The sequence below is a fragment of the Molothrus aeneus genome, chromosome 3 (assembly GCF_037042795.1).
Source record: "Molothrus aeneus isolate 106 chromosome 3, BPBGC_Maene_1.0, whole genome shotgun sequence".
NCBI classification, from domain to species: Eukaryota; Metazoa; Chordata; class Aves; order Passeriformes; family Icteridae; genus Molothrus; species Molothrus aeneus.
Genome location: NC_089648.1, coordinates 41,306,164 through 41,360,783, shown reverse-complemented (window position 1 = coordinate 41,360,783; position 54,620 = coordinate 41,306,164). Strand labels below are relative to the sequence as shown.

The window sequence follows — 54,620 nt, the reverse complement described above, 5'->3', positions numbered from 1 at the left end:
ATGAATTTTTTTCCATTGACAAAAAATTTTTAAAAGTGCAAAAATAAGCAAGCTTAGAAAGTGAGCAGAAATTAGAAGCTTTTGCCAAAAATTGGAAGTTTTCTCTGTTTTGCACATGGATTTAATGCAAAGTCCATTTGGAATAAAGATACTTGCCAAATTATTATCAGGAAAGTGAGAGTTAGCAAAGGTATCAGCCAGGATTAAGAAGGAGCCTAAGTTAGTGGAAAACTATCACATTTGGAGACCATTTACTAGAATAGTAACACTTATGGTCTTGTATTTAAAACAACAGCTTGGTCTCAGCTGTCTAAAAGAGCCCATTGCATTACTGCCAAGTCATTAGCTTACAAAGCTCCAGGCCCTGTCTACACACAAGCCTGCCATCAGTTTAACTAAAATCACTATTTAATCCATTTAGAGCAATCAGCACAACCCTTTTTTTTTGGGTAACCAAATTAACCTAAATCAATATAAGACTGTTGCAAACAGAGACAAACAATTTAAGGACATCGACATCAAAACCTGCATTAGCTCAGGCAGTGTAAGTTTTTTGGTGAGGCAGGAACTCAGGTCAAGCCAGGGAGATGCTGCCATGGTTCTTTTTGCACCATAGAGCTGTGCCAGAAGCACATCCAGCAGCAGCTTTGAATTGAGGTGCCCAAATTTGAGGTGCCCAAATGGTCCCTCCTGTTTTACACGCACAGTCAGGATCCCCACTGCTTCTCTGGACCATGGGAGCTGTGGCCACCCTCACCCTGTCCTCTTCCCAGCCCTGAACCCTGCATTGCCATCACAACCAGTCCCCTGGAGGAGCTTTAGGGGAAAGGTTTAAGGCATGGCTTGCTCCTGTAGAAATCATTCAGCTTCCATGGCCCAGGAAACCTTGTTTAAACTCTATTCTCCAGTGCTAAAAAACATGAGAGTGTAAGCACAGACAGCTCTTTTTGACAACATCCTCCTTCCCAGTGTTTGCAGCTGCCTGGGCAGGAGACCAGATCTCCTCTCCAGAGACCTCTTGCACCCTTCTGCTGGGAGACAAGGAGGAAAACAGCAGCAGCAGCAGCTGGCCAGGGTACAGGCTGTTCCCCTGGGGTCTGCAGGTTTTGCTTGCAGTGCTCAGCGCCTGCAGGGGCTGTCCTGTGATGGTGTTCACAGGGGTTCTTGGATGAGGTAAGAGACAAAGATTTGACTCAGAAGGCTTGATTTATTATTTTATTATATATATTACATTAAAACTATACTAAAAGAATGGAAGAAAAGGATTTCATCAGAAGGCTAGCTAAAAATAGAAAAGAATGATGGCAAAGGTTTGTGGCTCAGGCTCTGTGTCCAAGCTAGCTGGGCTGTGATTGGCAATTAATTACAAACAACCACATGAGACCAATCACAGATGCACCTGTTGCATTCTACAGCAGCAGATAACCATTGTTTACATTTTGTTCTTGAGGCCTCTCAGCTTCTCAGGAGGAAAAATCTTAAGGAAAGGATTTTCCATAAAGGATGTCTGCAACAGCTGTCCAGCGCTCCCTCACGCTAAGGGAGGGGGGCAAAGCTCTCAGCAGGGCCACCCTACAGCCAAACACAGCACTCACCTTCAAGGAGCCTGGGCCCAAAGGGTCTCAGGGTGTTCCTCAGCTCAGTTTGGTTTGTTGAGTCAGCAGCCTGCAGTGGCTCTCACTCTCTAAGGGCTTGCCCAGCCCCACTTTTTGACCGCTCCAGCTTTTGGCCCATACAGCATCCACGAGTGAGGGGTTCCCCAGGTCTCCATCCACTGTGCAAGGCACAGCTCCTGGTGCTTGCTCTGAGTCAGGCTATGGCCAGCTCCAGTTGATGGTGTCTCACCCTTCTTTTGACAGAGACAGTGAGTGGCTGCTCCATATCCATCTTTATGGCACACGTAACTCTGTGGGTCTCTGTTAAACCCTCCCTATCCAGCCCACTGGACATTCAGCTTCCTTTCATAGAGAAACTATTCCCTACCTTCAGTCATCCATTCTGCCTTTCTCTGGACCTCTTCCAGTTCTGCTATATCCTTTCTGACATAAAGGATCAGAGTCACACTCAGAAGCAGGTGACCCAGGGATTCATACAGTTACATTTATACAGCATATCCTTGCTTTTATTCCTAGTCCTCAGAATTCCTAACATAAGACTGGCTTTGTTGTTTTTTTTTTTTTGCTTATTGACAATCATTGAATTGATATTTTCTTGGAAAAATATCCCAGTATTTTGAAGGGGGTACATGGGGATTATTTTTCCCTGTGTATTGCTTCACATCTACCTACACTCAGTCTGTTTCTCCATCCTGTCACTCTGCAGGTTCATATTGCTCTTCTGCACATTTTCTAGTCACCTGTGGTCATTACTGCAGTGGATATCTCAACGTGAGCAAATTTTTCACCTCACAGCTCACCTGCTTTTCCACGTCTCTATGTGTATGTGCTGTATGTGTGCACAGGGCAGTGGGAGGGAAGTGCACAGGAAATAAAAATCCAAGTACACACTCATCTATCAGTTATCCCATTTTCAGGTGCTACATCAGCAAATGTCCATGGTAACACCCTACAGTAAAATGTGACTTCCAAGAGCAAAAGAGACCAGAACCAGAAAAGCAGGGCCACAGGCAGGCCAGGGAAGGGCTGCTGAGTTTCAGAGACACCTTCACAGCTGCCTGTCTCTGAGTTTTCCTGCTGCCCAGAGGGAGCACCAAGCTCAGCTCCAAGAGCTCCTGATGACTCAGAGAGAGCTTTGAGCTTTGACCTGAGGGAAAGCTGCAGGATGTAGCTGCTGAGTTTCATCAGCTTAGGGATGCCACTACCTTCCCTGCTGAAGCTGGGGATTTCAAACTCTTTACTGAAGACACCAGCTGGAATCTCATTGGAGTTTATCATAAAGACTGAGAGGACTCAAACTGCCTCTGACCTTTATACATGTGCACATTGGGTCCCAAGCATTCAGAGGTTCACAAACAAAATCTGTCTTTGTTAAGCTGTGGCAGAAAAAGACGGAAATCCCTCTGAAACCTGTGATCTTCCAGAGGCAAAGGAACTGCTCTAAAACAAACCAGCATCTCCTTCCTCCCATGGCTGTAATCCAGAAAGCAGTTTACATTAATGAGGTATCTGGCCCCCAGCTATGCTACAAAAAGCCAAAGATGCTCAGATATGACTGTGACAATATAACATAAAACAGGGCTAATTTGGTACTGCAGAATGCCTGGGTAGCAACAGATGTCTACAGCCATGTGTCCAGACACACCAGCCTCACTTGATCTTTTCCAGTTGTGCCAGCCCTCCACCCTGGAGCTGGGTACAGGGCAGGCAGGAACTGTGGGTGTAAGAACAGATCTATGCTGTTCTCTGGCTTTCAGTCCCAGAGTAGGTATCATGTGGAGATTATACCCTGCAGGAGAAGGACCTAAAATTGCCCTTCGATGACCTTTAGAAGAAGAATCTCCAGGGTGACAGTGCCACCATTTCTAAGTCTATTGATGTAATTTTGTATGTAATTGTTATTAATGCCTTTCCACTGGGGCAATCCAAGTGCTGACTATGGCTGTATTATCCCCTTTAAAAGCCTGATGCTTCATCATTCCTCTGCTGTGGTGCATGCTATGTCTTTCCTGGCCTGGAATACCCCTGAGCAGCACAGTGCAAGGGAGACACAAAGGCCCAAGACACCACAAGGGACCAAATTACCTTTAGCATAAACTGGGCAATATCCCAGGGCATAAGCACCAAGCCCAGCCCCCTTCTGTTCAGCCACTTCTTTTATCCTGCAGACACACAGTGGGCTTGGAGACTCCCTTGTTTCTACCTGAGGGGTTGCTGAGACAACAACAGTCAGGGCAGGCACATTCACACATGCAGGAGCATTTGATTTTGTACCAAGAGTTCAGCAGCTAAAAAAGGCTTGCATTTTCTTGTATAGGTAGCATGATTAGAACATAAATCAAGGAATTTAGAACTTCAGTCTATAAATTTTTATAGACTCCTTCAACGTACTAGTTCAAATAAGAACATTTGTGTAATTCACAAATCTGCAAGAACATGTCTGGTCAAAGTTTCTCATGGCTTTTTTTTAATTTGTCTTCAAAACACCATATGCGCATATGATGAGATATAAAATAAAAATTTGCTATTCTCTGGTATTCCCGGATTTCCAAATAGTAGAGTATGCAGAAAATAAAAATTATTACTATCAGAGACCTACCTGAGTCTAAAAATGAAATTTACACCACATCACTAATTGTGTTTATAAGCAATTAAAGAGAAAACAATAATTAACTTGTAACTCACGGCCAAAAGCTTGAGCACTCCAAAGGCTGGACACTAGGTGGCAGAAAAATTATATGTTCTCCAGTACCTGACAAATACTCATCCTTCTAGTAAGAAGGCAGGCTCATGGAGTTATAGGATGTATCTCAAATAAATTGAAGGTTTATAGCTGTCCTGCTTTTCCTGATCAGTTCAAATGAGCACAGATTCTGTTAAGGTTGAGCTTTTTTGTTCCTGTAAAGCAACATTTCTCCAACAGCCCATCAACCAGGAGCTATTACAGGCAGAGGCTATGCTGAAAAAGCTGGAAAAAAGGCTTGGGAAGGAGGCAAAGGAAACAGGTGTTAGTACATATCCTGCCCATACCCTGCCCTCCTCTTTGTGCCCTCCAGCAAAGATATTGAAACCATAAATAAAATAAATAATAAAAATAAAATAACAGGCATCAGGACTTTATCAAGGCAAGCAGGAGGTTCTACATTGGTGTCTCCAACATCATCCCCTGCTCACTGGGCACATGTTAATGCAGGCCTGTGGCAGGTCACAGACATGCCCATGTGAGTGACCGTGGCATTTTGGTGGTGCAGCTCCTGGCCTTGGCTGGTTCTCAGGAGCAGAAGGAGCTCAGCTTGGTGGGTGCAGGACTGGAGGTTAAATAGTCACACCTTATTGCAGGCTCCTGGCTGATTTACTGATTCATGGCTTCATCCTACTCATCTTCTCTCGCAGCCCCAGCAGCTGCTGCCTGTCACTTTTACTTCCAGGTACGAGGTGCAAAGTAAAACACACCTGACAACTGCCCCTGCTGCAAGGAGAGAAACACCCCCCACTCCCTCCTAAAAGGAGACTCCTGGGACTTCATGTTCCCATGACATCCAAACTCCCAGAACTGACTATTCAAGCACATCCTTCGCCATGCTGGGGCCTGTCCCTGAGCACAAAAAGGTTCATTTTAACAAAAACCTGGGCAACTTCCAGACCAGTATTTTCAGCTTCTTTTGCTGGGGTCATCTGAAGAGAGGACCTTAAGGAAGAATTTGAATTTAATGGAATTAATAGGACCCTTCTGGATTAAAAGGGACTTGCAAGCCTGCAGGAAAGCTCAGGGCTGTGGGAGAAGTGCCCAAAGCTAGATGTACCCCAAAACCTACACTGCAACTGTAGCCAAGAAACATTTATGATGGGCTCAAGAAGTCATCTGACCTTTTGTGGCAGTGTGAGTAGAGCATGCACAATAGAGTCTTTCTTTAGGAGGAATGAACATCTGCTGACATGAAAACAGCAACACTAAGGAAAGAAAAAAAAAGAGGATAAACCCACATGTCACTGGTCTGCAAAATCCAATAGTGGAGGCTCAGAGTTCAGCCCCCCTGGGTGGCTGAAGGGACACCAGAGCCAGCCTGCCTGGTCTGTGGGAGGAGCTGAGAAAGGAACCATCACATCACTTTTGGCCAGCGTTCAGGGAGGCACCAACTGGCTCCAGAAGAAGTCATCAGCAAGTCTCTTCTGCTGCATTCTGCAAATAGGCCTTTCAAAGTGGTGATGGGTGAGGTAAAAAGAGGTAGAATTTGTGGGAAATCATACTCCTCAAAGACAACCTTCCTCAGAACTGGAGAAGAAACTGCTTCCACCGTTGTAGGCAATTTTCCTTGGCTCGTGATGATTGCAAACCTCAGAATAACCGAGGTTTGCTCACCTGCAAAAGCAACATGAGATCTGCCCACCCACCCACCCATCCTGACACATGGCACCATGGCTGCCATAGGACATATGCACCAGGCCTTATCCGAATGCAGGAATACCAGACCTCTCCCCTCAGAGTCACAGCACTACTCCCACATTTGGAGGTGTGAGCAGACAACCCTACCTAAGAAACCCATCGATTCCTCTTCCTGCACGGACACATTTTACCCCAGGATTCCAGCTAAACACAGAAAGGACTGAACCATGGGATGGACATGGGCCATGGCTCAAAAGAACAGTACAGCCTGAGAAAGGATAAGTAAAGAAAGGGAAGAAACAGAGAGGGGTTTGAAGCAGCAATGCCAGCGAAATGGACACGTAAACAGCACACAAGGGGAACTGTGGTCACCGTAAGCATTCCTTTATGTTAAAAACTGTATCTAACCATGTCTCTAACAGCTGCAGATGATGGCAATTCAAACGCCAAGGTTTGTGGCTACCAGTGTGGGAGTGAAGGTAATATAAGTGGGAAGTTGGGTCATATGGGAACTGAGCTTGTTGATTAGTGAGAGCATGACTGGAAGCCTGCAAACCCTGCTCAGTCCAGGACCTGCAGGTTCTCAGCTGCTCAGGAAATCAAGTTCCCCTTATTTATGGCCCAAGGCTAGATCAATGCATTGGGGACCTTGTGGTAATTTTAAATTCAGTTCCTTTGGTCAACTCCAAGTCGCTCTTATAGCTGAGTCACTTGGTTTCAAAGTGTTGTTTCCAACTTCTTGCAGGGCTGTCTTCCTGTCCCACGTCCTCCCCAGTCCCACCCTCCTTGCATGTGCACCCGCTGTCCGTGGCTCAGCCTGCTCTTCCTCCATGCTGTCCCACTCCTTGCCACTCTTCCCCCCTTTGTCTCTACCTCACTTCCTTCCATTTTGCCTCTCCACTGCCTTCACCCTTCCCAACTAACCCTTTACTGTCACACTGCAGACTTCCATAAGTTTGGACAAGTTTCTTTTCCAAAACGGGAAATGGTAAACCAACCTACTACTACACACTGTCTTCTGGTAAAAATCCTGTCACTTTATCCCCTCCCCTTTCTCCCATCTTCCTTTTGTTTGTCTTGGCTGACCTTTTGCCTACTCTTAAACTGCAAACTCTTTGAGGGCAGTGCCAGAATCTGGTCTGGATTCTATAAAGCACCTAATATGCTAAATATTATAAAAGGTGCGGTTTATTTTCTTTCTTTTTCTTTTGATTTTCAGTAAACTCACTGAACATCCAACTAAGCAGGAGTTTAAGTGGACAGACATATGTGTCTTATCAACAGGAAGTTTCTCTTGCATAACTTCTCTGGCAGTTCTGGAAAGCTAAATGCGGGTGCGTTTTCCTCACTGAAAATTAACACTCAGGGAAAAAAGTCAACCCGTAAAGAAAAATCATTTCTGAGAAAGGAGATTCCAGAAAAAGAGATGATTTTTAGCATGCAGAGCTGCCCTTGTGAAACATCTGCTATGACGTAGTCCTGTTCTGGCTGCAGACCAAGCGTATCAATAGCTCCATAGAGTAATGGGATAAGAAATGGGAAAATTGCCATTGCTTGTTTAGCAGCTTGTTTTGCTGATAAATGTCTGTCACTTTTCAAATAGCTACAGTGCAATTGTTTTTTGGGGAAAATATTTCCTTGAGCAGGAGGTTTTCAGGCCATTAGCTACTTCCCATCTGTGCTGGTGTTTTAATACACCGCACATACACTTTGCTTCTTATTAGAAATTATTCACAGCTTTTGATTATGGCCAGGCAGCCTGAAGTTTAGAAATCATGTCTGCCATTAAAAAAATTTCTATTGCCTTACCAAAAATTTAAATCTCAAAATCATTAGAGCCAGTGTGTACTTGTTGAAAGAGCATCTACTTCTAAACATTGCTAGGGGGGAAAAAGTACTCTTTTTAGACATCTGTAGTTTTAAAATTATGAATGACTGTATAAAAGCAGGAGCTGACTGAAGTGGTGGCCACTGTGTGCTCATTCCATGGCTAGAGGCAGAATATCACTGAGCCAAGCAGTGCAATGTGCTGAAATTCATCTCATCCGTTTCAAACTGTGCCATGAACATTTTTTAGTTCCACCTGATAGCTGCTAGGACAGACAAGAGACAGATTTCTGTTTAATATCACACACTATGTCTAACAGTATCTGCTTTCACTTCACACACTTACACTAAACAAGCAATGACCTGCAGTAAATTTAGTGTGCCAAAAGAGGCACAACCGCACCGTAGCTGCATCAACTGAAATCCTAGATGTATGCATCTCAGGGAGAGGGTGACACCCCAAAACTATTCCTTTTTAGCAACTAGCCTTCTTTCTTTCCCCTCCTCTCATCAGGAAAAAAAAAAAAGGAGAAAACAAAGGTGAGATGTAGAAACATGGGTACTGTTTCTACAGCTTTGTTCCAGGGATATACTTGCTTTGTCATCTGAATCCTTTGCATTTTTTTCATTCAAAAGATTCACATGAAGTTTCTATACGAACAAGTTATCAGACACTGCAGAATAAAGTTAAGGGAGAAAAAAAACATTCAGCATTAGAAAGTGCCCATGGAAGTATGAATATAGGAATGGATCAAAACTTCCAAGTGAAGCCCATGGTGGGAAACATGCACCATAATTTACCACTTGGACTGACAGGCAAAAGGACCAACATAGAGACAGTGACTATTTTTCAGAATTTATTGTAAAAAATAGTATTAAACAATAGGAAAAATACCACTCCTTGTTCAATCCACCCCATACTACTTTATGTGGAAACAATGGAAAAATTTGACAGAAATGTATTTACCATTCCTATCCATATATCAGATGATTCCAGCTACTCAGGACATGCTCATGGGAAAAGTATTGGCAGTATCACAGCAGATGGAAGTGGAAATAAAAAACATGCAGTATTTTCAATTGCAGTTGGGAGGCCTATTTCCTGGAGTCTAGAGATCATGTTGTTTTATCTGTTTTCCTTTAGCATTATGTACATTATCAGACTTTCATAACTTCAGACACCAGCATAAAGCCCTGATTTTTTGCCAACAGTGACATACCCCCCTCAAAGATAAATGTGGAAACCAGAATGCCTGCCTTACTTCTGTTTGCAATTTCCTTTCCACAGGAACATGCACATGAAATAGTTCCTGCTAACATATATTTAAAGCTTGGCTAGCCCTTTTCCACTTATACCAGTTCAATCCCACTGGAGGTCCTCAGGGCAGCACAAACCATGGAGAACAGACTTCCAGCACTGCAACATATTTGTTCTGCCCAAAAACTGCTTATCCTAACACCAAATTACATACTTTGTATGACAATTTCTTTTGTCCACAAACAAAAATATGTCAGATTCTGCATTAAACTGTATTACAAAAAATGTAGAACAATACTTTTCACAATTATTTTCTGTGGATTTCCTAGCTCATCTCAAAACTGTGAAGTACCAGTTTGAGCTCAAACGGAGCCAATTTTTAACAGAGACCCAAAATAACAGGTGACAGTAGTATTTACCTGATGCAATTATCTTCATTATCAATTGGACAAAAAGTTGACTTAGTTTCATAGTTTAAAGCACTAATCAGAGAAAACTTGAATTACATGGCACTGTTGAGACCACCCCAGTCCCAAGTCAATGGGTGCACTTATGCACAGGTGCATTGTTGTAGGTATGATATGAGTACAGAACCCAAATACTCAAAAAATGAGTCAGCAGAAACCTATGGATAATGCTAAATAAGAGCACCTAACCATTTTTTCCACTGCTGTGCTTGATGAAATCTTAGTTTTAGGTGAGTCACACAAATGACAGTCATTGGAGTAGAGTGCAGTGGAAATTTTGGTCATTCTGAAAGAAGATACAATGGAGCAATATAGGAAATTCCATACCAAGAGGCCAAAGTCAAACATTTCTTCTCTTGCACATCATAAAAAGTATTTTTGGTTACAAATTACCACTGCAAACAGCCTTCTCATTGATAAAACTAAAAATGTCTCTACTAAAAAGTTTTGAGAAGGTCACAACCCCACAAAGCGTAACTAGAGAGCTTTCTCTATGTCCTCTTCTCTTCTGAGTAACAAGAGCTTTCTGATTTTAAGGAAGCCCCTCCTCTTGGTCAATCAATTCCGTTTTGGTGGAGAAGACATCCGCCAGCATGTGCTTTGGGATTTCGGATCCCCGTACTTTTAATGTGTAGCAGGCATTCTCTACCTTTGCCAGACTCTGTTTCAAGGTGTAGAGCTTCTTGGAGACTTCGTAAGGTCCGGTGTTGCCAATGAAGGTGAAGCCATCGTAAATCTGGCGCAAGAACTGGCTCAGTTCGAAGGACGTGTCGATGTCCCCGTTGCCAACGCTGCTGATGCACAGCCGCATCAGCTCTCCCGTCAGATCCGCCACTCCCAGCAGGTAATCCACAGGAGTTACCTTCAGGCTCCACCTATGGGGCTGTTTATCCTGGGAATTGGAGGTCTGGAGAAAGAATGGAAGAAAGTCCAGCACAGAGAAGTGTGAGAAAGCCATCTGTAATGGTTCAACTACACGCTAACTCATCTAACATAACTGGAAATTTAAAACATTCTGGAAAATTAAATTGCATGGCACTTCCACGTGGTCTGATTTCAGAAGTACTAATCTCATTCCAGCATATAAAAAGGTAATTTCTACTTGAGATGTCATTTTCATTCTAGCAAGTATGATAAACATACCCTAACTCTACCATTTCTATTGGCACACAGAATTATCACATCTTTGCAGCAACATTTATTTGCAGTTGTTTGGGGTTTTCTTTCATCTGACAGATCTCAGCCTGATAGATTTTTTTCCTAGTCAGTCCAAAGTTAGCAAATCAGTCAAAAATAGTCTGCATTATGAAAACAAGTAATATAATTTCATAATGGTGTCTTGAATTTCAAAATATATTCTCTACAAGTAGCCATCGTATTCTCAGATCTGTTTTATATCAACTAAGCTTATTAAAATAACAAACAAAAATCTTCATGAAGCAAACCCATTCCAAAGTTACAAGTTTGCTCCAATATCCAAGTTTCCAATACTTTTTATTGCCAGAATATTGGTAACGTGGGAGACAATGCAGTTTTCTTTCTGTTCACTTGTTCCCATAATATGCTGTCTACCCAAATTGACAGATCGGGTCAGAGGCATGCACGCTGGGGTTAACAACTTCATAGCTGGTACCTCTGGTAAAAACAAATTAATTTAAGCTAAAAATCAGGCTTCTCTGCAAATATCAAGAGAATAAAGAAAGAATGAGAAGTGCTTTACAGCACAATCTCTTCAGCAGAAGCAAACTCAGGAATTCATGTAAAGCAGCATTACTGTACACTGCACCTCAACTGCTCGTGCACTTCTGTAGATTGCTACCAAATCACTGTTGTCCTCTGTCAGCAATCAAACTGCACCCAGTTTACTGTGTTTGGTGACAGTAGTTTGTCCCTATGAGCCATTTAGGGCAGGCTAGGAGTACAGGCAGGTCAAGAAACAGCAGATACGGCATAAGGGCTAAGGTATAACGGGATACCAGTCTGTCCTCTGAAAGGAATCAGCTCCAGGAGTTAGAAATGATGCAGCTAAGGCATATGCACAAGGCAAATACAATTCCTGCAGTGACTAGTTCAATACCAGCAATAAGATTTCAATCATGGACCTCATCCTGCCTTGGATTTGTATGCACAAGGCAAATACAATGCCTGCAGTGACTAGTTCAATACCAGCAATAAGATTTCAGTAATGGACCTCATCCTGCCTTGGATTTGTTTGTGTCCTCCAACTTCTGCAACATCACTATACACCAGAAGGTCTTAGAGACAGCCCCAGGCACTAAAAATCCCTCTGCTACATTTGTTAGTTAGCATTTCACTGTCCTGGATCTTTTGCCATATCAGAAAGAGTTCAGTTTGCTCTGAATAAAAAGGATGTGAAATTTATAAACTTGTATCCCACAGATTTAGTTTACTACTTATCAGAATAAAAGGCATGTTTTGAACAAGTGAGTCAAAGCCCACATGTCTATCTAATCCCATTCCACTAACTGGCCTTATTTAATCAGATGCCAAAAATGTGACTAAGCCTTCTCGCTGCATTTCCATCCCAGAAAGATGTTTGTCAATTGAGAAAAGAAAAACTTTTACCATGTTTGTTGTTTCTTCTCTGTCTTCTGCTGTAAATATTAGTTGTTTGTTGATCTCTTCAATGCTGATCAAAGATCGTGTTTTGATAAAATACTGAAACGAAACTGCCTCAACATATTCTTGAAGCCCTGCAAAAACAGCAGAAACAAGCTCATGCTTCAAACTTTCCAGCACTGATCCATGCTCACAATTATTTAGTTTTAAAGAAATCTTTTAAGTGAGACTATTTGAAGGTTACCAGCAAAAAGTGAAAATTAACATAATCCAGAAATAACATTGAAGCATAATCTAACATAGCATGTTTCTGAAGCATGAAAGTCAGACCAAGCACACAGAGAAACATGTTCAAGTTTTTACTCCATCTGCATCTTTCATGCAGAACCTTCTGTAATTTCTATATAAAGCACCATGGTATTCTCAGAAACATACTGGAGATCAGCTCCCCACAATATTTCCATGGGCTCATACTCGGATCCCTCAGCAAATTTGCAGATGACGCTGAGCTGAGTGGTGCAGTTGATGCACCTGAGGGATGGGATGCGACCCAGAGAGACTAGGACAAGCCTGAGAAGTTGGGTTCATGGGAATCCCATGCAGTTTAACATGAACAAGTGCAAGGTGCTGCACCTGGGTCAGGGGATCCCCACTATCAGCAGAGGCTGGGGGATAAACAGATCGAGAGCAACCCTACCCAGGAGGACTTGTAGTAGATATTTGTCTAAAACTGAGCTTCCCACTTCTCTATTTTGTGAGAATCAGGCTCCTTAAAATACGCAGGTTTGGTGAAATTCACATTCAAGGCAAAGCATCTGTTATTACAAATCTCTCCAGATCAAATAAATAAACAAATAAACAAACTAGACATGAATGACTGTGATGTCCAATAAGAAGACCAAGAGGTGATCCTGCTTTGGCAGAAGGGTTGGACTAGGTCATTTCTAGAGGTCCCCTCCAACCCTAACTGTTCTGTGATTCTATGAATACATGAATAACTGCTCTGTCCAAAAGAACTTACACTCTAAAACTAAGGTGTGCAGGGGGACAACAGGAGTCAGTGTGTTGCAAAGGGAATAAAAGATGGGATAACAAATGTAGCTTGTACCAGATTTGTATGCCATCTACAGCTACCTGCCACAACTCTCTCTCACTACCTACTTAGCAGATGGTGGTTTTATTATGCATTACTGTGGATGTGACAGCCTGGAGAAAGAGAAAGCTACGTAAGTTTTCCCAGAATTGGCCTGGGAAGCCTTAGGGAGCTGGAGATAAACAATGATAGCCAAATATTAAAACAACCTGCAGGTGGTGTTTTTCTAATAACCTGTTTTTCTGTTTTTCTCATAGGATTGTTTAACAAGACACAAATGGGTGTCTTTTTAATTAACCAATCATGTGAAATGTATTGATTATATGATCAATCAGGTCCACCTGTAGCAAACTAAGCTATAAAAGAAGAGAGGATGAACTAAATTATGCTTTTGCCACTTTGCCTTCTGATTGGACTATGTGTCATCTCTGACTCAACAGTGACACGTTACAACAAAAGTGAGATCTAAAAAAAAAGTTTGAATGTTCAGACACAGATTTTACAGGTTGTCAGTTTATGTGCAGAGAGCAGATTTAGGGAAGCATGTGAGGAAAGTTCCTAAGCAGAAAGCTGAAGCTGGCACTGCTGGTGGAAAAAAACGCAGAAACAACGCTGGAACAAACAGCCATGGCAGTACTAAGCTAAAAAAAGTTGCAGAGACAAAGTCAATGCCTGTGTATATCTGACCCATGAACAGAGAATGCCCAAAGAGGACATTAAAGGAACAGGCACATGACAGAAATGGTTCTAGCAGAGCTATTCTGAGCCATTTTAAGGGGATGACTTCACTTCAAGAGACACTAACAGGTATCATGCTGCAAGAGGGCCAGGATTAGACAATAGTTTTGTCAGTGAGAAAATGAGGATGTAACCAAGGGTACCAGAAGTAGAAGCCTGTTTCCATTAAAATAATCTTAACACCCTCAACTGACCTGTACAGTGCCAGGACTTCAGCTTATGGAAGTATGCAGGAAGAAGCAAATTTAGGCTTCACCTGGATCAAAGAAATAGTCTAAATCAAAAAGAAGAGAACATAGATTTAAATAACAGATGAGTGTGGAAATACCCCAAAAAACTCAAGGGGTGGGAGGCTTTCCATGTACCCACTACAAAAGCATGATAAGTGACCTGCATTTTTTTTTCCCTTTTAAATATGTATTTGAGCAGAAGCAACTCAGAATGGCAATTCCTTTATAGTACTCTACAGCAGCACTGGGAAAAGCAGAATAAATATGCAGCAACCAAACTCACACTCAACAGTGCTGTTCACAAACCAGAACACAAACACAGAGCTGGCAAGGCCAATTAAACAGCATAATTTAATCAACAGAATTCAGGTAAAGCATTCTGGGCACAAGCAATAGAAAAACACACTAGATAAAAGCTACTCAGGATCTTTTAAGACAAATGACTTCACAGGCTGCAGAGAGGTAGATTTCATCACTCACTCTTTCCCTGACTTAACTTCTGATGTAACAGGACCAGTAATCTATTACGAAATTTTGGCTTTTTCTGTGGATAAGCTGTAAGCTACCAGATACAGCAGCACTCAACATGACAACATCTGTGAGAATCTCCCTCTGCTATCTATGGAGAAGACTATCACATATGAAGAATCAACTTGGCATTTTCCACAGCTCTCAGAGAGATCAAATCAGCCCTCAAACTTTTTGGCAAACAGTCTTCTCAATCAGTCAGATCTCCCGCTTTCAACTCACTCCACTTTACTATTTCATACGTGTTTTGTCCTTTTCCATTGTAAGTGTTTGGCTCTTCTGTTCTTTTATCTTTATGTACTTTTTAATGAGGGCATATTTATACGTATGTACACACATAGATCTTTGCTTCCTCCTGCCATGCCACACTAGCTGACATGTTCCAGCCTTGTGCTCCTTCCTTTTGTTTAACACCACCATGTGAATGTTGCACACAGTCTGTTTGCCATTTACTGTCACCTTCTCATAATTAGGGAATCTATCTCCCACTATTTATAAGCCTTACAAAACTCAATTAAAGTTACCATCACAAATAGACTGCTAACAAATCCTGTTCATGACTATTTTGCAAAAAATACTAGTATTTTACTTTTCTTCTTTTTTTTTTTTTTTTTGCTTTTAATAAGTTCTTCTGTCAGAAGTAGCTACAATATGGTATTTCAATGAGCCAAGACCTTGAAATAAGGTATTTCCATGTGCAGGTAGAAGGATGTTTAAACGTGTTATGTTTTAGCTTAATGGTAGGACATCCGCTATTTTCAGCAAATAATTCCCAAGGTGAAAAACCCCATCCCATTTCACTACACCATCCAACAATACCTTTCCCCTTATGCTCTTGTTTTGGATTTATTCCAAAATTAGCTTATTTATGGATTGAGCTGCCAGTAATAGAATAGTTTTTAAGACTGCCTTTTATGGGTTTGGGTTTTTTTGTAGTACATGGACAAAAATACCAATTAAAAACACTGTATTATTTTTACTAGCACCTCTTAAAATTACAGATGCAAGGTAAAAAATTAACTGCTTAGGTATTTTGATATTTTATTACATTTATTCTATACAAATAGCTTATACTAGACAAGTGACAGTGACCCAGTATAGCAGCTCCCTTCTATGTTTTAAAAAAATTATTTTGTGTACAAGAACTACAGAGTTACACTGAGATATCTTCTGAGCATGTATGTACAAATATAGATTTTTCTCCATGAAAATTTTAGCACTTTTTGCCAACTGATATTCAAGACCTTTTTCCTTAATTACATATGCAAGATCTGAGAAAGAAGAAAAAGCAGTTACCATAAGAAACTTAGAAAGAAATTAGGTTTCTTAAATGAAAAAATGATTTTAAAAAACATAATTGGAGCACTCAATCCAAGAGTCAAATGAATGCATAAGACAGAGCAAAAGCTAGTTCTATCTAAAGAATGAGTAAATAATTGAAAATACTTAATTGCAGGAGTCATATTAGGGTAAACAGAATCTAATTCCACCTGAGATATGCATGCATCCATGCATGCATGGAAGCTTCCACCCAGAATGACAGATCAAATAAGAGGTGAAAGTTTCCTTCTAAAATTTTGTTTACTTCATTTCCTTCTTTAAATCTCGGTTCAACAGTTACAAAACAGGTTCAAAAGGATTTCATGCTTCTCAGTTGTTAAGGTTAGCAATGCCAGTGCCACCTGCCATCTTCTCAAATAAGCTGCTTCTCTCCCTATTTCTTCCCAAACTCATCTTTCATCCTTTGTCCTGTTTCTCTCTATCTTTTTGTTTAGAGAGGAGCCTGTGCTGATGGTGTGGACACAAGCAGATATACCCAAGCCTGTGCTCTCTCACCCAGCTCCTCCCCTAAGCCATACAGCAGGAATCACAGGCCAAGAGCAGCCACTAGAAAGATGGTAGGAAGATACACCCAGCAAGCTTCTTCCAGGATCACTGCCTGAAGGGTGGGGTACATTATTTACAGGGCGAGTCATGTGAAACTACCCACTTGCTGATTCATTACAAAACCAAAACAGCACCGACAAGGCTCTATCTTATCCTCATGTTTAGGCTGGCAAGTTACATTGTCATTAAAAAAAACCCAAACAAACACGGAAAAAAAAACTTCCCTTCTTTCTCCTTCCCCCCAAAAAACAAAGAAAGCAACAACAAAAAAATAGCCACCATCAAAATACAGAAATCCCTGCCATAATCCAGGAAAAAAAGGTTATGGAAATCCCAACCAGAGAAATAATTATACAGAATATGGGGAGCATGGTAAACTTAGAGAACTTGTTTCTAGAAGCATATGGATGAATAAAAGGGAGAAATAAGTGAAATAAGCAAACAAGTAACCACCAATTGAAACAAGTAGATACAATAAGTTTAGAAGTATTAACACAAAAACTAACGCCAGTGTCCTATTAAGATGAAACTGGTAATTCACACCTTAATCTACTCCTTTAAAGTTCTCTGCATACTTGACAATGATTCCTAAGATTCAGAGATCTTTTTCTTGGCAGAAGGGGTAAAAACTTTAGTAATTAAACTTAAACTGAGGCTATGACACAATCAAAGCATTTTGTTGATTGTGAGCATGAAGTGAAAGGTTAATTTTATAACACACACTGAAAGAGGATAAAGCCAGTTCTCCACACAGACAGGAATGCTCTGGACATCCTGTTGTGGAAATGTCTTAAAAGAGTAATTCCAGTCAGGGATGGATTTTATAAAACAGTACTAACTAATAAATACAAATAAAAGTATTAGAACAAAAATCTGTATGAGCTTACATATTTGGGAAAACACCCTATTCTATTCGCTCAGTAATAATTCAAAAGCTGAGTAGGTTTACAATTATATTAATAATTAAAATAATGTAAATTTCTTCTGTAAAGCTCCAAAGCTTCTGTAATGCTTTGTTCATTAGTCAACTGCTACTTGACACACCCACATCTCTTCTAGCTGCATGTGTTGAAGCGATGTACTGCAGATACTGAAGTGTTAATTTTGTTTGCACTTTGTTTAAAGTTGAATACACACTTCAGGGGAAAAGGCAATACCAAGATTAGTCAGTTTTCCCAAAAGCCCCAGAAACAAATATAAGTTCCCTATCAGACAGGTGCCTGTGAGAGTTAAATTATTTCTCCAAACGGGCACAAAAACCCTTCAAAGAACTGCAAACAATATTTTAATCTCTCATTGCAGAGATCAGGGAATCAAGCAATCAAGCCTTTTTTATACTGTTATTAAAAACATGGACATATGACAAACAATAGGCCTTTTTGCAAGATGAATAACTGTGGGTGAGAAATTCACAAACTTTTATTTTGCTTCTACTTGGAGACCTAAAGGATGTACCATGCTTGAACAAAAAAAAAACCCCAAAAACAAAAACCAACAACAACAACAAAAACCAAACAAAAAAAACCAAAACAAAACCAAAAAAAAACCTTGAACCAAGGTTTTTGTTCTGAAGTTTGGGGTTTTATTCCAACTTGCAAGCCCAAAATGTAGTAATTATGAAGGGCACCCAGTGTTTTACATGAGTTCTTACAAAACTATTCCTGTGACAAGTAGTCTTCCTGACCTCTTTGACCACCCCCAATTGCCCTTTATAATTAATACAGAGTTTTAAAAGTCATTCAGTCAGTCAGACACTGCTGGCAGCCTTGAGGGCAAGTGTTCAAGATACCAAAGAAAGGAAGCTCTGACTCAGCCAGGATGTTCAATGATCAAAGAAGAAAGAGCACCTAACACAACACAGCTTCTGCAGTTCAAAACACAGTGAAAGTTCTTCTTGAGGTGATGATGTTTCCATGCAACAGATTCAACTCACAAGCACATCAGAAGAACCAATAGTGGCCATTTGTCCTCAAACACAGATCTGTGAGATGGCACAAAGGTACTTCACCACTTGCCAACCTCTATTTCTCCCCACGTGACTGCAAAACAAAAAACCTACCCATGATGTGCTATCCCCATTGCTTCTTGGAATGGAGTTCCTCTATCACACATTCTCCTGTGTGATTTTAAATAAACAAACAAAAAAGCTTCACAGATTTTTTTTAACTTCTCTTATGTTCCAGCTGCACTTGGTTCCTGCAAAGGCTGGAGAGATCTGGGCTGTGAATCACTAATGTCAATAACTGCAGGGTTGAAAAAAAATCCTGAGCCAGAGAACAAGGTCTCCTCCATTTTCCAGCTATGAGACTGAATTAAAAGACAAACAATGTCACTAGTTTCAGGCTGTCATGTGAGTAACCATAGTATTTGTCATAATAGTACAGCAGGACTTCAGGACATTTAGGTCTTAAGTGAGAAGCAGGAAAGGACAATCTTTTGATCATGCTGACCCACGGCATGAATCTTTAGAAGACTCTACATAGCTTCTCTTATTGACTTCTGCTGCTCTGAATGGCTCCTGCTGAATTTATATCTCATTCAGGGATGAGCTGATAATCAATTCTCACATAGTGCATGCCTAGTTTGTTCATGTCAGAATTTGCATTCATGTTTGCAGGTTTGTTTTAATTTTTGTGTATGGACATACAAAACCTGCATCAGAAAATACAAAGTGAGGCCTTGCAGTCACTGTTTTTTCCTTTTCCTTAGAAGAACTTAGGAAAAAGGCATGAAACAAAAATAATAAAAGGGCAGCAAAATACAACAAACTGAAGGTATCAAATTTCAAATAGGCAACTTGCAGAATGAAAAAAAACCAAACCAGTTTCACCAAGCGGGGATATGAGTCAGAGAAACACAGAAAATGACAAAACAGAAAGAAAGAAATTAACAAAATTGTATCTGATAACCATAAGCTTATTCACTGCAAATTCTGTTAATTTTCCAGTATAATCAGGAAACTTTGTTTCCATTTCTGGCATTTTACCCCTCACCTACAACAGCAAGAGATTAATTCTTCAGTCACATCCTGTTCCTGTGTTTTCCCACCATCTTGCATAAACCTGATTGCTTCCTTCATGGTCAGCTTTCCTTTCAAGTTTTAGGTGTATTTAGGTCTCATCCTGGGTGAGACATTTCCAATTCTTGATACCTTCTTCCTGCAGTACAAAGCTTTTCCTTTCTCTTACCAACCTAAAATTAAATATGCCATCTATTTTAATTACAGTTTTTAAGCTTTCTCAAGAAAAAAAACAAGTGTTCTACTTATACTGTTCCTGATCTGCAGAACAGCACATTGATATTATATCCTTGATATTGTGCACCTTGATATTATTTCAGAAATACATGTGTGCTTACAAAGGTAGAACAATCTGAGTATGTTATTTCCATATTTTGAGTTAAAAAGCTAAGAAAAAAAAACCAAGCCAAGTAAACACAGAAACCATTACACAGACAGTTCCTTTAGTTTGCATTCTAATTAAAATCCTTCATACAATACCCAAAAAAATGTTGTTACTTAAGTCATCAGTAATCTAAAGCTGGCCTGCTTGGACAGACCCCACTCCTCTCCATAGCATTTCTTACAGCATCCTGTCTGGTGGTCCAACATACTGCAGTTAGAAAGCGGCATTCTAGTGCAACTGAAGTATTTCCTTTCCATCCACAGACTTAACTGGCCTGGTCCAATCGAGCAATGCAGCTTGTTGCTGTATCTTACATGCCTAAAGTGACTCTAAATGGCATAAGGCAGGAGACAGAAATAAGCTTCATTATATCAATCTCTCAGAATACAAATAGTGCCTGCACAAGATAAATGATGTGTTAGACTGCGTCACTGCTGAACTTTTACACAGAATTTCCTGCATCATCATCAACAGAAGCAGTCACAGAGCAATAGTTTTGACAAGGTGCTGACATTTTACAGCCCCATCATCTAATCCTATTGAGAGCAAGTGCAGACATGATAAACAGCTAATGAGCTTCCCTGTGCACAGCACTCCACTCGCCACTGCTGCAAGCACTGGCACACAGCAAAGGTCAGCCAGCAGTGCTCCAGTTGCCTCTACCATCATCACCCCACATCACTCCACTTAAGAAACTCCAGAAGAATTATGGGCTCCCCATTCAATATTTTGTCTTAAGGGGCAAAAAACTGAGTAAAGTCCTCAAATAGCTAGAGATTTCATTTAACAAAGTCATGTTGAAAAGGTACTCCATTCAATCCCACACAGAGCCAACTCACTGAGCAGTCCTTAATTTTTCCTCTGCAGTACACAAGTTCTGCATTTATGCAGAGAAGATTCAGCACATGCTTTGAATAATTACATACATCCTAACATAGAATCATAGAATTTTTCAGGTTGGAAAAGACTTTTAGGATCAACCGAATCCAACCACTAACCCAGCACTGCCATGTCCACCACTAAACCATGTCTCGAAGTGCCACATCTACATGTCTTTTAAATACCTCCAGGGATGGTGACTCCATCACTCTCCTGGGCAGCCTGTTCCAATGCTTGACAACCCTTCCCATGATTAAATTTTTCTTAATATACTATATAAACCTCCCCTAGAGTGACTTGAGGCCATTTCCTCATGTCCCATTTCTTGTTACATTGGAGAAGGGAGCACCCCCACCTGGTTACACTCTCCTTTCAGGCAGTTGTAAAGTGCAATGAGTTCTTCCTGAGTCTCCTCCAGGCTAAATCTCCAGCTCCATCAGCCACCCCTTAGCAGATCTGTGCCCCAAACCCTTCACTTGTTCCATTGCCCTTCTCTGGACATGTTCCAGAACCTCAGTGTTCAAAGTTCTAGTGATGGGTCCAAAACTGGACACAGAACTTGAGGTGCAGCCAGTGCTGAATACAGGGGGACAATCAGTGCTCTGGTCCTGCTGGGCACACTGTTGGTGATAGAGGCCAGGATGCCTCTGGCTTTCTTGGTCACCTGGGCATGCACTGGAGGATCATGTTCAGCTGCTGTAGACCAGAAACCCCAGATCCTTTTCCAGCAGGCAGTTTTCCAGTTGCTCTTCCCTCAGCTTGCAGCACTGCATGGGGTTGGTGTAGTGGAAGTGTGGGACTCTACACATACTGCAGAGCACTTCTTTCTTGTCATGAAATTCCATACAGATCTTTTCTGTATACTGTTGATATTTCCCTCAGTAGTTGAGAGTTAAATACATATATAAAAATACTTAAACACATCTGTATATACAAATAAAAAATCCTGAAAATTTTCTTCCTTCCTTTCATAAATCCATACAATCTTTTTCAGTTCTTTTCTTGCATAATGTCTCTCAACAATTTTAAAGAAAGGGTACATATTTCCTCACAGGATATATAAGGTATACACCGCAAAGTGGGCCAAAGGAGCAGGAATTCTATATTACAAATAGTAAAGCTTTAAAAATATCAACAAAAGCAGAACATTCTAACATAACAAATGAAGAGCTCTGCATTAAAAAAAGACTTCATTATTTCAGTATCTCTTTGTTTGCTTGTTTAATCATCCCCTGGGACAATCTGTACTGTTAAGAAACGTGTAGAAAACAGTCATCAGTTTTTGTTGTTGTTCAATTAGTGCTATACTCAGTGTTTGAGCTCATGCAAGTGTCCTTTGGGGAAACGTCCTGCGTGCCATTAGCACTATTCTTAATGAGGGAAAGCACAAAACTCCTTTAGTGCTCTGCCAGAATTGTTTTATCTTCGAGTCAAAAGAACAACTGCTTGGAGTAACCCCAAAAAAAGCATTTAACAATTACAAGTGGCAAACAATATTCCCAAGCATAACACTCATAGCATTCTTCTATTTATAGGCTAACAGTTATTATACTGAATAAAATATGTATTAGGCAGCTTTATTATGCAGACAATCATGATTCCCCAGTTAAGGCTGCTTACAGCGGTTTCCATTATAAGCTCAATTTTGAACCCTTTTACTCCTTCTGTGAGAGGTAGGGTGGGGAACAGGAGGATGTTTCATGTTTGGTTTCAAGACAAAGGAGAACATTTTTAGGAAGTTTGAGGTTAATTAGACATGCTGCTTTTGAGATATGGGACATAAGCGTTTCTTTATTCTTTTTGGAAGAAAAAAACAGTTTAATGGCAATGTTTTTGTTCATAAAAAGCTTTTTAACTAGTTCTCCAGAATTTCTTTAAAATACAAAATCAGAGTTGAAAACTAGGTTAAAGGAAGGTCAAGATTTACCACCTAAGGAAATATATAAAGACAAAGACCTAGCACTTTTCTTAGTTACTTTTATTTTCAAAAAGACATGCAAGCTTTTTCCATTGAAAAAGAGCAAAGCAACAATTTAAGAACACTAGACTTAAAACCAAAACTAAAAGTAACATTCTTAACTCTAATCATTTTCACCTCCCAATTACAGTTCTTCATAAACAGTGGTGGGCAGGTGAAATAAAGCATTCCCTCTCCCAGTTGCTCTTCATCTAACTGTCCCTTCATTTTCCTGCTTCTAGGTTTTCTATCTCAGCTTCATAATCCTGACTTCAAGCATCTTCCCATCTCTGACACCTCCTTGAAGCCAGTTTCAGCACAACCAAGATCTACATGTCTTGAAGCCTGCATATTCCCTTTTTTGCCATCCCAATGACTAACTGGAGAGCAGAGGATTTAACAAAGGTAAGAGTAAAGGTCTGGCTGAAAGTTAGCATTTTATACTTGTTATGCACACAAGCTCATTTACACAATACCTAAAAGCAATCCCTGTCTTCCCAGAGACACACAGGTATATTCTAGCACTCCCTTATTAAACATGCACTATGGGCAACAGCTGGCACAAACTTGCCTTGCAGAGAAGCATATGTAGAAGAGCTAAGGCAACTTATTTCAGTTGGATTTTATAAACAGTCTTCTTAATGAGGTACAGATACCTAATTACAGAAACAACAGGAAGATCTTAGGGCCAAGTATTATACAACTGATGGGAGTGCACAGACTCACCATTTACCTCACCTAAAGAGAGAGAAAAAGTGAAAGTACAGCTATTTCCAGTTCTAACTTCAGAAATGCATTGGGGGGCTGTGTATTTCTACCCTTTAGTTCTGTTCGAAAAAACTGCGAAGTTCAGCTATTTGAGAGATTCCACACCGGACTGCTGGAAAGATAGACAGCAGAGTCTACTTCTTCTCTCCCTTATTTAGCACACTAATACCTTCTTGCCTTCCTTTCTTTTTATCTTGAGAGGTCAGTAAGATTCATTCTCTTAAGTTTTCTTAAGATTGTAGTAAGAAAATTCTTTAATTCTATGACAACCTCGCCCCAAGTCCCATGTAAGCATTAAGCATGTGCTACCATACACGCAACTGTGTGCAGTTCTGGGTGTCACTATTTAAAAAGGATGTGAAGGTCCCTGAAGGCATCCAGAGGAGGGCAACAAAGCTGGTGAAATCGTTGGAAGGAATGTCCTGTAAGGAGCAGTTAAGGATTTTGGGCTTGTGCAGTTTGGAGAGGACAAGGCTGAGGGGCAACTTCATTGCTCCCTACAGGTTCCTGAGGAGGGGAAGTGAAGAAGGTGGTGCTGGCTCCTGTCCCATCCAGTGACAGGGTATGTGGGAATGGCTCTGGTGGTTGATGCCCCAAGCCTGTCAGTGTTTAGAGGAAGCATTTGGACAATGCTCTTAACAACTTTTTTTGACTTTTGGTCAGCCCTGAAGTGGTCAGGCAGTGGCAGGATGATCACAGTAGGTTCCTTCCATCTGAATTTGCCTATTCTGTTCTAAAAGTTTTGCAACTGTGGAGGCACTGAGTCATCATACACATGCATCAGGTCTCTAACTTCCTTTGCTAACTACTTCTACTACTGACTTCCCCTAGAGTAACTCATCCCATACTAAAATGGACAAATACATCTTAGTCATTTTAAGAGGCTGAGATTTACAACACTGGAAAAAACTATTAAAAATTCTAAATTACTCCTGACAGAATACTTGCAGTTGTTTTCTAAACAGTTTATTCAGGTCTATTCTGGTATTAATGAGTAGCTTTATGCAAGTCAGAAATAAATTATGCAGGAAAATCAGTGTAGCTGACAGTGTGTATTTACCAAATACACAAAGCAAAGCTGAACAGTACTTTTTTCATTAACTTCTTTATTTCCAGATTGCTATGGCTAGCTTATGTTTAGGTATCTTTCATGTAAAAAAGAAATTTAACTTTTGATTTCTGAAAATATTTTTTTTAAAGAAACAAAAACCGTATTTTTTTTTACTAAGAGGAGAGACTATGGATATAGAAAACGAGCATCAGGTTTGCTTACTTGTTTTATAAGAACATGTGCAGTAACTTTCCATATGTCTGCCATGCAGGAATACTCTCTTATGTGTGAGATGAGTGAATCTAATTCCAGGCCAACTGCTCCTCAGTAGAACTAGAGGCAGGTAAGCCTCTCTGAATTTACTGCCACAAAGACACATATCAAACAAAACAGAGTCAGTTCAGGTAAGGCAGCTGATGCAGAGTAAGTGGTTACCTTGTGAGAATCTGACTCACATGGCATGGCTGATGGCTTGCACCACGCAGTCTCACAAAGATCCATGAGGCAGCAGAGCTCAAACACTGCTGTTCTATACACAGCATTATATGACTCACACAGGACTGCAAACTTCAGGGGCTATTCAAACAAACTTTACAGGTCACAATGAAGCTTCCAGAAAAAAAACTGAAATGCAAGGATTCTCAGCTTTTATAAGGAGTACTTAAAATAAAAATCAAAAGACATTTTTAATGTGTTAAGATACTCATAATACACTTTGAATAGTATTGTTCACAGTTTAAGTTCATCTGTAATGTCAGCATTTTGAATTATCTCTTTTCATTATGTCACTACAGTTCTTGGCTATAAATAGCAGCAAGACACATACAAACTAAATGTTCCTAAGAAAGTTTGAGCAACCCAATGCATCACAGGTAAGAGGACTGTGGAATCAATCACAGCTATTGAAGACTATCAGGGCAGGTTCCTTCCCGTTCCAAATTGCTAAACTGAGACTCAAGACCTGTGTCACTCTTACACCAAAGTTTGTGTAAGACATGAGTACAAGTTACTTTAACCATTGTTTGTCTTGTAAATTACAGACATGTATGTGCTGCTGGTTAATCAAATCAATCTTATGGACATTTTAAACAATTAAATAATTCAGGGCAAATCTTCAGCTCTCATCAGCTGAAAAAGTTTTGCTAAACAAGGAAAGATACGCACAATTCCAAATTGTTTAAAATGAGATTGATAAACACAAGACACTTTTATACCATGACTAAGATGTCAAAGAAGCAGTTACATATTTTACTCATGTGTTGCCACAACCAAGGCATACCAACTTTAGGTAATATTCAGATTGCCAGCAAGGAGTCAGCAAAGAAATATGGTTTGGCAGCAAGAGTCATGAACGAACTGAGATTTAATATCTCAAGAATGTTAGTAAAGACTGCTGTTTACAGAGAGGAGCAGAAAAAGATGCAACTGAAACACACAAACTAGTTTAATGCTTGTAACAGAGAGGCAGAAGCACATTTTGAGCCTAGAAGAAAGAAAATGCTAAGAGCCTAGAAGAAAGAAAACGCTAAACTAACGATTTAAATTTATTAACTTTATCAACTCGAAATCACTTTATCACTCAAAATGGATAGTTTCACAAGACAGTTGCTCCCACACTCCTCTTTGAAATTGCAACCCTTCGGGGGGGCAAATGAGTGTGCTACATATATTTCTCTCAGTCAGAGAACAACAGCCAGTACATTTGTGAGAAATACTCCCAACTTCAGTTTAGGGCAGGGTCCAAATTGTTCCAGTTGTAGACTCCCATTTACATCTTCCTTTAAAGTGCAATGAAACTGTAGGACAATAGCTTCTCTAATACTAGAGCTAATTTTGCTAGTAACAAAGATTAACCTGAGTCCTGATTTATAACCACAGAAATGTAACAAATTCAAACCTGCAGTATGAAGTATTGCTACATAAAGAGAAAATAAGCTTAGTTCAAAACCGCACACCTTCCCTCATTTTAAATTATTTACCTGGAGATATAGCTCTGTGGAACTGATACATGTCTTCTCCAATCAGTTCTTGTGCGACCTGCTTGATCTTCTGTCGGACAGCATCTAGCTTGACTTCAGATTCACTTAGTATTTCTTCCCCATTGGGAGCACTGCAATCATAAAACAGAAACTGAAAGAGCAGTTTCCAGCATGAACAAACAGTTAAAAAACATTACACTTTTTCTTTTACTAATCAATACATTTTTACTAGGTTCAAGAAAAAGCAAAACTGATACTAGAATGAGAAACAGTTTAACTTTCACAGATACCTATTGCAGATTCTAAAATTCCGTAGATTCTTACCAAGAAAATAATCAACCAGTCAGGGTCCTGGTAGCATGATGCTTATTCCAGACTACAGTCATGATTATTGTTTAAATAAGAAAAAGGAGAAACACATACAAAGGCTTCAAAAAATATTCCAGGAAACTAGCAGTATTTACAGAAGTCCTTCAACTTCTTAAAAAAAATTGATATTTTGCAATACTTGACAGTATTGCAAAATACAATACATTATGTACTTCTACATGTGATTTTTTTTTTTAAGGAAGTAGTTATGGATTGTGCTGTTCAGGAACAGCTGAAATATCTGATTCACAACCGCAACATATACTTGGCATTTAAAGTTTCGTTTGTCTAATTTCCTTTAAACTTTCTCCTCCCTTGAGCCCAAATAATCACATGGTATATTAGTTTACAGTCTCTTTAAGGAACTACTGATTAATTGATCTTGGGAAAACATTTAAAAGCAAACAGTAAAATTTACTGAAATTAAAGCCACAATAATTGTGAAAAGCGATGAAGAAGGAAATACAAAATACAGCATGGAAAACTTCTATTCTCACAAAACCAGGAATGCCTTATAAAACAGGAATCTAAATTCAGAGTAATGAGGAGTTCTTTGTTGTTCTTCCCTCCACAAGTTCCCAGCTACCAAGCCCCTGCAGTGGGAGTAGTTATTTACAGTCAAGGCTGTAGATGTTACTGGAACTATCACAGTACCTCTCTGCAGAAGAAAACCAAGTTAAAGAGCAGGCAACTTCATAACCTCCATTCATAACTGCAACTATAAATAGTTACTACTTCAACATAAATATATCAATAGGTAACAAAATGCAAATTAAGATAAATCAAATTACAAAGAAAAGTAACAGGGAGAGCTGTTATAACACGCAAGACCAGTGTTTGTCACGTACAGCAAACACTTTATACAGCAGGCTATGCAAAGCGTCAAATTTTCCTGTTGCTCTTCTAGTTTGTCTCTGGCTTCCAAAGATTGCTTGAAGGCTCATGAGAACACAAAACATTTGGAAGCTCAAAACTTCACACAGAAGCCTATCCAGCTGTAGTATTTACATAAACAGACCCCAGGTCACCTCCTATTTGCGTTGATGACCTCGGGTGGGGGTGCAACAACCAAAATGGTGATGGAACTGCCCGGGCAAGTAACCTGAAGGAAAGGTGCATAACTCCTCTCTCACAGCTTGCTGAAAGCTGGAAGGCTCTCATCTGCTGCTCTACTGCTTTACACTGGTTTAATAAACCAATAAAACCAACTCAGAAACCTGAACCAGCATCTCTTAACTCTCTAGCTGGAGTGTGCATTCATTAGTTCGCACCCACCTTAAAGGATGTTTATGAGAAGTAAATTAAATGCCTCTGAACAGAACACTGCAGCCATTACTGACAGACAACACTGCAAGGCAGACTGGAGGTTTCTATGAACATTTTCACGCTCAGTGTGACTCACCTGGTGAACCTGTGGAGCAGAAATATTGTTCTTTTGCTTTCAATTGTTATATCCCGACTGAGCTTCACGAGCCGCTCGTATTTATCGTGCCTGGTGTCAAGCTCCAGCTGGAAGGCTGCAGAGTCAATTGTTACAGAAAAACTCAATTGTCACACAAACACAGTGCAGGGGAAGAGAAAAGCACCTGTGCTGCACTAACTCCCGACAGACCCCATCAGCCTTGCCCCTGGGCACCTTTCCCCAAGGTGGGCTGTCCTTGCAGACGCCACCATTGCCTGTCACCTGCCACAGCTGCAAAATTCATCATTAATATTACCTTTGTTTAATAAATCAGGTTAAGTAGATATCAATCCTGATGATGCCTTAAAGCAGTCTAAACAATTCTTAAGGTAAAATATTTGGTTTTGCTAATAAAATCTATTCCACAGTACTGCTGCTCTGGAAACGGACTGAAAATTTCACCCCAATTCAGCAAGATAAATCAAAAAATAAAACCCTACAATCATTTGTTAATGAGATTCACCAGTGCCTAAACCAATCAAATAAAAGCATCTGGCTAAGGCACATATACTGTTCAAAATGCACCATTTAGTTATAAGAAAGTTTGCATTTTACATCCCAGCTAGACTTGACTAAAAGTTGAGTATTTCAGAAGTACTAAAGAAAGGTGAGATCAATTACTTAAAATAAGATTTCTGACTTCCTGATATTAGCTGTCTCTAACTACAACAAATACAGATAAGAGAGGAAGCATATCTGGTTTTGACAGTCAAACATTATGAATGTTTACAAAGAGTGGATCTTTGAAGAACCATGTCCCTTTGAAGAAACCATGTCCCTTAAATTCTTTCTGAAATTAACCAAACACAGATGAATGGATCTCATGAGAAGGGAGGGAAACAACTCTTTTGAAGTGGAAGTAGTAGCAACTTTTGACAAACTGATATTCACAACAGTGAAAAATTAAAGTAGAAAGTACAGTTGCTCTACTCAATTCAAGAGCGAGTGTATCTACAATACTCAATATAAATGATAGAGTGGTTTGGTTGAAAAAAGCCTTAAAGATCACCTAGTCCAAAAGGACACTTTCCACTGAATCAGGTTGCTCAAAGGCCCCTCCAACCTGGCCTTGAACACTTCCAGAGATGGGGCAGCCACAGCTTCTCTAGGCAAAGTTCAGGGGTCATGGTTAATCATCTGCCAAGGTGATTTACACAGAAAAATATAAATACCCATTTTTTAAAAAGCCAGGAAGTTATATGACACTGAAGTACACATTAACCATCTAAAGCTGCCATCCAGCTCATATTTTACCCTTTTTAGTGTCATAAAAATATGTGGTATGGGGAAAAGTTTACAACAAGAATTAAACTATTTCCCATCTCAAATCTCCTTCTTTCTTCAGTCAAGGCTTCTCATTTCTGAAGGTCAGCTTTGCTTTGTTAGGGGTTGTCTAATGAGAAAGTTAAATTTACTAGAGTTTAAATCTGGTTTGGTGAAAAATCCTATAAAAACAATTTGGCTGAAGGGAAGTTTATACCTGCACTTTTTAAAAAAAAAAAGACTTCAACTAACTAATATAGACCTTCATGTAGTCACTTTATTGACTTTGAATGCCTTTAAAATAGTAATATTTATCTGAAGTTCTTTAAAAAGTGCAAGTATAAACAACTACCAACTACTGAAACAATGCATCCAGATTTACATTTCAGTGGCTTAGTCATTTGTGAATCACAGCCAAGGTCAGCGCCTCCTCAGTTTCCCAAAGGTCACCATCTCCTCCTGTTGTCCCTGTGGCTCAGATTTTGTATTACACCTCTGCAGATCCTACAGTTTTCTGCCACCAAAGGGCCCGGTCACCTTTGCCTGGCTGAACACTCGTGCAATTTGTGGAATTTGCTCAGCATCAGGTCAGCACAAATAAGGAGGGCAGGGGGAACAGCAGGTGGGATGGAAACAGGAGCAAGTCATGAACCAGGCAGAGCTGTGCAAAACCCCACTCCCAGGACTTCACTGCACAAAATATAGAACACTAAGCTCTAAAGGTATGGAGTATGAATCAAATTAGCTTCAAGTTTCTCCCTCAGAGAGAGCTGGTTTATTTCACTAACAACTTCCTATCACTTTCTACACCACATTTTTAAAATCTGGTTTTCCAAATGCTTACTTACATTTAAAAGACTTCATCAAAGCTGAAGGTGGATTAAGATTCTCTTTTTCTTCTCTTCTTTGACCATGTGGAAAATTATCATGCTTTCGTTTTCTGAAGCCACCCGATCCTATTAAATAGTAGACACCAAAAAAAAATTACAATAGTTTTGCCAGAGCATAAGGAGCACCAGAATGCTGTCTTCAGAGCATTCCTGACAGCAATCATATTCTACAGGACAGAATAAGGTAACTGGATGAACCTTATTATCAACTGATGCCAGCTTCACATTATCATGTTACTTCTTCTACCACATTGCTAGTGACAATTAGAAAAAATAAAATCCATTTCAATGGATGAGCATGGCAGGAACCTAAGCCTTTTTTTGGTAAGGTCTCTGGGTCTTCTCACCCTTTTATGTTTTCTTGCTGTAAGCGAACGGTTGCATGGAAATCTGTGATTTATGTCACGGGTATTCTCTAACACAGAGAAGAAGTAAGGCACAATTTAAGCAGACTACCCCTATTCAGGTATACAGGTTTAGCTCCTGCAGTGTAGCTTCTTAGGCCCTTACACTGCCCATTACCCAGTTTCTTCTCTGAATGTAGCTGCTCACTTCAGCTTCTTCGTGCGCCTCTTCCTTAACCCTCCTTTTCACACCCACATCCAGAACTCATCTCGTTTGGACTATGTTTTACTCCCAATTTACACCTTGTATTGTTTCTTCCTTTTATCCTTCCTTCACCTTGGACTAACTCATTGTGTCACCCATGTGTCAACCATTCCTCTCCCTCCTTTTGGGAACAGCTTGACACTGTTCCTCCTTTCCAGAGCCAGAAATTTGGCAAACTAGAATACAGGCATACTTTTTGAATACGTGGAGTTCTCTCAATTTCCTTAAAAGAAGAACCAAGGGAACACTGGATTCTAAAACGTTTCCACTTAATTGTTTATTATCCCAAAACAAAACAAGAAGTGGGCGTAGCTACTTTCTTAAAGAGGAAAGTGCAAATAATTTTTTCTATTCTGTTGGACATGAGTTCAGGGGTTTGTTTTCCTATAGCAGTTGAAAACATTAAATGCACCCCCTGAAAGAGTGCTGAAGGGAGGTCTGTGTGATTCTCGGTGGCGTCAGGCAATAGAACAAGAGGCAACAGGCAGACACCAATGCACAGGAAGTTCCAATCTTCCTGACTATGAAGGAGAATTTCACTGTGCAGGTGATCGAGCACTGGAGCAGATTGTCCTGAGAAGTTGTGGAGTCTCCCCCACTGGAGATGTTCAAGAACCATCTGGACACAACCCTGTGCCAGGTGCTCTAGGATGACCCTGCCTGAGCAGGGAGGTTGGACCAGATAACCCACTGTGGTCCCTTCCAACCTGACCCGTTCTGTGACTGATTCTGTGACTGCCAGGGCTAAACCAACACACAGGCGGCAGAGCAAGCTGGGAAAAATATATATTTCACATATATATTATGCTATATACATAGTATTATATATATATGTATATACACACACACACACACTGTAGAGTTAGCACAAGTGCTTTACAGGCCTCACACACTCAGCTTCCCTCTGTGGCATCTGCTTTTCCACCCCCAGGGACACAGACAGACCCCTACAGCCAGGTTCTATGGCGCACCCGCGCAGCCCCAGCGGGAAGGCCGGGCACCCACGAAGGAAAGGCCGATGACACCCCTGAAGGAGCGGCCTCTCGCAGAGCGAGTTCCACAGCACAGGGCACCGCTGGGCACGGCAGAGGCCCCGCACCCCCGTTCCCTTCGAGCCGCAGGGCCTCCCCCCGCTTCCGCCGGCTCCAGCTCCTCACGCCGCGGTCTCCTGAGGGTGGGGTGGGGTGGGGAGGGAAGGGGACATCACCTTCCTTGCCGCTCATCCCGGAGCCGCCGCCGCCGCCGCGCCGCGGCCCCCCGGCAACCCGCAGCCGCCCCGCGCGCCGCCAGGACCCCGCCGCGTCGCCCGCCACTCCCGTCCAGCCGGCGCCATGGAGGGGCGCCCGCGGCTGCCTGACGGCGAAACGCCGAACAGGCGGCAGGAGCCCGGCCCGCGGCCCGCGGTGCGGGAGGCGCGGTGCGGAGCGGTAGGGGCGCGGAGCGTGATCGGGACGTTGCTGCCCGCGAAATCGGGGCAGCGCCGAGGCCGGGCCGTGCCTCCGAGAAGGCGAGTCCGTGGGCAGCTAGTGTGCGACCCCGTCGTGGGGCCTCAGCGCCCGCGGCATGACGGGACATGTAGTGCCAGGCGGGACGGCGCCGCGGTCGGAGTGGAGCCGCGGAGCTCCGGGGTTGTGTGCCCGCCGTCCCGCTGGTGGCTGGCGTGTTCCGCCACCGGGGCAACGGTGGTCCTCGGCTTGGACCCGCAGAAATCCAGCGCCATTCCTCAGCCCAGACCCGCACAAAGCAGCTGTCATGTTGCCTTCCCTTCACCCCCCGACTGACTCCTTACTGCCCTTTCCTTCCCCGGCACATCAGGACTACGGTGCTTCCAGAGAATCACAGAATCAGTTGGGTTAAAAAGGACCTCTGACATCATCGAGTCCAACCTGTGGCCGAACACCACCACCGTGTGAACCAGACCATGGCACTGAGTGCCACGTCTAGGGACACGTAAAACACTGAAGCACTTCCAGGGCTGGTGACTCCACCACCTTCCCGGAGAACCCATCCCAGTGTCCAGCTGTGACATTCTTTCTGTGAAGAAATTCCTCCTCACGTCCAGCCTAAACCTTCCCTGGCACAGCTTGAGACTGTGTCCTCTGCTTACTGCCTGTCCACTCCTGTGTGCTTAGTGCCCCTTCCCTCCCCATCAGGATCCAGGTGCTCTCCTTCCAGGCAAGGTGACAGCACAGCACCAGGGGCCACGTTGCTCCCCTTAGTGCCCATCCACGTGGTGTGCCAGGGCAAGGAGGCCAGGGGGGATGGCAAACTGACACTGAGACAGGGTCTGGAAACTGGAGACGCTAACTGTACACCGAAAAGATCTGATTGTGAAGCCACCTGATAGCAGGAAAAGAAATCTGAGAAGCAGCAGATGTAGCTGCTGGTACAGAGGAGACAAATGCCCAAACTCAGGTTATTTGCATCCTATGTTTAGTCAGGCCTGGTAAAAATTATGTTTCCTCTACTGGAGACTTAGGGTGAGTGTTCTCAGGACACACTGCAGGACTGAGCACGAAGGAGATGGATGCACACTGTAAATATTTCCCAGCACAAAGGGCACTCGATGATGCTTCACTTCTTATGATGATAAGCTACGAAAAGTCTGCTTGCCCACTAGATTCATACTTCCCTACACATGCACCCTGATGGATTCCTCCGACATGTTTAAAAAAGGGATGGGTCTTGCAAATCCCTAAATCAAAAGGTTTGCAAATCATCAGTCTTGCTGCTCTGCTGCTAGATCTCATTTCTTGTCACAGCTGCTGCCTGTTTTAGTAGCTGGATTCCCAAGGAAACAAAGCTCATATGAGCACAAAGGCAGAGTGCTTGCAGCCTTTGTGTGTGGGTGTGCATGTGTGCCTGTCCTTCCTCCCCACCCTTAATAATTTTTTAATCTGTTGGTCAACTGGTCGATCTGATTTGACAGAGGGAAAGAGCCTCCAGGAGTGATTATAAACATCCTGAGTAAGGAAAAATCTTTGGGTGGAACTTGCACCTTACTAGAAATCAGATAAGCCCAGCTGTGAAATGCAAATGCTTCAGAGTGGAAAGTTAGCAGAGCCCAGCCTGTGGGAGTTCTGGAAGAGCAGGGACATCAGCCCAGTATCAGGTCTTTTGAGTTTAACAAACAAACAAAGACAGCTTTTGACAAACTTGAATATCAGGTGAATCCATCAACAGATTCTGGAGGACAGTAAATCACCTCACTCAGATAGCAGAGGAGTAAAACTTGGACAGTGAGCTTTAAAGTCTCCAGGCAGCCAAGGAGGAGTTGCTCAAACCTGATATTTTCAACTGTTGAGAACACGTGACTGTCATGCAACGTTCAAAATTATTCAAAAGTGTAACATAAAACCTGTCTCCATTTTCCTAATCTGAGAAAACAGATTTCAATCACTCTTGAAAAACAGAGGACAAAGAGGATCCCGGCAGAACTTCCTCAGGCCTGATGTGCATATTGAGTTGTGCAACAGCTTGATTGCTGCCCTACCAGCTGCACAGGAGATTTCTGCTTTCTATGGGGCAAAATCAGGACATGAAATGATTTGTGTCGGTGTTATCACTGCACACATTCAGGCACAGCCTTTTGTTTTAGAAGATCTACAAAACTGCTTTTGGAAACACATACCTTTTTTTTTTTTTTTTAACTGTGCTATTTCCCTGTTCTTGGCAGCTCTTTGTACAAAAAGCAGAGTTGTTTTGGTTATATCGATGTTGCAGGAGAGTGGAAAGAGTGCCTGCTTTTGAATGCTTCCCAGCAGTGGAGAATTTTCAGCCAATTGTAGGGAGTGAAGGTCAGGTCTTCAGCTGATTTTTGTTGGATTTAGTGACACTTTGCACGTGCACTGAGATACTCAACTTGTTTGACTTCAACAGGATGCTGTTGTGAAAAAGAACTGGTTGAAGGTTTTCTTCTGAAACAATCCACTTAAATGTGGCAGTGTTAAACCACTTTGGTAACAGGTTAGTTGCAGTATTTTTCATTTTCTTCTAGCTGGTATTTAAACCTTTTCCCTTCCCCTTACAGTTTTATGTTCCTTATGCCTGAAGAGAATGGCACCTGCACCTCCCCAAGTGTGAAGGTGGAATAGCAACATTTTGAAGGAGGAATTGGTAGGAGAAAGGAGTTGTGAGGATTTAGGGTAGAGCAAAACCCTAAATCCCAAAACCCAAACAAGGTAACAACAAACCAACAAGGTTTTCTCAGAGACTTAAGGTCACACTAAGATGTTGTATATGAGTTGCACACAACTGTGCTCCAGATCCTAAGACAAGGTTGGTAACTCAGCTTTCACATGGGAAAGAAGTGTTTTCCAAGACTCAGGGCTGTGAGGACAGTGCATGAGTGCATAGACCAGACAGGATCTGTGACTTTCTGAGTGGGGAAACCAACTGAAAACAGCCACTGTAGGGGGTTGGATCTTCTCCATTTATTTTATCCCTGAAGTCTGCTGCTTTGAGCAATGACCTGCTTCAGCAACACTCCTACAAAATGTCTTTCAGTGAGGCTTCTGGTCCTCTGCAGTACTATCAGCAGAGACTACCTTGACATGACACTCAAGGGAGCAGGAAAGGAATCCTTCCTTTCCTGTAAAAGCCCAAGTTTAACACTGACTCAGCTGAACTCTGTGAAGGGCAGACAGAGGAGTGTGGTGGGTCCAGCTCAAGAACCACACTAGTGAGGTTGCTTCAATACCTACAGCTTCAAGTAATGGAGCTGCACAGAGGTAGGACCCAGGTGATTTGTCAGACACATTAAATTACCATTTCTTTCTGCCCTCAATCATTTTGATGTAGCTCCGTGGAAACTGTTTAAGATCTCTGGGATCCCTGGCAGAGCTCATGGTGTAGCTCTTCATGCCCCTGTATGGTTTGTATATCTTTAGAGACAAATGCTATCTTTGTGGTGCCCTCCCATGTTTAAATAACCAGCTTGGGAATGTTTCCTAAAGTTCCTGCTAAAGCAGAATAGCACTATGGATAGTTAGAGCTGGAATTATCCCGGCGTATCCTTTTGGGTTTCATTTTATCTCATGACATGGCGCAGTAGTCCTAGAGCAAGATTGTGAGGTTGCCTTGGAGATGGAGGGCTGAGCCACGGGGCAAGCTGTCACACCGAAACGTTCCCATTAGCCAGGGTGACCGTGAAAGCTTTCCACAAACAATTGAGTGAAGTGAAGTGACAAAAAGCTTATGAAACAGTCACAGGGGAATTGCATAAACTGGGGTCAGATGTTCACTTTGAGACTGTTCCATGAGCGAGGAGTTTCGCAGCTGGTTGATGAAAGGAAGGGGGAGGTCAGCTGGTCTCTAGCTGTTATAACAACAACCTGTTATGTTTCTCAGGCAACAGAGATGCCCACAGCAGTGGCAGGATGGATCAGGAGGATGATTTCCTCATTTCCTGGAATAAGGTTTGAAAGCTGTGAATATTTTACTGCTGGTAGAATTTGAGATTTCAGGATGCAAGTGTTAATACACCATGGTGCAGCCTTTGAGTGGATCAGCAGGAAGACTTTAGGAATGCACCATCAATTTAGCTGACTTGTAAACGAGTGAGTGGAAAAAAGGACAGAGAGAACCCACAGATTTGCTGCAACATCCATCTGAAAAAAAAAAAAAAAAAGAGCCCAAACTATGCATCGTCTTTACTCCTAATGTTTAGTTTATATCTTCCAAGGGAAAACTGGCAAGTGACCGGCTGTGAATAATGTACCCATGGGGAAAGTTTGTTTCTAAACATGAACAGTTAGTGCCTGGCTTATGTCTGGGTGGGTGTGCTGGCTATTTCATAAAGATTTCATTCTACTGAGGCAACCACATAAAAGAATTGCTTTGGAGGAATTCAAGGTGAGAATATCTTTATTTTGCATCAACACCAACACCCTTAATGCAGTAGAAGTGAAATGCAGAAATTAACCTTTCTCCTTCATCTCTCCCATGCCCTGCTCTGTGTCTGAGCCCCTTGCAAAGTCTAACTGAAATGATATGATCCTTTGTATTTCTACAAGGAAAATGTAGAAATGCTCCAGATTGGCTTGATTGATAAATGCTGGGCTTTTCTGCCACAGCGTGGAGGCAGGACACAGAAAATGTAAGAGCTAAAGTTATAATGTGTTGTAGTTTTGGAAAAGATGTTGGTGGAGTAAGAGCTGCAAACGAAGAAAACCTAAAATGTTTCCTTCAGCTTTGGGAGTCAGGAAAGTGAGGGAACCTGAGGGTATGGCTCTCATCAGAAAAGGTAAATCCAATTACATAACAGCAGAATTTGCTTGGGGTTTTTTTGTTTGTTTATTTTTGGTATGCGTGTCTAGGTCTCTCATATCTGAACCATATGAACCTTAAAGAATCTCAGATGCTTTTCAGTTCCTACAGCCCTCAGGACCCCCTGCTGCCCCTGCACTGCAGTGCCAAATACATATTCTCCTTCACCCTCTTGGTCCTCTGCAATGCTGCAGCTTGGAAGAAATGGCTCTTGGCAAAGGAGTTAATCTGATTCATCTGCACTTAACTCTCTATAAGAAGGAATCTGAGAATGGCCTTTGTGTCTCCATCTGAGAGAGGCAATATATTATATTATATATGGAAAGCCCTTATTCACGCCTATGTAAATCAGGAATAATTACCTTTAAATTGGGTGCCATTGAGATGACTATCAATTCTTGAGAATTCCCAATGTACAGAATATTTTATGCTGCGGTTTAGGTAGGGCCAAAAAAACACAGCAAGGCTTAGGTAGTTAGAGAAATGCTTTCCTAAGAATTCCCACCAAAAAGTTCTGTTAAAAAAGCAGTTAAAGTTGCTCCAGGGCAAAACACACCCACACAAGAAATGACAGGTTAGGGGAACCTTCCCTGCATAAGCTATCCTGCACACCTCATATTAACCACTCCCAGCGACAGACTCCAAACCCCAACAAGAAGCTCCCCTTGTTCTGCAGGATAAAGAAACAAACCAAACACCTCCTACATACTCCAGTGCAAAACCCTCTGGCTTTTGGAGCACTAACATTAGCAGCTGGTGCATGTGGAGAGTCTATGGTGATTATAGGGGGAAATGGATATTAAGTGCCCCCTGAGCATAGGCTCTGTTGGTACTGCTGGTCTCTGTGACTTCATCAGACTGTTTTTTCTGTGGTTGGCCACTCCACTTAATAGACCCCTTCCATAGTGCAGAGCTGAAGAGCCATCTGTTGCTTTTTATTACACTGGAGAATGAGCTATTTGATATACTTACACCAGAATAAATATATTCTCTTGCTGAAAAAAATAGCTACATCTGCACCAGGTATTTTTATGCAGCTTCTTCTAAGTGCTTTATTCCCAGTTGGGCCAGAAAACATTTTACATGAAAGCTGTTTTGTCACCCAACACTATGGGGTGGAAGGATGATGACATGAAGTTGTAATTATAATTAAAGCTTTATTTTTTTAAACAGAATTTTATGATTGGCATAGCATACAATTCTGTGACCAGAATCAAACACGATTTTTATCATTAGAATCAGCATATCATAAGTTTCTAAGTAGCTTAGCTCAAAATTTGTATCACAGGTTGGCTTACAGTTCCTAATGACCTGGATGCTCTGCAGAATGGGTCAAATCTTAAACTTGGCTTGCAGTATCAATATAATAATCATAATATAGAATAAAAACGTGGAAAAATATGAGTCACTCAGAACTCTGGGGAAGCAGATGATGGTGAAAGTATTCCTGACCACTGGGAGATCATGGGTTCTTCTGTCCAGTGGCAACTGTGGTCCAAGTCCCCCTGTGGTCTCATAAGTGCTTGATTTTATAGACAGTGCTCTGTGTTCTGCCACACCTCCCTGTTTTGTGATGGTATCATCACAGCCTGGGTGTCTGGGACCTTCAAGGCTGGTAAGGAAGGGAGCCCAGGGCCCAGGAACCTTGAGGCTGATAGGGAACAGGGAGAAGAATTCTGTCTGGTGAGTGGGACCTTCCAGACCTGATGAGGAAGGGGAAGGAGACTGATACATGACCAGTTTGGTCACAGAGAATGGCCTTTTGCCTTTTGAACTGGCATTGCTTAAGCTAGCCATATTATGAGGGGTCAAGAGCAGTGGGTGCCAGTTACAGATTTGTATTGAAGAAGCCTTTGCTTCAGGGTGGTGCTTTTCCATCTAGTTCCCTACATAGCTTTTTACCTTCCCACACCTAGTGGCTGCTTTCATCCAAGTTTCTTCTGCTCAAGTGGGTCACAGTGACCAGTACTGACAGGTTTCACCTGGTTGTTTAAATGCTAACACAGAGTTAATTCTGCCTTTTTATGCCCAGGTACTCTGGAATAATGTTTTGTCATCATAGTAATAGGCTTTGTCTGTTGTCCCTGTGCCACAGGGGGCTTGTGAGTCTTCTCATACTCTGCAGAAAGGTAAATCTGTGTTGGTCCAGGCACAGAAACCAGAATTTTTATGCTTGGTCTCAGGGGAGGGTTTTGACACAGCTACATCAAAACAAAGAATTCAAGATGAGTAGAGGAAGTATTCTTGTGTTACAGATCTTTGTCCATTCAAAATGAGCTGGAGAAGAGGTAGTAGTCTAACAATGTCATTTTGTGGCATGGGTGATGACCTTGAGGACACTGAGAGCTGTAAACCTCCTCACAGAAACTTTCATATGTATGCCAAAGCTGTGACTTGGTCACAGGCTGTTACTTCTGAAGGTGTCTCCAAAACTCAGGCCCAGCTATTCCTGAGTGCTGTGCTGTATGATCAGCTCTGACCTGAAAAAATGCAATCGTGTTAAAACTGTGCTCATTACAGACTGAACATTTTATAGTTCTGTCACAGTGTGAAGGCCCCAGAGTGCAAATCAATGAAGGTTTTATAAGCATTTATATTTTAAAAATCACCTTTAAAAAGTCATCATGAAATTTTTATTTCCTGTCCTCCAGGAAAATCCACCTATTCCAACAAAACCCAGAGAATCAACACTTGTTTAGAAAACTGTAATAACTGAAACATTAATCCTAATTTTAAATGCCTCTATTAGTGGTTTCTAAGTTTATCACAGGCTATGTAAGAGTAACGAACAAATTAGGGTAAGCTTGGAGCACAGGTCTTATGAGGATACCTATAGATGACATGCATATCTCCACTCACTGGTCCAAGAATATGATCTCAAAATGGGTGAAATACTTCTTTTGTTCCCATGACAAGAATACATCCCATATGGAAGTCATCAGTATCAATGCTAAGCTTCCCTGTAAGCCCTTTTGAGCCACTCTTATTAAATTACACATTACACATACACCTGTACAAGCTGAAGTCTTGGAAGGACATGTCTATTCCCCAGAAATCAAAGTGCTTCAACGCAGATGCCTGCAGGGGGACAGTGATCATAAAGCAGCCAGAGAGCCAAAGGAATGCTGAGATTTCAGAGCCTGTGTGATTACCCACAGCTGTACAAACAGTACAGTGGAGAAAACAGACTGACCTTGGCCATGTTTTGAGAGTGCCTGATAACCAGGTCCTTCAACAAGCCCTGTTTCAACATGAAGAGGAAAGAAGAGACAGTGACCCTGAGGAAGAGGAGGAAACCAAATAATGACTAAAGCAGCAACATGGCAAGTCAGCAGCTTGAACATCTTCCAGGAACTGGTCTGGGACAAAACTGGTCAGTGATGACAGAGATCTGCCTTATGTAGCTGGCAGCATCAGAAGTGGATTAAACTAGATATATGACAGCAGCATCTCAAGTACAGCAGACAGCACACTTCAAAACATTAATTAGTGTGCTTTGACCATCCCAGAAATATCCATGGCAGAGAAATTTTAGTCTGTTTGCAAGAATTTTGAAATATAATTTAAAAAGCAAAGAGTGTTTCAGTGTATTTCTAAATCCACAGAGTTGTGGCTATCTTTTTTCCAACTTATTGGTGCCTATATCCTACTATATAGAGAGAACATTGAGGAGGCCCATACTAGCAAATAATTGTAAAGCTCATCTCACTGACCTCCCTTTCACCCTTGAAAACAGGTATTTTCCTTGCTGTTTCTTCACATGTCTGGGGAACACACCCTCCAACACTTGCAAAAACAAACACTATCACTGGGCTGGCCATCAGAGTCCCCTCTAACTCTTATCTTGGGCTGTGTCCCCCTAGGGTTGTTAAGTTACACGCTTAACCTCAAGGAATCTCTCTCCCCTCCCTGTGGTGGACAAAACACAGTGGATCACCTAACTCATAGAGATGTTTGGCCCATAAATGACAGAGGCTTGATTCAGGTTCAAAGCTAAAAACTAACTTCTTCCAGAATATCCCACACCTGGGAGCAGGCTGTGGGGATGATCCTCAGAATGGTTGTAAGAAACAGCTTGAGGTTTGAATGAAACTTTAGCTTTGTTTGAGCTGGAGGACTGAGCATTACACAATACTTGTTTTTCTCACCTTTTGAATTCTGCCCTTGCAATGCGCAAATCTGTAGGCATCCCTGTGTTCACTGCCATCCAGTATCTTGTTAAGAAGAAAATAAAAAAAAACAAAAAACAAAAAACCAAAAACAAACCTAAAAACAGAACAAGGGCAGTGAGAAGATGGAAGAAGATCAGAAGGTGAAGGTCACTATCCTGTCACTTAGTCATTTCTGGAGAACTCCCCTCCTAGCACAGGCAGTATGAAAGCGTTTCCCTGTTAAGGCTTCATCTATAGCTGCTGCCAGCTTGGCAGGGAAAGCAACTCTCTGATGAAAACAAATTCCCTTGTTCCCATGACATTGAGTTTCTCCTGCAACACTGCAGCTGTCAAAAAACTTGAGTGACTCCAAGGAGAAACTGCATTTACCCTGGCTGTTTTGCTCTCCCTTTTCAAACACTAATTTTATATTCTGCAGTCAGCCAAGCAACTCTTTACAAATTTTACAACCCATTCTCCCAAGAGCCCGAAGGCACAAGGCATTCACACAGCGCACAACCTGAGAACTAAAGCATAAAATGCATGAAAACACATAAAGCCTGTATGGACAGTCCTGAATAAGGTCAGGGAATCTGCCTACACCTTCATGAGCAAGCGCTCACCTGACTAATAAGAGTTAAAACCAGACCACGTTAAAAGTTGATGAAAGCACAAGAGGATACAGCATATTAATCTGCCACACAGTAATCCTGCATCTGATTTACAAGCAAGTGTATAAAGCATGTCGTCACCAGATTATCCACCAGCTGCATATCAAGAGCTTTAGAACAAATTTAGAGAATGAATAACTACAAATTGTATGTAATGAGTAGCTGGGAAACAGGATAAGATGCAAGATGAGTCTTTTAAAACTACATCATGCCAAACTAAGCAATTACCTTTCTTAGATGTGATTAACTCAGTCCTTCTTTAGGCAGAGGTAACATAGTCTGTCTCAGCTATTGGACTTCAACAAAGCATTCGATTCAGTGCCACAACTTTGGTGATTAAAAGGCAAACTGGAGAAGATGAAGATTAGTCAGCAAACTGTAAAGCAGTGAGGAACTGCCTTAAGGGAAGAATACAAGTTGCATTGGACAGGTGCTGTGCTGGCATGAGGGGGTTCCACAAGTACCAGTCTTAGGACTTTCAATGTTTTTACGGACAGTTCAGATATTAAAAAAAAAACCAAACCATAACACCAAAAAACCAGGGGTGTTGTGAAACATGACTGATCTGTGATGAAATCTGTCAACATTAGACAGCTGGAGGGTGTTGCTGGTACTCAAAAAGTCATGGATATCACAGGCAGAAATCTCTCAGAGATGAAATTATACAAATACAGTCAAATGGTGTAGTAAAAATCAGACAGAAAAGCAGTAGAAATTTTTCTAATAGCATTGTTGAAAAGACACTAGAGAAACTTCATCTGGAATATTGTATACTATTCCAGTTAGATCTATTTTCAGAAAGCTCTCAAACTGAAACAGGTGCTGTGAAGATATATCCAGAATATCCAGGAACATTACAGGGAATAAACAGCCCGTTCTATAAGACATTGGAAGAACTTCAGAAAAGCAAAGGATGAGAGATCTTATGATTTCTCACCATAAACAGTGTGGGGGGACAGGAGGGAAAAAGTAAAACTGTTCAAATTGAAGGACGATCTGACTCAAAAAATACTTGACTGCAAACTGGTCATCAGCAGACAAAGTCTTGAAATGAGAGCAAAGTTCCTAGTTACCAGAGGCATGACCAAAAAGACTACTCACAGAGGAAGGCAGCAGCAAACATTGCTGCTTTTCGATATGAGATCTCTAGTTTCCAAAGAACCTCTGCTACGTGGCTGCCTGCAGTGACTCAGGCCAGTGCTCCAAGAAATCAATCCCTGTTCCTGCCCCTGTCCTCACAGCAGTTGCTGGTGGTGTCCCAGGAAGGTGTTCCTTAACTCTGGTCTTACACAAGCAGGAGTTTCACTGGTTGCACAGATTTGAGAGGCAAATCTTTGAACCTCTGTCTCCCAGCCCTCAGGGAAGGTCACTCCCTTTTCTCACAGTGGTGTTCAAAATACAAAATCCTCTTCTATTTCTCCAGCTGCCAGTTTCCCAGAGGCGTTCTTCATTTTTATCTTTGGCAGCAGTTGAACAGCTCATTTCTCCAGCCCAGGTGCTTCCTCCAACACGGGACAGGAAGCGAGCAGGCTCTGAGGCAGGCAGGTTACTGAGCCCCTGTGTGGTGTTTCTGCCCCTGTTCCAGCACTGCAGTGTGCCCTGCTCTGTGCCCTGCCCCTCACAAGTGTCTGTGGGGACCTGCCTGAGCCAGCACCTGCTCTGTCCAAAACACACGCACTACTGCACTTGAAAGAGAGGGGCACACAGGCTCCTGGGGAGAGGAGAAGGAAAGGGAGACACACAACTGTTATTGATCATCCATGTTATGGCTACAGATCCATAGGGCCTTTCCCCATAAAGGAAAAGAAATGTGTATTTTGAAAGGTTTAACTTTATCTTTTCTGGACCCAACTACTTTAAAAACAGCATGTTAACTATGGCAGACAGTCAGGTGCTAAAGAACAGCACAGAAGTGCTCTTTCATATTTTTGGACTTCAAAACCTCCTTCATGGAAGAAAGGGCAGAGGAGAGTTAGGGTCAGGCAATAGAACTGTAAGCTCTGTCAATTGTACCAACTCATCTGGAGCACCTTAGATCCCCCAAAGCCATTATCATCCCCTGGGGACTGCTGTTCTGTGTGATCATAGCGATGCACACTTTCACCACCTGCTCTGACATACAGCTGCACCTGCCCCTCCTTCCCAACCTTGAGGCTGACCACGAGGAAAATGCCCTTTGTCACTTTGTCATTGCTAGCCATGCCAGGTTTACTAAACCACCCACCTTTTTTATTCAGCATTTTACTGGCCTTGTAAGACCTGGAACTTTTCCAAATACTGCTTGAAGCCACCCCACCTCTGCTCCCTCTCCTTGCTGGCAGGGGCTTTCTGCAGCCAGATGAAGTAATGTGTACCTGCAGGGTGTGAAACCTCTGAGGGCTATTTTCATCCTACTGTAAATCAGCAGAGCTTCAGGGTTGGTATTACAGTAGGTTCTTACCTCATGGGGACTGTTCCAGCACAACCTTCCTCTGGAGCACACCTCTGGGCAGGAGATAACAGGATTTGCTGTACATGCTAACTACTGCTGGCTGTGGCTGTCCCCCCACCAGAGGAATTCTGAGCCAATCATTTAGCATTTCCCTCTTCCCTTCCTTAAGAGAGGCCCCAAACAAGTACCAGTCTCTCCCCTTCTGGCAGTACTTCTGCCACCCTGCTACCTCGCTGCAGCCAGTGAGGAGGGGAGCAGTGCAGTTCTCTGTGGTCTTCTGTGGTCAAGAGAGAGGGAGGTGCCTGCAGAAAGCAATTTATCCCTCCTAAAATCTTAACCATGTCTCTCTCTGAGGAAGTACCCAGGACAACTTTGCTCCTGACATTGGTGCTTCATTTAGACACCTAAAATGAGGTGTGGACAAATCCACACCCTTCTGCTTCTCGCATGATGTTTCACAAGCAGGTGTTGTAATTCTCCTGCTTGCTGCTCTCAGCCACTAATGTTGGATAGGATGTCAGATAAAATACATCCACCCACGTTCTGGCAGAGCCCTTTCCCCCAAGTGACATAAATGATAACTTTCATCTTGCTTCACTAGATATTCAACATTGTGTAGTGCAAAGCATGCATATTTTCATTTTTGGCTGTGATCAATAACACAGCTCCTATCTCTGGTAACAACAGCCCAAAACACCGAGGCCTGGATCCTCTGTGGTGGTTGTCAAAATGGCAGTGTTTTGTAATCAATAGCGTGAGAGTCTTTCTCAGGAAGATTTGCATTGCAGAATTAACAGAAACAGTAGTCCAAGCCAAGCTGATGAAAGAGACAGTTAATCCCAAAGAGCCAAGTTCCTGGAATGTGCCCTGCTCTGGGAGGGCATCACTCAGCTACGTGCATATAGCTGGGTATGTCTGGTGGAGCTGAAGATGGTAATGAGCCAGAGGTCAGGGCTTGGTTGGTGGTTGGGGTTTTTTTGCCTTATTTTCGTTTTTTGGTTTTTTTTAAGTAAGAAAAGCATCCACAGTTGTTCCACAGGAAAAGAACAAGTAATCTACCCACATGGAATATATGCAGTTGTCCTTGTTTCCTCCTTGCTTACTTTCACCTTCTGCTAGTGTAATTTGAGTGACAAGATTTTTCCAAACACCAAATTAGGATAAACTGCAGTGGCATGCAATAGATGAAGGAGAATAACTGGCAGGCTTTTAACAAATCAGGAATATGTGTACAGGGCAGATACTGAAATGCACAAACTTTGCACTGTTTTACAAAAACAGCCAAAGGCAGAGCCGCACAGGTAGAGTCCTCCAGCTGTAGGGTGTCTGTGCTTCACTTCCCACTCTCTCCTTGCCCTGGAGGCAGCTACTGCTGAGCTGTGACAGCTGAGCTGCATGTGAAGCAACTCTTAAACCACTTGAAGTTTTCAACCTGACATGTTAAAGCAAACTCCCCTTACCCAAGCAGGGGAGTGAAAGGAAGCCCAAGGCATGATTCTTCAGGGAGGTAAAACACCTTGAGTGACACCACATCCCCTGGTGTCTGAGGAGGGCCATTTGCATATATGAATGGTCAGGAAACCCCAAGACACAGTGGTTTGCACCTGCTTTGCCCAGATGCACATGCCTCCACCCTGCCCTGTGCAGTGAGGGACACACTCTGAGTCACATTCAGTGCAAAGTCAGGTCTGAGATGACCGCATGTGAACGCCTGCTAGAAGGCAGCCTGTAAAACAGGCTTTCCTCACCACTCATCCTATGGAGCTACACACATGCTGGCAATGAAGCACCATCTCTGGAAAGCATCCCAAACATAAGCAAAAACAACAATGACAGTCAAAGCTAGAACCACATGAAACTACATAGGCAGGCCATATCACCTATGATGTCTGAGCATCACTTGGCTCCATGCAAAACTGCTGACTGGCCAGTGCAAAGGCCTGAATTAAATGAGTTCTAAGATGAGGTCCAGTCACTGACTATCTGCACTTTCCTAGACTGCTGCAACATAAAATGAAACAGGTCTGTGTTGATCATAAGTGAAGGTACCAAAACATGTCAACCCCTTGTGCAGTGCTTGGTAGAGCAGACCCAGGGAATGTTGCACTTCAGGGCCCCTGGTTGCGTCTGACTGGCCAAAGCTGTTTCTCTTGGCTCCCCAGCTGAACTGGCAAAGTTGACTTTTGCCACTCCAAGGATAAAAGACCAGGACTGGGACTGGCTCTTACCACTCAAGAGAACATAGAAATGGTCAAGCTGTTACAGGGAGCTGCCAGAAGATCTTGGAGAGCTGGATATGCTATAACACCATCACAGGAGGCAGAAATAGCAGAGGTGGGAGCAGAGCAGTACTTTGTATCCTCCCATTCCAGCTTCCCAAGCTCTGCTCTAAAATACCTAGGAAAGCCACCACCATTCCAGCTGCTTACTTTGCCACCAGTGACAGCCAACTTAAGTGATCATTCCTCATGTCTTCCTGCCTCAAAGCCCAGAAACTTAATTTCTCCTGGTGGAGGTAAGATGGTGCTTTTATTTCTCTGTCAGGCTTAGATAGGAGAGCCCAGATAAAGGAGAAGAGCACAGGCTGAGTATGGGGCCAGGCACCCAAGCCATCCATTTGCAGGAAACCCAGCATGCCCAGCACAAGGCACCTGAGCACTGGGTGGAAACTAAAATGTGGGGCTGGGAAGTCGTGTAGCTGAGAGGGATTTACATGGCCGTGCCCTATATGCTGAAAGCCCCCCCTGCTTATGTGCTGGGAGGGACTGAGTTCTGCCTGCCTGGTGCAGAGCTGCCTCAGCCCTGGGCTGCGTGCTGCCCAGCTCGCACCTTGGCCCCACTTGGATTCACACACACCACACAATGCCTTCACACAGATATATTTATCAAGCTAAAAAAAGTTCTGGTTAGCTGTTGTGTTGGCTGTGAGGCTGAGTTGCGCTATCTAGGAGGGAAAAAGAGGCCACCTGGAGCTGTAAAAATCTCACAAGCCAGCAAAATAAGGAGGGCAAGCATGCTGGTGGGAGGTTGGATATTTACTGGAGTGGAAGAATTCCAATACAGAAATGATTCATCTTCACAGCACGGTCCCTCCCCCACATTAAAAAAAAATTCCTTTTACATATTTCCTGGAATATGTGATTGTACTAGAAGAGCATTTTATGCTCCTGTTATGAAAGGGAATCCAGTCCAGTGGGAGAAAGTCATTCTTGGAATAACTTTCAGTGAAATAAAGAGTTGTAACTGGACTGACTTCAGTGTAACAAGTCCTTGGGATATTGGTGGCTGCTCTGCAGTCATGTTTTTGTAGGCAGTCTGGATCTACAAGTTTTCCTAGTACAATAATTGCAGTAAGAACTGTGAGGTTTTGTAATCAAACTCATTTATGCTGGCAAAATCCCTTCTTTGGATGATAGAGAGGTGACTTACATCACTTAATTTCTTCCAGTTTTTACTTTGGAGTTGCTCTTCTGTTCTGTTTTTATGCTGTCTGCACAATAGGTATGAATGATTACTTCTGCATTGATGTAACACTACCCTTTTCTAGCATAGACAAACTAAAATGTCTAAACTATTTTATTTTTTATAATGCAAATATTAGGATATGGTTGGGGAAGAAAGAAACTACTATCTTAAAACAAAATAATAGATTGATGACCTACCATAATCTGCAAGATAAATTCTGTGTGACAGTAAGAGAACAGAATTTACCAAAATAATCTAGATTATTTTCTTTCATTATTTTTATCATGATTGGGATCTTTATTTCCTAAGCAATCTCTATAAACATCTGCATGAACTTATAGCCTGTATATGTCTATTTTCATTTCTAAGATCCAAGTCAATCTTGTTTGCAGCATGCAAAGAACTTGAGCAGGATGTGATACCACTTTATGTCATCCCCACTAAGAAATGCAATAGCCCTGCAGTATCACTGCTGGCCAGCCCAAGGGGTAGTGGGACACCCACAGATTTGCCATTGCCAGTTTGACTGCAGATGATCTAAGGAACTTCTGGGAAGCAGATGTTCCCTGGTGCATCTCCTGGAAGCGAAAGGGAGCATGATAAAGAGAACAAAGTTGCAGGGGTAAAAATCTAAGCACGGGGAAATATAGCATCACCTTGAAGGAGGGATTTCAGCTTGTATTTTGTCCTGGAAAGAATGGAGATAGGCTTGGAAGGTTATTAAAGCAAAGATAAGCAGGTGTGTTTGATGGTTTAAAATCAGTGAAACTCAATCTGTGCTTGTAGAGAGCAGCTTTACAGTATTTCCCCGTGTATGGCACATGGAGCAAAGTTGCTCCACCCATTGTGCACAGCAAAGCCCATCTGCACGTACAAAAAAATACCATCAGCCACAATATAAATGGACTTGTATAAGTTGGGTTGAATTTTTCTCTTACTGAGGTAAGGAGATCAGTGGAAAGGAGTGACAAAACAGCAAGCAAAGAAAACAAATTTTGTAGCAGCCTTGTGAATGTGTATGCAGCTGCAGGGTCAATGAGTGTGTGTCTCACAACTAGAGAAAGGATGTTGCAGCAATCAGTATAAAAGAAGGAGAGTCTGGCACAGTTTGGGCCAGCAGGCTGGCTAAAAAAAAATACTGTGTCTTGTAGCTATTACTCAAAAATAGACTGCAAGACTAAAAATAGCATGGATATATCAACGTCTAAAAAGAGATCAAAACTGAAGCCCATAAAGGTTGTAAGTCATATGAGATGCAGAACTTTAGAGCTTATAAAAGAGAGTGATGAAAATTAAATTACACTAATTCACACTACCTAGTTTCAATCACCAGAGCCAAAACAAGCAGACATCTTTATTTACTGTTCTTTCATTTTTTCTGGGATGTACAAACTGAAGGTGCTGTATGCCACACCTCCCATGCTTCTCATATACAGACCATGTTTCCTGCTTGCACAGGCCTTTTTCTTCTGCCACCACCTCAAGCATGTGCTTTGGTGGCTACCTCAAAAAGTGCCTGGAGGACTGAAAAGGTGAGAAGAAAGAAACTGTCTGTGTCTGGAGGAACAGGCTGTGTGAATCCCACTCTGCAAGTTAGACATCTGTCTCAAGTTTGCAGGGTTTTGCAAAGTATTTCACATGCCACCTTCTCTTGCCCATGGGTTAGGATGCCCACCAAACAAAGTTGGTGTCCTGGTCTTGAAGAGACAGCAGCAGATCTGACTGAATACGGACCAGCAGCTCACACAGGCTGCTCCTTAGAAAGTCTTGGCACCACCAGGGGTGTAGCCAGCTGCCCAGGGGCATTTTAAACTTTAGTTACAGACCCTTACAGACCCTTGGTTAAGCATATATCATGCTAAGATACTCCAATCTTTCATCTGATTTAACCCTCCATCCCTGCTCAGGGGTATTAAGGGTTTAGTTCAGCACTTGCGACAGGACCCAGATAGATGAACAGCTTAAGGTGAAAATACAAGCTAAGCAGAGGGGCTGCAGCAGAGGCTGATTCTTGTCCCATCTGGGGCCCTGTCACTTGTGCTGTGTGCTGCTGCAAGCACTGGACACGAGCTGGCTCAGCATGAGCAGTCTCTACATGAGCACACCAGGCGTAGGTGAGACAAGGAGAGACAGGAGAGCCACAGGAGAGGCAGGCAGGCTGCTGGGGCAGCATGGGGAAAGGAAGGGAGGGAACAGCTCTACTCAAAGCCCTGCTTGTGCAGTCATAGCCTGTCTGCAACCACAGCCATATGGACTGCAACCTCCAGCCAGGCTGAAGACTCAAGCTTCCAGCTGTGGTTGAAGTGTCAGTACCTCCATCCAATCCCACTCTGGCTGTTACAATTCTCCTCCTAACCATCACTACCCTCCCAGATTTGTCAGCAAAACTGTTTGTATGCTTCCCCTGCTCCTCTGGTATCAAAGTGAGCCGTGCTAGCTCAGGCAGCTGAAACACAAGGTCTGCCTATATCTAGTTCAATGCTAGTAAATAGGTCAAGGAAAGCTGGCAGGGTGTGTGTGTGTGTGACTGAGAGCTGGGTGAGCAGTAATCTCCTCAGCCTGCAGACCTGGAGTTTACACAGTGACAGGCACCCCTGTGCTGCTCTGCTCCATGCACCCAGAAGCTGGCTTTGGCTTGTGTTCAGTGCAAGCTACATCAAGAGGGTGAGTCTGGTCAGAGGAACTCCAGATGTGCCCAACACTTTTTCATCCCTACATTCTCCTTGACTGCCTCTTCCCCCCACTGGCAGTCAAGGAGAAGGTTCCATTGAGGTCCAGCTGGGGTCAAGCAGAGCCACACCACACTGCACACACTGCCAGGGGCACAGTCCCTCCCTCCTGGAACAACAGGTTGTGAAAGCAGAGGGTGTGGATGGTCCTGGCCAGGCAGGGTGCAGTCCCTCTGCCTCAGCACACAAGAGCATGATGCTGCTGAGCTGCCTTCTCACCCCAGCAGTTTTCATGCCCCTAGTTGCTTGCAGATAGTGAGACATGGTTTTGGTGATGCTTTAAATGCTCAGATCTTGACTAGTGGGGCCTAGCAATGCTCTCCGCCTAGGTGTAATACATGTCCTGTGGTGTAGATGGGTTTGGGGTTGAGCTTATGAGAGCACAGAATTTGCAAGTTCTCACCTCTTCATTCCTTCCTTCTCAAGCCTCTCAAATCAAGATGCCACAAACAAACCACTTTCTTGCAAGTGCCTGTACTACTGTTTTATGTAATTCAGAACTGCAAAATCACTTTCTCTGGTACCTTAGCAGGCATCAGTGTGAGATTCTCTGACAAGGGATCCAAGGAGACCTGGTGTTGGCTTCTCTGTACAAACAAGAACCTTACTTTCTAAATAAGATAATTATCAAGAGGGTGTTTGTGCCCATTCTTGTTTTCGGGGACTCTCCTTTCTCTTTGGCACTATGACTCATAAAACTCATTAAGCCAGAGTATGCCTAGCAGAACATTTAATTACACAGCAGTTGCAGGGTAGTGACGGAATCTATGTTTAACAGGCTGACAGCAAGATGGCTTTATCTACAAAACTGCTTAGATGTCAGTATAGCCAATGCCATCCATAAGGCTGGGCAAGCCATACCAGGCACCAAACCAGCAAGGAAGAAGGTAAAATTTTGCCAGAAGTAGGCTCAAGACACTAGAGATTTGCATAAACAGTCTGAAAACCTGCCTGTCATCACCATGTCTAGGGCAATGTGTGGAAATATTATCTGGTAAATCAACAGCCTTGCACTGCACAGTGACCTAGATAGGAAATACGATGCAAGAAGGGAGAAGGTGAGACTGTGCACTGTTGTAACACAAAGATCAGGTTATTTGCTGCTGCATTTACTGTAGCTATGAGTTTCATAGTCAATAAACCACTTGAAAACAACTTCTAGCCTCTCCCTTCTTTCTCAGACACTCTCACAGCAACACATCATGCAGCCAGACTAATTTATGAACAATGTATTTCAGTAGTTAGCAAAATGTTAACAAAATATTCTTAAAACCACTGCACACATGTCAGCTATGGGTGCACAACTTCAAGAGCACAGCCTTAGGGTGTCTGAGAAGCTGCTCAGAGAGATTACACCAACACTGGAGTGAGTACTTCTCTCTTGTGTGTGTGTGAACAGGCTTGTTTACATGAAGAAACTCTTTCTATTGGGGCCTTTGAGATTGCAGTAGACGATTCAGTTGCAGCAGCCTGGGATATGTGAGAATGACCATGCTCACTGGAATAAAAAAGCAAAGGGAAGTTTTTGGGAGTTAATGCATGACACTGTTAGAAATCCCCTCCCATTTGTACATTTTGTCCCGATTACTTAGAAGACAAACATGACCAAGTGATTTGTCATCAGTTTTGGTTTTGTGAGGTTTTTCTCCTTGTAATTTACCTTACAATTAGCACTTTGTATCATACATTCTAGCCCATTTAAAGGGCTGGTCTTAAAATTCCACCATAAAACCTCAGCATACTGACAGAAGTAAACACTGTTCTGGTACAGAAAACACATCTCCCTCACCTTTAAAGAGATTAAGAAATTGTGAGCTTTTTTAAAGAAATTGTAGCTGGATGATACTTTCAGGAAGGCAGAGGAATGATAGCCTTGTATGGCAGTGGCTCAGTTTTGCTATATTATTATTATTATTTCCATGTTGTTTTTACATCAACAAAATTAAGGTTTCTCTTAACTCTGAAACTCTGCTGGCAGGAAGAAAAACATTTAAAGATTGCATACAAAAGTCTTCGAGATCAAACAATAACTTATCTATAGACCACCGTTCAACATGCAGTCTGTAAGCAGGAAATAGTTTGCTTTCATTTTTTCATTCTTCTGTAGACAGAATATTGCCTCCAAAATTAGCGTTGTTCACTCCAAATTAGTGAGCTTATCCAAAATTAAGTCTCTTTTTTATATTTTCAGATTTTTTTCCCCCCAAAAGTAACCAAACAAGTAATGCAGTATGCCTCTTTCAAATGTATAGTATACAAGACTTTGATATTGCCATGAGGCTGAGCTATCAGAAGTCAGAGCAAAATTTTCGTTTTTCAATACAATTTTTTAAAGTTATTTCTTTAGAAAATAATACATGAAACTTTACCCAAACACAACTTCTCCCCCATATTTAAACTGTAGCTAAATCTTGGAAAATACAGTGTAGCTAAATTTTGGCAGACAGTGCTTTTTAATCTGCCATCACAATCAAGGAACCTGTATTAATGAAAAGGGAGAGTGTTAGGTCAGACTCTTCTGGTTTCTGTAACAGTCACCTGGTTTCCTTCTATATTTACATATTTTTCAGAAACAAAATTCCAAGTGTTTTGTCCTTGGGGCTTAGTCCAGAGTTATGTTTGTGATTACTCTCTCATATATTACCACACTCCTGACAGTCCATCAGAAAAATTGAATAATTTCTACATGGTGAACTACAGCATTTCTTACAGCATGTATTGCTGTATTCACTGGTCCCAGTGAAACCATTTCTCTTTGTGGTGGGGAGGGAAAGACCCCCTCTTCAGGAGTGTTTCTTGACTGATTGAGGCAGGTATCTTTTTTTGTCATTTCCAGCTGATGGTCACTGTGGCTTCATTTTCCACACTGCTGGCAGTACTTTCTGTATAGCATCTAAGGGAATTTCTCCCTCCAAACACATTTTTCGGAAGAGCCTTATATCTTAATTATTCTCCTCTCAACCTGTCCTCACACCTCATCTCACAATGAAGGAGATCCTGTTCCCCTTCCTGGTTCCACCACACTGCTCCACAACTCTGCTCCCTCTGCCTCCATTAGAGCTCAGCACTCCCCCACACAACATTGCAAAACCTCCTCAGGGATGAAGACCTCCTCTATTTATAGAGCACTGAGGCTAGATGAAAGTTTCCAGGGAGTTTTCTGGAAGAGCTCACATGTAGCTGCTCTGAAGGCTTACAAAGGGAAACAAGCTTCCACCTAGCTTTAGAGCTTTGCCCAGCTCTAACAATCACTGAACCTTTGCAGTACAGTATGTAGTACACCAGGCATGTGTTTGATGTTATACATTGGCATTTATGAACCTCTGAAAACTTTTCTTCCTGACATGCTTGGGGCAGATTCTCTACCAGGAACCCATATTCTCAATTGATTTTTGTCCTAGGGCTGTGATTCAGAGCTGTCTTAAGATAACAGAGAAGAAAAACTGTTTTTAGCTTTGTGCTGCGGTTTTTCCTTAAAAGATTGAGGCTGATATTTTAAAATCAAAAATAAGGTTCCATTAACAAATGCACTGCTGCATGTTGCTCCACAAAGATATGATTCAGCATTTTTTTACTCGTGTCACAAGTTAAATACAGAATATGCTTTGAAATAGTGGATAAATGGCTGTAGCTGTAGCTAAAATAAAGTAGAAGTCAGGCTGGGTTC

At 42.1% G+C, this 54,620-nt stretch overlaps 1 protein-coding gene across 1 annotated transcript; it reads right to left on the bottom strand.

Moving 5' to 3' along the window:
* Nucleotides 1-8,671: 8,671 nt before the first annotated feature.
* TSNAX (translin associated factor X) lies at nucleotides 8,672-32,520 on the bottom strand. The gene is made up of 6 exons (XM_066546760.1): nucleotides 32,447-32,520; nucleotides 30,589-30,696; nucleotides 28,418-28,532; nucleotides 26,647-26,777; nucleotides 12,139-12,266; nucleotides 8,672-10,459 (listed from the first exon to the last, which is right to left on the bottom strand). The coding sequence occupies exons 1-6, from the start codon at nucleotides 32,460-32,462 to the stop codon at nucleotides 10,085-10,087; spliced, it is 873 nt and encodes a 290-aa protein (XP_066402857.1). The 5' UTR covers nucleotides 32,463-32,520; the 3' UTR covers nucleotides 8,672-10,084.
* Nucleotides 32,521-54,620: the final 22,100 nt, after the last annotated feature.

Excerpts from the sequence above, each read along its gene's own strand:
- TSNAX (XM_066546760.1), bottom strand. Across the intron at positions 12,267-26,646 it reads CCACAGAGCTATATCTCCAG|GGCTTCAAGAATATGTTGAG; the intron begins GTAAATAATTTA and ends CTGTTTTTGCAG. Across the intron at positions 10,460-12,138 it reads GAGAAGAAACAACAAACATG|ACCTCCAATTCCCAGGATAA; the intron begins GTAAAAGTTTTT and ends TTCTTTCTCCAG.